The sequence below is a fragment of the Tiliqua scincoides genome, chromosome 6 (assembly GCF_035046505.1).
Source record: "Tiliqua scincoides isolate rTilSci1 chromosome 6, rTilSci1.hap2, whole genome shotgun sequence".
In the NCBI taxonomy this organism is placed as follows: domain Eukaryota; kingdom Metazoa; phylum Chordata; class Lepidosauria; order Squamata; family Scincidae; genus Tiliqua; species Tiliqua scincoides.
The window spans coordinates 85228816-85299055 of record NC_089826.1 but is presented as its reverse complement, the minus strand read 5'-3'; the positions used below and the strand labels follow the sequence as shown (position 1 = coordinate 85299055).

General features: G+C 45.5%; 4 protein-coding genes across 6 annotated transcripts in view; 1 reads left to right on the top strand and 3 right to left on the bottom strand.

Annotated features, from left to right (window-relative positions):
* LOC136656103 (TRPM8 channel-associated factor homolog) overlaps positions 1–3526 on the top strand; it is a 12729-nt gene extending 9203 nt beyond the window's left edge. Inside the window, exons 5-7 of the mRNA XM_066632944.1 lie at positions 166–405; positions 1626–1963; positions 3275–3526. Of these exons, the coding sequence (XP_066489041.1) occupies positions 166–405; positions 1626–1963; positions 3275–3526 (830 nt within the window). The remainder of the gene's footprint in view (positions 1–165; positions 406–1625; positions 1964–3274) is intronic.
* A 9789-nt stretch (positions 3527–13315) lies between these two features.
* Positions 13316–24721, bottom strand: LOC136655907 (C-type lectin domain family 4 member A-like). Of its 2 annotated transcripts, XM_066632637.1 has the most exons (6): positions 24479–24721; positions 23600–23716; positions 20542–20637; positions 19685–19833; positions 17109–17236; positions 13316–13817 (listed from the first exon to the last, which is right to left on the bottom strand). In XM_066632637.1, exons 1-6 carry the CDS (start codon positions 24519–24521, stop codon positions 13643–13645), a joined length of 708 nt encoding a protein of 235 aa, XP_066488734.1. In that variant the 5' UTR covers positions 24522–24721; the 3' UTR covers positions 13316–13642. The 2 variants fall into 2 exon arrangements, with proteins under 2 accessions (XP_066488734.1, XP_066488735.1); XM_066632638.1 differs by lacking the exon at positions 23600–23716.
* A 15384-nt stretch (positions 24722–40105) lies between these two features.
* On the bottom strand, positions 40106–50652 carry LOC136656005 (C-type lectin domain family 4 member C-like). 2 transcript variants are annotated; one of them, XM_066632811.1, is made up of 7 exons: positions 50389–50652; positions 49036–49149; positions 45904–45999; positions 42504–42658; positions 41847–41974; positions 40562–40653; positions 40106–40337 (listed from the first exon to the last, which is right to left on the bottom strand). In XM_066632811.1, exons 1-6 carry the CDS (start codon positions 50429–50431, stop codon positions 40605–40607), a joined length of 585 nt encoding a protein of 194 aa, XP_066488908.1. In that variant the 5' UTR covers positions 50432–50652; the 3' UTR covers positions 40106–40337; positions 40562–40604. The 2 variants fall into 2 exon arrangements, with proteins under 2 accessions (XP_066488908.1, XP_066488907.1); XM_066632810.1 differs by lacking the exon at positions 40562–40653.
* A 4179-nt stretch (positions 50653–54831) lies between these two features.
* LOC136656102 (C-type lectin domain family 4 member C-like) lies at positions 54832–66404 on the bottom strand. The gene is made up of 6 exons (XM_066632942.1): positions 66141–66404; positions 64269–64382; positions 61525–61620; positions 58129–58283; positions 57472–57599; positions 54832–54991 (listed from the first exon to the last, which is right to left on the bottom strand). The coding sequence occupies exons 1-6, from the start codon at positions 66181–66183 to the stop codon at positions 54832–54834; spliced, it is 696 nt and encodes a 231-aa protein (XP_066489039.1). The 5' UTR covers positions 66184–66404.
* Positions 66405–70240: the final 3836 nt, after the last annotated feature.

Below are 70240 nucleotides of genomic sequence, written 5' to 3'. Positions count from 1 at the left end.
TTTCTGTAGGCAGTGTTTATTCAGCTCTTCCATTTTCCTATTGCATTTTTATGAATTAAAAATTAACATTCTTATTGGTAACCACGTCAAGATTTTAAAGAAGGGGATGCAGGCAAAATGTTTCAAAATAAATGTGTAAAATGAATATTTTTACTACTGCCACAGGTGAAACCAGCCCTTCCGCATGGCAGAATACCATCCGCCACTACCCGGCTCACTGGGCTGAACTGGAAACGGAGAACATGATCCTGACGGTGCCTGCAGATGACGTGCGCAAAATAGACAACCCACAGATTCTCCTCTCCATCTGGGACAAGATGATGAGAGCAGTAGCCAAGCTAGCATCGGTCCCTGCTGTTTTCCCCAGGCCAGAGAGAATTGTGGCAGATGTCCAAATATCAGCTGGCAAGTATTTATTATTATTATTATTATTATTATTAATTTATACCCTGCCTTTTTGCCCAACGGGCACACAAGGCGGCTTACAAACACTTTAAAAAATACAACATTAAAAACAATTTACAATAACTAGAAAATCTAACTAACAAACAAACCCAGTGGATTTTCATATAAAAAGCAAGAAGCAAGAACGCCAGCCAGCCTGTCAACAATTAAAAGTACTAACGAGTCCACCTGTATGTGGGTGAAAATGGTAACACTGATGTCTTGTGTAACATCACGGTGTTGAACAAAGCATTAGCTAAGTTAACATTTTTCAACTGGTGGTACACATACCACTGGGGGTATGCAAAGTGCTGTCCAGTGGTATCTGTGGCACCCCAGACCCCCGCCAACCAGAAGTGAGATAGATACCACAATGCTACAGACGCTGGTAAGAGGTTCCGCTTGGTGGGCAGAGCTGCAGCACATGGTCTTCATGTGCTTGAAAAAGCCCTCCCATCCGCCCTGAGCCTCTTACTGGTGTCTTCTGTGTTGCTGCTTCCCAACTTGCAAGTAACTGGTGACGATGATGGTACTTCTCTGGCAGGCGGGCCATTGGAAGTGGTACATCTGGGGACAAAGGCCAGAAAATGCAGGCTTAAGTTCTCTAAAAACATCCCAAGAATAATTACTATGATCAAATGGGATGTACACGCATGTTTCGGATTTAAATCTCAAGTTGCTAGAACTCAACATGTTGGATTTTCCTCCCTTCTCTGTCGTTGTCTTTCACTAAGATCCCAATCCTATCCTTGGCCGGTCCATAGCATGCAGCCTGCATCAGCTTGGCCTCCGCTGCACGCTGTGGACAGGAGGAGACCGTGCCACAGCTGAGAGTCAAAGAATTGTTTACTTACCTACTCCATTGTGCCATGGTCTCCATAACAAATGAACAGCCCTGTGGAAGATGGGCCTTCACTGAGTATATACTATAGTTGCATCATGTTTCCATCTCAATTGGTTGAGCGGAAAAGGAACTCACTGGACTTATCACTGCTTCTAAAGACTGGCTCTCCAAGACTTTGCATTTAAGTCCAACCTGGTTCTGCAATTTCAGGGTCTGCGTGCTTGCGGAGGAATCAAACTCTTTCCATCATTGTCCACCCAGGGACGATTCCTTGGGCTTCCATGTGGCAGTATGTGCCTGATTGATGTCTCTACCTCCCCACTGTCACCCTCTCTAGGTTGGATGCATTCTGGATATCCCATCATGCTTCATTTGGATTCAGTGCATGAGATGATAGATGTGCAGTCCATACATGACAACGGCCTCTGGGGCCCCATTCATGAGTTGGGTCACAACCAGCAGCGGAGCGGATGGGATTTCCCACCCCATACCACAGAAGCCACCTGTAATCTCTGGTCTGTCTATGTGAATGAGACTGAGTTGAACATCCCGAGAGAAAGAGCCCATGAGGAGCTTTCTCTGGAGCGCAGAAAAAAGAGGATTGAGGAATATATTCGAAATGGAGCTCAGCTGAAGGATTTTGAGACGTTCACTGCACTGGAACCTTATTTGCAGGTAAAACGCAACAGAAAGCATGATAACCCTCCAATTCTTAGCACGTTTACCCAGAAGTGCAATTGGGGTGCAATGGCCCAATCCCATTCTCTTCCTCTGCCAGAGAAACATGAGTTTCGCCGGCATGCATTATTGCAAAAGGGCCATAAAGTACATTATGACAGTGTGTATTCTAGCAGCACGGACAGGAAGGCCAGAGCCTTCCTGTTGGTGCCGGTTTGTGTAAGGACGCCTGCCATAGCAGGTAAGTCTAGCTCGGGGGGGGGGCAAGGACAAGGGAAGAGTGGGGAGGAATGCAATGGGCCGGGGGGGGGCTGTGACAGGATGGGTGAATAAGGTCCATGATGGGGGCAAAATCAGTAGTTCAAGCGCACATATTCCATCCTCCCAGGGGAGATATCCTATCCCCATTCCCAGGCCTGATCCATCAACTTATGGATCAACTCAGATTCGTGTCAAAGATATTCCAAAAACTACACAGGGCAGCATGTGTTATTGAGTTAAAGATGAGCTTCACGCAATTTACAAGTAAGGTATTGTAGGCAAAAAAGGATATACTTGTGGAAACAGCATAACTGCTCCAAAAACCACAGCCTAGAAAAGCATAGAGGAAGATGACGTGCTCAGTCATTGGGGTGACATTCTGAAAGTGCTTAAGGCAATGTTTCTCAAACTGTGGGTCAGGACCCACTAGGTGGGTCACAAGCCCATTTCCGGTGGGTCCCCATTCATTCCAATATTTTATCTGTAATATATTAGACTTGTAATATATTATCTGTAATATATTGATGCCAGATGTATGTGACTGCATCTAGGGAAATGTTACAGACCTGTACCTTTAACAGACTACTTTGTATATGCTTTTAACAGTGATGGTCAATGGGACTTACACCTGGGTAAGTATGGGTAGGATTGAAGCCTAGGATTGTTAAAAATTCTCCTGTTTGATGATGTCACTTCTGGGCATGTCATTACTTCTGGTGGGTCCTGACAGATTCTCATTCTAAAAAGTGGGTCCCAGTGCTTAATGTGTGAGAACCACTGACCTAAGGCATAGCTCCAGTGTAGATGTAACTAGATTAACAGTCACCCTCCCCTTTCTGGGAAATCCTGGGAAATGTAGTTCTGGGAGGAGAGGTGAAACATCACCTTCAGTGAAGTCTCAGCATCTTACCAAACTACAATTCTAGAATTCTTAGGTGGGAGTTCTTAAGTGGGAACCTATTGCAACTGAAGTGGTATAAAATGGATATGTTTGCAGTATGCATTTTCCCTAAGAGAAGCTCTGAATAAATATTATCTTACTTTCAGCTTCAAGAGGCATTTGGGTGGGAGCCCTACATGCGGATTTTTGCCGAGTACCAACACATGACCCAAATCCCAGATGACAATGAATCCAAGATGAATCTGTGGACAGAAAAGTTCTCTCAGCAAGTGAAGAAAAACTTGGCTCCTTTCTTTAAAGCTTGGGGGTGGCCTATTAAGAACGAGCTTTCTCAGAAGTTGGCCAGGTCCTTTCCCACCTGGGCAGATAATCCAATGAAGCAATATGAGCAGCAGTGAAATTACAGGTTGGCTGTGAGTCACAAAATCATGTTTGCTGGCATTCAAATAACTAGTCATTACATAGCAGAACCTTGAATGATTTGAGTTTTATGATTTCACTATTACTTTTTGAAAGTAAAGGCCGGTCACTATATTAGAGTCTAATCTGAAATGGTCTCCTTATCCATTTGGCATCACAGTCACATACCCTTCAGGAATCAAGAAAAGCATATGGAAGAAACAGTTAAGTTCCACTGACTGGCTTCAAATATTGGCCTTTACTGTATTTCTTATGGATGGCTATATTTTGCTTGTCTTTTGTGCTATAAGCACTAAGTACTCACAGTGCTGAACAAGTATATGCCTTTTTTAAAACACCTTTATTCTTTCTCTTCTGGGACTTATAATGTACTTCTGAACCATAATAAAGGTGCTCATGCTGAGTCAGTTGTGTATTGGTCTGTTTGCCTATATACAGTACACCCTTTATGTTGCTACACTTGTGGTGAATATTGGCACTTCCTATTCATGATATCTGAACAATTCCTTATATCTGCACCGGCTGGATGACTGGGGGAGATTCACCAGTGTTTCCCGCTGAGCGTTGGGGTGGCATTCTGATGTAGGAGGATGGGGGGAAAGTGGGAGGGGACGAAACTGGGCAGGAGGAGGGTAAGCAGGAGGATGGTTCAGGCCCAGGAGGGGGGCAAAGACAGAAGCAGAGTTGCAGCCACATCTATCTTCCCTCCCAGGCCTTGGAGTCCCACATAGGTCTCCTTGGTTCTGTGCCAGCGATTGAACTGGCGCGGAGTAGTGTAGATCCATAGGGGCTGTGGAGGCCCAATGCGGGTCAAGGAACTGATGTTCCCTTACCCTCTGGCTGCATCCCAGGCTCTTACCAAGCCCTAGCATCCTAATACCTTAATCTAGGACATGTTTGTTCTGAAAAGGTCAGCACCGTCTCAGAGTGCTGGATTCTTTCAAACAGAGTGGCCTTCTCTGCCCCTCACAGCAGCCATACAACCAGCAAACGCCTTTGCCTTGTGAGGAGGAGAAGAAAAAAGAGAAAAGTCAGCCACATCCTTAAGTACTAGCACCTCCTAAGTTGAGTGGCCCCCTCCCCCCAGCGAAGAGGACCCAGGAAGAAAGCAAACAGATTAGCAGTTAGTGCACAGACAGCCTGCCTTCCCTGCTCCCTGCTTTCTTTGGACTGGATCATCTGCTGAACAGGGAAGAATCTTGGTCATTTGTAGAAGCTGCTGCCACCCTGGCCTACAGAAACAAGGCAGAGGAAGGTTGTCTGGGAAACTGCCCCCCCCCCAGGAGATCACTGAACCTCAGGGGTTCTTATTAAAAATCAAACCCACAGTAGCATCTACAGGGCAGAAAGACATGACAACCCACAGTATTACTTGTTGTAATGTAACTTGTTGTTACATGACTGCCTTGTTCATATCTGTATTCATCCAGATTGATTTTGAGGCCCTGATCCAAATACTCTTAACTGTAAAAAGGAAGGCTGCTCATGAGTTAAAATCAGAGTGACATCTGCATCTATGGAAATGTTCAGCTCTAGGTCCCCAAAGGAGACACCTTCAATTCTTTCCTCTGCTATTATGATTCTAGCTGGCATCTGTGACAAAACAGTGAGCTTGATTCCCATAAATAAATTTTATTTAAGGCCCTTCCAAGGAGATTACAGACCACAGAAACCAGCTCTCTTCATGTGGGTGTGAGTATTCCTGGTGCCCCATCCGGTTTTTTACTGGTCCACTTGAAATGGATCACTTATAAGTTGACAAGGTTTCCAGAGTTTCTCATGATCTCTGTTAGGGATTCCTGGTTCCTATCACAGAGATAGAAATGATGGCTATACCAGTTTATGCCAGCTGCATAGATAGGCCTTTGGCTCACAAGGGTCATGTAACTCTCCACAATTAATCTTTCCTCCTTCTCTTGGCTTTATCCACTTTGCTTTCTCAAAGAACTCTCTCCCCTTTATACTCACCACTGAGGACAACTCCAAGTACAACAGACCGTAACAGCAAAACTCCTGTCAAAATCCATGGAAAGTAAGTGATGGGCACCTGGAACCCAGCTGGAGGCGTTTTAGTTCCTGATGAGGCTGAAACGAGAAGGCCCCACTACCACAATTAACTCTGGATGTAAACTCAAGTGTACTTCTTGCAAACTTCTGGTGGTGTAACGTCAGAGCCACTGAGAGGTGACACTGGGTCCTGGGCAAGATGCCTGATTGCTTCACAAACCAAATGTTACTACAGTTTTTAAATGAGTTTTTAATTGATCGTTAGCATGAGCAAGATTGAAACTCAATGAAAACATTGATCAGTATGGGATATTCCATTACTTTGAGTAGTGCTACTGAGTTTCTGTTCTTCTACCTCAGCAAAGTCCTCCTCATTTGCTTTCTTCTTCTTCTTAGAATGCACAGGCATCCAAGGACTGGCTTTTCCTATGTCCCTCATTACAAGAGGCATATGGGGTGGGGGCTACTTAATGCCAAAACACACATAGACTTGATCCAAGGCCACACACTAAACTAGAAGAATTACTGTAGATATTCACCTATAAGGTGAAACATTTCTTCCCAGAAAAGCAGCCTGAATAATTGCCCCGCCTTATCTCTGGGGCAGGCAAGCAGTGAGGGTGGGGGGGAGATGAGTGAGCCAGCCAATCACTATTGTGGGAGGGAGCAAGTGATCTTCTGCTGAGAGGAAGCTGTGCAGGCTGGTGTGCTGCTGAGTGTTTGCAGCTACCTGCGGGTGCTCCACATGCTCCTTCAGGCTGTTGCCCAGCTGCAGAAGCTCCAAGGGCAGGGCAGGGCAATTGCCACCGCAGCCATCAGCAACCCCCCTCACTCAGCACCAGCACCCATGGAGGCATCTTTGGAGCTGCACCCAAGACAAAGCAGGAGACAATGAGCTGTGTTTCGGAGGGGGTGCCTGAGCGAGGGAGAAGCAGTCATTTGAAACAGCTGAGTCCATCTCCTCTTTCTTTCTTGTTCCTCCTGTATTTAAACTTCAAGCACTCCATTGGAAAGCCCAACTTGCTAACCCCCTTCCCATCTCCCCACAGATGAAGGTGGACAGGGTGGGGAGAGTGATCTTTTTAAAAAGAAAGAAAGAAAGAGAGAGGGGGGGGCAGCCTGCAGAAGGCTACCTTTGTTTCTCAAGCCATTGAAAGGGTTAAGTCCATCTCCTCTTTCCTTCTTGATTTTGCCCCCCCCCCTTATTGAATCCAAACTTTAAACTCTCTGTTGGGAAGCTGAGGCTTGCTAGCCCCTCTCCCCATAATCATTCATAATCATTCCCAATCACAATCATTTTAACATCTTTTTTATAACTTTTAGTATTTTTACAGGCCTGATTCCTCTATGATTTGCTGTGTTTTGCTCTTATTATCTGACTTTTTATCTGACTACTGTTTTTATGGGTATCTGTTAATGTGTTTTAATATGTTTTTATTTGCTGTTAAATTATGTTTTTAATCTGTTTTTAATATGTTGTAAGCTGCCCTGGGTCCCTTCGGGGAGAAGGGCGGGATATAAATAAAGTTTATTACAGTATTATTCACCACTGATGAAGTTGTACTGGGGGGAGAGGAAGAGTTAACTTTTATAAAAGGAAAAGTTTTTGTGTGTGTGTGTGTGTGTGTGTGTGTGTGTGTGTGTGAGAGAGAGAGAGAGAGCACTTAAAACAGTTAAGGCTACAATCCTAGCCTCACTTTCATGGGAGTAAGCCCCACTGACTATTAAGGGACTTGCTTCTGAGTAGGCATGCCTAGGATTGGGCTCCCAGTCTATTCCCTCCTCTTGCTTTCCTCTCCATCTCTCCCCTTACTGTATACAGTCACACTTCAGTCTCTCCTTTGCAAAACTTTTTGCAAACCTCCTTGCTAACCTCATTTTCCCCTATCCTCACCAATGAAGTTGGACTGGAGGGGAAAAGTCCCTGCATTTGTGTATGTGGCGGGCGGGGAGGGGGGAGCATCTGTGTGTGTGAGAGAAAAGCAATCTCCCTGTGTGTGTGTCCTTTTCACTGGAAGAATCCTGGAGACCTTGCAAAGATGTAAAACAAAGGAAAAGCAGAGAGTAGAATTTAAAGTAGAATTATTCTGCAGCAACAGGTATTTTAGCCAGAGATCTTAGCTGCATGCTGGCAGGAGCTAGGAAGCACTTGCAACAGCTGCTTATGTAGTAAGCTTTTAGGAGAGCATGCTTGCTTCTGCAGTATCCCCCTGCCAGGACCTCCACACAAGCGCCGCTGCCCTTCCTCCACAGAGGGTCTACTTCCAAGTAAATCAGGTGCAACTATGTACAGCTGTACTTGCTCAGTCACTCCTTGTTGCTTATCTCTCTACTGGAACTGAATTGCACACTCCCAGTTGTGTGTTCTATGTAGAGCTTTGGCTTAAGGCACCCGGCACTTTAAAGGAGGATTTCATTAATGGTTCTACTGGTATGCTGTTTCCAGGACTTAGAGCCCAATTCTAGGCATGTCTACTCAGAAGTAAGTCCCATTAAAGTCAATGAGGCTTACTCCCAGGAAAGTGTGGATGGGATTGTGGCCTTACTCTGATAGTGTTTACAAATGGTTGTTGAGAGAACAATTAAAAAAATTAGTGAATAAAAATGTATCTTATGATCTATGAGATCATAGTTTTTTAATAAATTAGAGACTATTTTTAATACTGTTTTTACTATACTATGTATACATAGTATAGCAAAAACAGTATTAAAAATAGTGTATGTGTATTTATGTGTAGATGTATACATACTATGTATATATATTGTGTTTTTAATAAATTAGTGACTGTACAGTTCTTAGGTAACAATTACTGGGAGTTTATTTTTCAAGATCTGGCCTCGGGTGAAATCAGACAAAATTATAGTCAGACACCTCCCTAAGTTAAACTCCTGTCTTATCCAAGGGTCATAGCAAATGCCATGATTTTGGGCTCAAAATCTGCCCTCGCCTTATCTGTGAGATCGACTTATAGGCGAGTATCTACGGTATTTATTTATCGCATTTTTATACCACCTTTCTTCCAAAAGCTCAGGGCAGTATACGCTGCTGCTCCCCTACTTTTTTCTTCATAACAGCCCTGTAAGGTAGGTGAGGCTGAGAGAAAGTGACTGCCCCCAAGGTCACTCAGGAAGCTTTGTGGCTGAGCAGGGATTTGAATCTGGGGCTTTCAGATCTGAGTTCACCTCCCAAACCACTACACCATCCTGGCTCTCAGAACAGATGGAGCTGACTATTGGGGCCTGGGAATTTTGTGTACTGAACTGGGGCTTCATAGTTCTGGTGTGAAGGTGCAAGTTTCACTTTCCTGTATTTGAATTGTGCAATTACATGTTGGTGCTCATGGAGAAGGCACCCTGGCCACATTTCCACTACAGCTTTAATCCACTTACAGTGCACCTCTATTCCCTCAACACAATCTGATGGACTGTAGTATGTTAAGGAATTTGACAGCCACTACCCTTTTAGAGCTACTCTAGAATGCATTGGGGAAAGAGAAGTGCACTAGAAGTGGATTAAAGCTGTAATGGAAAGGCAGCCCTGGATAGGCTGAGATTGAGTTACCCAGATTTATCTTGTCATAAATTTGTTTTGTCCACTATGGTTTGCTTGTTTTGTCTTGGCCTAAGCCCCATGGAAGCCCAGGCCCTGAGGATTCCACCCCCCGCCCTCCCTCTCCTCAGGTGTGCATACCGTCCAGCTTGGGACAGATGAGAGCACAGACACTCTTGGGCATGCGTATTTGTGCAGGTCAGAGACAGGCCTGGGAGACAGAGAGACAAAAGCAGAGGAGTGGGAAAGAGGCTGATTAGGGAACTGATGTGGTGTGGGGGTGAAGACACGGAGTTGCAGACCTGGACTCCCCCAGTTCAGATCTTGCATTTCCTACAAAGTCAAGATGTGGTCTTAGGCAAGGAGCTTCCTCTCAGTCTTGGCTCTCCAGCTGCAGCACTTCCAGATTTGTTGTGAGCACCACATCAAACAAACAGCTAGATAGCACTTTACATGCTCAGGAAGTGCTATAAAAATGCCATATAGGATGATCCCTGAATTGCCTCCATGCCCTCAGCCTTTGTGTGCAGAACAAAGGCAAAACAATGTTCTTGAGTCCTGCTCAGGTAGGAGGCGCAGCAAAAGCACCCCTTTTTCTATGGTAAAACATCCCCCCAGCTAGTTGGTATCAATAAAACATACACAGTTTCAAAAGAAAGACTTGGCTCTCAATTTCATGACTGTCTACACATCTTCTGAAGTATCAGAGGTTCCTACTACTATGGAACAGAGATCCCTAAGAGTTGTTTTCCTTGTGTGGAAGCAGTGGCATAGCTAGAGGGGGTGCAAAGTACCAAGTTTTGCAGGGTGCTTCATTGTGACATGCAAGTAGATCCTCCCCCTCCCCTTTGGAGTCATTCCGGGTGGTGGGAACAAAATGTAGGCAAATGCAGGGTGGCAAGAAGGTGGATGCCTCCATTTTGCTCCTACCACCCAGAATGGCTCTAAGGGGGAGGGGGAGGGGCCACTTGCATGCTGTGCTGAGGCTCCCTGCAAAACATAGTGCTTTGCACCCCCTCTAGCTATGCTGCTGTGTGGAAGTCTGGTCTAGAGGGCAGGAGGTCTGGTCTAGAGAGCAGGAGGTCTGGTCTAGAGGGTAGAGCCTCCATTGCCTGAAGATTAACATCCACAAGGTCGCCAGTTTGAGGCCACCGGCACCGTGCGACCTTGAAGCAGCTGGCAAGCTGCAGCTGAGCTGTTCCATCTGCTCGGAGCGTGGGAGGATGGAGGCCAGAATGTTAAACCAGATCGGAGTGTAACACCTTAAATGTAGTGGATCTTGAAAGAAAGAACCTTCTTTCAATTTGTAAAAATCCCTGCGTGGATTTAATAAGCCTGCCTATGTAAACCGCCTTGAATAAAGTCTTGAATAAAGACCAAGAAAAGCGGTATATAAATACTGTATATTATTATGTATATTATTATTAAGTGTGGGGCAGAGGATGTGGTCTGCCCCACACATCCTTCTCCTGTGACAGTCCGGAAGGACGAGAGAGAGAATGTGGAGAAAGTAAATAGTCTTAAGAACCACACATTCTGCGAGGGTGGTGGTGGACAGGTCGATGTAAGTGTCGACCCAATGTGCAGCGGCAGTAAAGAAGGCCAATTCTATGCTGGGGATCATTAGAGAAGGTATTGAGAACAAAACGGCTAATATTATAATGCCATTGTACAAATCAATGCTGAGGCCACACCTGGAGTATTGTGTCCAGTTCTGGTCGCTACATCTCAAAAAAGACATAGTGGAAATGGAAAAGGTGCAAAAGAGAGCGACTAAGATGATTACGGGGCTGGGGCACCTTCCTTATGAGGAAAGCCTTGGGCTTCTTCAGTCTAGAAAAGAGATGCCTGAGGGGGCACATTATTGAGACATACAAATTATGCAGGGGATGGACAGAGTGGATAGAGAGATGCTCTTTACACTCTCACATAATACCAGAACCAGGGGACATCCACTAAAATTGAGTGTTGGGCGGGTTAGGACAGACAAAAAAATATTTCTTTACTCAGCGTGTGGTCAGTCTGTGGAACTCCTTGCCACAGGATGTGGTGACGGCATCTGGCCTGGATGCCTTTAAAAGGGGATTGGACACGTTTCTGGAGGAAAGATCCATTACGGGTTACAAGCCATGATGTGTAGGTGCAACCTCCTGATTTTAGAAATGGGCTATGAAAGAATGCCAATGCAAGGGAGGGCACCAGGATGAGGTCTCTTGTTATCTGGTGTGCTCCCTGGGGCATTTGGTGGGCTGCTGTGAGATCCAGGAAGCTGGACTAGATGGGCCTCTGGCCTGATCCAGTGGGGCTGTTCTTATGTTCTTAACCCTGGACGTCAGTGCACGTCACAGCTATTCCCTCTCCCAATCTTGACTGTTCTTCCCACCACCACCACCACACATACCCATCAACACAACCCCTGACCTTATGCTCTTTACCTTGGCGTCCAGCAAGTGAAGGTCCATTCTCTGATGGGTCCATTTGGATCCTGATGAATCGTTTGCAGAAGCTATCCTTAAACTGGGGTGTGGTTTGGGTGGGTTACTCAAAGTTGGGTTTCCAAAGCACAGCAATATGAAGTCAATGTTGCCACTCTCCAAAGCTCAGTAATGACACCAACCCTCCTGCCTCTGTCATCAGTCCGAGGAGCCCAATGATAGTCGTGGAAACTGTCCAAAAGCCCACCCCCACAAACTGATGAAAGCATCTCCAACAAAGGAAAAACTTTTGAGTTTTATCATTGGCAAAGACTTGACAGCAGTTGGAAGAGGACAGAAAGAGGAACTTACACAACAGAGAGGGAAGTGGTTGCTGTTGGTACTCCCACCTCAAAGAAAATGAATGTTCCAGAGTCATTTTCCCAGAAACCACAAGCCCCACAGCGTCCGTAGACATGCTTGAGAGAGCAAACGCAGCGTTTTGATACAGGACCCGTTCTGACTTGTTTCTGTTTTGAGACCTCCCAATCGAAGACTTTGGTCTCCCCTAGAGACTCACCTGCATTTGTAGGGGTTTCACATGACCAGACCAGACCATGGCTTCTGGTCTTCTTTTCAGGGACCTTGGGATATGGAGACCCTCAGATGACCCTGCAGTGCCTCAGCAACCTCATTTTTCTAAGAAAGCAGAAACCAGTCATACTTCACTTGGAGACTTGCAGAAGCTGAAATTCCCGTGTGATGCAGTATAGCCCTCACTGGTGCTGCTGCATCGCTGCATGCTGCAGTTATGCATCATATCATGCATTTAGTTAGGATTATTTAGTTAGGATTGGGCTGCCCAAGACTTCCTTCCAGGTAAGCGCCTCTAATGGGACTCACTTCTGCATAGCTTTGGGCTCTTAGGCTCATGACAATGTGAAAACATGAACCATTTCAGTGGGGAGGTGGAGGAGAGAAGAGAGCCAATGCTCCTCTTAAGTTCTAACAGCCTTTTACTTTGATCTAGAGCATGTTTGTTCTGAAAAATCACCATGCCTAAGTGCTAGAATCGTGGCCCTCTCTGCCCCTCACAGCAGCCATACAACCAGCAACTGACATTGTCATGTGAAGAGGAGGAGAAAAAGCCTGCACCATCCCTAAGCACTACTACTTCCCATGTTGAGTGGCCCCATCCTCCCATCAGGGAAGATGGCCTGGGAAGAAAGCAGGCTGACTAGTGCACCCTGCTTTCCCTATACTGGATTAGCAGCTGAATGGAGAAGAACCTTGGTAGTTTGTAGAAGCTGCTGCCACCCTGGCCTATAGAGACAAGGCAGAGGAAGGTAGTCGGGAGGGGGGGGAGGAAATACCCTCCCAGGAGAACACTGAATTCCAGGGTTTCGTGTATATTGAACCATGATTTCTTGTTCCGCTATGAATACATGCCAGCCGGCACTTGAGGTCATGTTATGTCATGTCTGTGCTCAGAAAAATTCTGGATTTTGGAACGTTCTGCTCTTCCGAATTCTGATTAAGAGGCAATCAACTTTTACCTTAAACCTGGAAAAGTTAGGAGGTGGGCTTGAAGTAAAAATAGCAGAGAAAGCTCTTGGTGGTTAGCAATGTATACTTGCGAAATTCTTTTTTTTGTGTGTGACCTATCTTTGTAGCACGGAATTGTGTAATTCGTTTAATCTAGTATGAATAAATGATGACAACTTTAAAAAAAAATGTACAAACATTTTCCAAATGTGGTCCATGCTGTTATTTTTCTCACGTGTTAATGTCTCTGACAGCAGCAATTTGCCCAGCTATGTGCTCTTCTAAGCCGCCTGCCTCATACATTGCTACTGGACATAGTGATAATTCATAAAGAATCACAGCGTGAAAAGTTTGAATCTTCTTCCCATTCCCTTCCTTTGTCTTCCTTCATCCATGGGGGGGGGGGGGGAGGAACCCCACACATTACATTTCTTCCCAGCAAGAAAAAGGAAGGAGGGGGTTTGTGTCAGAAACTAAGATGCCCAGCCTAAGTCCAAGATGGATTCCGTTTCCTGGTTCGCCACCCGTGGTGAACAGCTCTAAGAGATTGATATGCTCACTCTCTCTGCTCTCATCCCCTAGAAGGTTCCTTTAATAAAAAGAATAATGGGCAAGGTCTCACAAATGTGATTACATCGTGTGGTACATCTCCTATCATTCCAGTTCCTCTTGGGATCAGTTTGCCTTCCCTTCTGTATGTGTATAGCCACACAGTACTCTCCTTTTCTACTGGGTCCTCCTTGACTCCAGAACCTGCAAGAGAGACATTTGTGAGACAAGGGTGCAAAGCGAGGATGTCACAGCCAAAAGAGACCATTGCCGGAGAGAGTGAACAGAGAGGGAGTGACATCTCTGGAGAACAGAAAGTTTAATAATCCCAGGTCCACAGATCCCTCTTTGCCAAAGGAGAAATGCTGAAATGAACCTCCATCAAATTATTCTCACATATTTTATTAAGAATATTTATACACCACTTTTCAATAAAAAGTAGTTCCCAAAGGGGTTTACATAACTAAACAAATAAATACAGGGCCTTCAATATCCACAGGGGATCGGTTCCTGGATCCCCCACAGACACTGAGAGTCTGGTCCAACAAGAAGCTGACGGAACATACCAAGATCCAGGTCTACAGAGCTTGCATCCTGAGTACACTTCTGTACTGCAGCGAGTCATGGACTCTTCGCTCACAACAGGAGAGGAAACTGAACGCTTTCCACATGCGCTGCCTCCGATGCATCCTCGGCATCACCTGGCAGGACAAAGTTCCAAACAACACAGTCCTGGAACGAGCTGGAATCCCTAGCATGTATGCACTGCTGAAACAGAGACGCCTGCGTTGGCTCGGTCATGTCGTGAGAATGGATGATGGCCGGATCCCAAAGGATCTCCTCTATGGAGAACTCGTGCAAGGAAAGTGCCCTACAGGTAGACCACAGCTGCGATACAAGGACATCTGCAAGAGGGATCTGAAGGCCTTAGGAGTGGACCTCAACAGGTGGGAAACCCTGGCCTCTGAGCGGCCCGCTTAGAGGCAGGCTGTGCAGCATGGCCTTTCCCAGTTTGAAGAGACACTTGGCCAACAGGCTGAGGCAAAGAGGCAAAGAAGGAAGGCCCATAGCCAGGGAAACAGACCAGGGACAGACTTCACTTGCTCCCAGTGTGGAAGGGATTGTCACTCCCGAATCGGTCTTTTCAACCACACTAGATGCTGTGCCAGAACCACCATTCAGAGCGCGATACCAGAGTCTTTCAAGACTGAAGGTTGCCAACTAAAATGGGAGGGAGGGGGAGGCCAGCAACTGGAAGTGCTTCTCCAAAGCTTCTGGGAGGCCTTCTAAGGCACAGAGAGGCTGCATGTGACCTCCCCACACCTCAGAAGACCTCATGGACATGACTGGAAGGCACTTCCGGTTACATCCATATGGTCCCAGATGTGGGCTCGGCCCCCGCAGTAAGTGATATCTGAGGGCGCCAAACCTGTGGATAAGGAGAGCCCACTGCAAATGCTTTCCTGTCCCCAATGGCCTCACAATCTTAAAAAAATGCAGTTGACGTACCAGCAACATACACTGGAAAAGACACAATGCTTGGATGAAGAGGAGCAATTTCTCTTCCCCCCAATACAAAATATAAGAGGACACCACTGAGGGTTTCCCCAGGCCTCCTATTACCTTATAATGCCTTATAAGGCATTAAAAAAAGTCACTTCCAGTTTTTTTTTTAAATGGAAGTGACTCTTTTTTACTCTGAGAGTCAGTCTGAGGCTGGCAGAGGCCATGGGTGGATGAGGGCGGTCTCTGCTGGGCTCAGAAGACCCTCTGAGGCAAGGGGGGAGCAGAGCTTCCCTCGCCTCTGAAGGGGGTGCACAAGCAGGGTACACACAGGGGAGTGTGGATATGATCCGCAGATAAGTGTAACTGCTGATATGGGATCTACAGATATGGGGGGGGGGGGCTGTAAATTCTTTTTGGCAGTTCATCCCCCTCCCCAGTTTTGGTGTCCTGATGCTGATGTTGTTGGAGATTTTAGGGGTTAACCTAGCTTCTCTCAGAGAAGGAACATTAGGGAAAATGAATAGTGTTTTTCTGTTAAAAACAAGGTAGAAAATGTCAAGATGACCTGCAGAGAAAAACATGTGTGTCATAGCATTCCCAAAAAGAACATTCCAAGGTGTTGTGAAATCAAAGTGCAAGGCAGAACTTCTCCATACATAGATAACGGATTTCCCAGTGAGGGCTAGAGCCATGCACCAGTATGCCAAATAAGGAGAGGGAAGTGACATGAATATCACATGGGTCACTTGTTTTTCATAGAGTACAAGTATAGGAGTTTTGGGTGTGGTTTGGGGAAGAAATCAAAGATCCACCATGGGGTAACTTAAAACCTGTATCCATCCAAATCTATTCTTAATCTGTAAATAGCATGTAAATAAATTTTCTATATGCTTATAAAGAAGTCTATGTCTGCTTAGCAATTTGACCCAGAGACCAAGTCCCAGAAATCTCTCTATCAATGTTTGTCTCCAGTTCCAGTGGTTCTTCTAGCAAAAAATAACTAGCATGGTTTCACAAATGTCATGATAAATGTTTCTGGTACACTTGAAACATAGGACTACAATAACCATGTACAATGGCCAAGACAATGAGCCAGGATGGTGTAAATGGTTCTGGAGTTGGACTTAGACCTGGAAGTTCAAGGTGCAAATCCCCACTCAGCTAAGAAGCTTCCTGGGTAACTTTGGGCCCGTCCCTCTTTCTCAGCCTCACAGATCTCACAGGGCTGTTGTGATGACAAAAGGAGAGAAGGAACCATGTACAACACTGTGACCCCCTTGGAGAAATGGTGGTATAAAAAAATGTGAGGGGGGAAAAAGGAATACGGTTTCTATACTGGTGTGTAAGTCTTTCCTTAGTTCCATGTCACATCATTATTTTGGTTCTCCAGAATTTGAATGTACAGTTTGCAGTTTCAAAAATTTCTCAAGAAAAGCCAGACCCTCTACAAATGGCAAAACAGCTCTGTTCTGAAGCCTGCAAAAATTAGAGGGATCAGGAAAAGCAACTAAGGCTGCAATCCTAACCACACTTTCCTGAGAGTAAGCCCCATTGAACAAAATAGGACTTGCTTCTGAATAGACCTGGTTAGAATTATGCCCTAAGTCCATTTAAAATCCTCCTTTAAGCTGTTCCAGTGTGAAGTCCATTTTATGCCTCAGGAACGTAAAGGTGAAAGGGAGCAAGTCTCCATTCCTACAAAGGCAACACGGTTCTCTCCTTTCAACCTCCTTCACAGGTATCTGCAGGTACTACTGTACATGCATATACAGGCAGAGATGCATAGTATCAACAGAATTTTTTAAAATAGATTAAATCATCAGCAAAAGTCATAGAGAAAGGAGTGGGGGAAACAAACAGGTGGGGAGACATTGCTCTGTCTAGCACAAGGGTGTTTGTAGAAATTAATTTACAATGATAATATATGTATGCGTTTTGCACACTGAACCTGTACTACAGAAACAACAAGGACTGTCATTATTTACTCACGTTGCATTGTCGTTAAAAGGAGTCTTGTCCACCCACTGCCACTGGTCTGTTCCCTCCTGATCGGTGAGGCCAATAAAAAAATTTGCATCTTGGCTAGTAAGGGCTTCTAGATGAGATGTCAAGAAATCCTGCATTAAAATGTAAACCAACTTTCAGTGAATCACAGAACATTCAGGAAGGCGATGGAGCTTCTGCAGGGTAGATGTACTTGGAAGCCTGTCACAGAGTTCCCAGTTCATTATATTTGGCCTGGATCCTCCATGCCAAGGGGCTGACTTTTGGGTCTTTTTACCACCTGCTAAGCACCACCACAATGCTCCCCCTCTGCCATTTAAAACTCAGTCCTCACCGCTGCCAAGTAGCTCTGCCCTCCTCCTCTTCTCTTAGACCAACTGTGCTCACGTAGATGGCCGGGAAGGAGAAAAAGCGGAGTCCTGGGGCTCCAAAGCATGCTGATGGACAGCAGACCAGACGAGGCGGCAGAGGCAACCCTTTGCTCTTCCTGGGGGAGTTCCTAGCTGGTTCCAGACACCAGCACCACAATTCTTGTCCAGTAGCAGCCACTCAGCCCAGTCCATTGTTCAGCTAGGTTAGTGCCGGCAGGGAGGAGGTTGTGTATATGTGTGTGGGGGACAAGCTATTGCAGAGTTAACTAAACTAGCAGGTAGTGGGCAGGTTCAGCAATAGATAACAGTATGTATAGTCGGTTCTTTTTATACAAGTAATTGAATATTTTCGAAGAGCAGAATTACCACCCACCTCGCATATTCTGTGGCTGTGTTCTCAGCTATCTGTGGTCTGAATGTCTCTTCTGCCTTCCTGAATGCAGCGGAGGTGTTCAAAATGGCACCTGCGACTAGCGCAGAAGACTATGGGAAGCATTTTGAATGACTCCGCTGCCTTCCAAAGCTCTCTGCTGCCTTCTGAACATCTCTGCTACTGGTCTGCACTGGATCTGGAGTGTCTTTGCTGCAGGTCAGTTGCCTCTCCTCCCCCTAACCCAATTGATCCCATAGGATCAATGATTCACTACCTGCAATTTCAGTATCTGCTGGACTTTTGCATGGACCTAACCCTCGCAGATACTAAGAACCAACTGTATTTAGGAATCTCAGATATGGATCCCTGCTATTGAAATTGGGGTGCTGGATGTGTGCCCTGTTTTTATCTATGAAATGTTGGAGGGTATAGCTGAGTAATCCAGACAAATGCAAGTCCATTTAGACCTTGCAAATCGTGTGGATGTTGTCCATGTGATTGGGAAGGGGGGGGGTGCGAATACACCAGCAAACCCTGCCCCAAGTATACTGTATTTTGTCTTCCTGATCAGGCTCCAGAAGTGCATTGGAGGGTTTTGCTGTCTTTCCCCCAGTTGCGTGGATTTGTACAGTCTGAATAGGGCTAATTTAGCAATGCATCATCACTTTCATTACTACCTTTGAAGGTTAGTTCTACAAAGTTTCCAACTGTGCTACCAGCAATAACATCATTATTAATGTAACATTCTTCTAAAAAAGAATGTACTCATTACTCTGTATGAGAAAATGCTACATTAGAGCATTTCAATTCCCCCTCCCCAAATTTCCAGTTTTTTCCAGAAAAAATCAGAAGCAAATTCTTCAAAAATTCTGGAAAAAAGGGGAGGTTGATATATATATATTTTATTTCTCTGAACTTTCCCATATCTGACTCCACTCCTTAAGTGTTGGTGAATGTGCTGATTCAGGTAATTCTGGTTTTGGGGGTCATATAAGAGTTGGCAACAACACCAGGGCATGCCTTCTGAGTTTGAGATGCTGCTAACCTGGCATCTCCAACTTTTCATACCAGATTCTCCCTGAGATCCCCTTTCCTTCAAATACATAGCAACTCCCTAAGGTTGGCACTTTGTTCCCAGGACAGAAGAAGTCCTAGCAGCTGACAGCAGAAGCAGCCTGAAAGTGCCCTTGTTCAGAATGCCTTTCACGGTAGGGAGGTTCTAGTGCTGCAGCAAAATACAGGATATTCAGTGGCATATCTAGGGAATGGCAACTATGAACACGTGCCCTGGACAACACTTGAAGATGGGCGCCACAGAGCAGAAAGAATAGGGGGCTGCCAGCCAGTTCACTAAGCTGCTGCCACTGCCTTGTGTTCTGGCATCCCCTCCAGCGAAATCTCACTGCTGTGATGCTCCAGCTTCTTCTCTGTAGGCCGGTCTCCAAAGGAAAAGCTGGAATGCCACTCCAGCAAGACCACCAAGTTGCCCTGCACTGACACCTCCAGTCTCTGTGGCTTTGCAGTCCCTTTGTCGTGCCACTCCAGTCTCTCCCCTGGAGGCCAGCCTCCAAAGGAGAAGCCGGAAAGGTGCAGCAGCAAGATAGCTAAACTAACCAACAAGGGAGCGAACAAGGAAGTGTCGTCATGACATTGTGACGTCTCAGGACATCACAATGCTTCAGTCCCAGGTGCCCCGATGCCTAGATGCACCACTGAGAATATCCAGTTCCTTCCAAGCAAACATAACCAGTGAGACAGAATCTCCCTTCAAAGGCTGGCATTCTGCTTGTAGGGCAGGCGAACCCACAACCACTTGCCTGCTCTGCTTCTGAGTTTATCACCACCAGGTCAGAGCCCATCTCTATGCAGTTTTGCCTACTATTATTCCAGTTCGTTCTATCCTGAGAGAAGTAGTAGCAGCGGAATCCATTAAGCACCCAGCCCTTCTTACAACATGACACTTGTTCTGTAAAGGGAAGAGGGAAACAAAATGAAGAAGCCAAAATTTTCTGCAGCTGGAAATAGCCATTGTTTTTGTCTATCTTTGGCTTGTTTTTAATCACACTCAATATAAGGTGTGTGTGTGTGTGTGTGTGTGTTGCATGTTACACGAGTGGTGTTACACTTTCTTTTGTCTTGAATATATGTGGAGGGAAGTGTCAGAAGACAAATGCACATGCACTTTATAATGTTGGATGCTAATCAGATATATGAGTGGCTATAATGTCTAAGACAGTGATTTTCAATCTTTTCCATTTCGTGGCACACTGACAAGGTACTAAAATTGTCAAGGCACACCATCATTGGCACCCTGCCACACAGCTAACTGATGGGTTGTTAGCTGTCTTGAAAGAGCACTGTGGGACAAGTCTGGCTGCTTTTATGCATAGGAGCATGTCTGTTTATTTCAGGGTTTTCTTTTTCCATATAAAACCTATTATTTCTTTTTGCTTTTTCAACAGTTCTTATTGATACGTTTTAGCATTCTTTGAAAGAGGAAATTTGTTTTTGGTGAAAGGCACATTTTAATTTTCAATGTGTTCCCAGGAAATGTTCTGAAAATCCGTCATTCATTTCAAAGGTTTTTACTTGAAAATTAAGGATTCAAGTCCAATCATGCCACAACAGGGCTGTGTATGATGTACATTTGATCTTCTCAAAAATGGTTACAAACCTTTTTCCTTGGGGCTCTTCAAAAGGCAGTGCAAGTCTGTGGCATTCTGGAGTTTGCAATTCTGGGGTTCTTTCTCTGGACTTCCCTGGAAGAGAACTGGAAAAGGACAGGTGGCAGCAATCTGATCTGGTATCACAGAACTCCAAAATAACATCCACTTCCTTTTCTTCTGCTTAGTCAATGTCAATCCCTTTTGAGTTTTTTTTTTTTTAACACTAAAGAGGATTTTCTATATTTGTTGCCCTGCAGTGTCCTTTCACATAAGAAAATAACAAGAGCCCTACTGGATCAGATCAAAGGTCCATCAGCTTCCTGTATCTCACAGTGACCCACCAGATGCCTCAGGGAGTACACAATGCAACAAGACACCTGCATCCTGTTGCCACTCACTTGCATCTGACTTTCTGAAGTAGCTTATTTCTAAAACCAGCAGGTTGGTCATCCCCATCACAGCTCTGTCCGATCCTCTTTTAAAGGCATCCAGGCCAGATGCCATCACCACATCCTGTGGCAAGGAACTCCACACTGGGTAAAGAAATATTTTCTTTTGGCTGACCTAACTTTCCCAACACTCAGTTTTAGTGGATGTCCTCTGGTTCTCTGTGAGAGGGAAAAAGAAGCTCCCTCTATCTACTCTATCCATCCTATGCATCATTTTACATGTCTCAATTATGTCCTTCCCTTGAGTGAAGTGTCCCAAATGCTGCAGCCTCTGCAGCCTCATAAGAGGAAACATATCATTCCAAGTTATAGAAGGATATATCCTGCATCCTTCTCCTTGCTTTGATCTCTTACGAGAATTTCTGTCTGGTATCTTCTTTCTTTGCAGGAATCTGTTGCTCTGAAGCTGATTGGAAGACACAACGTGATTGGAAGACGCAATGCCCATTCACCCATCAAGCAACATACATGGTTTACATGGGGAAAGTCTTCATGGAGCCACAATGTCATCAATATCCTATTGGGGTGGGTGGGTCTCAGTGGGAAGAGCTCCACTGATATCCTAATCCCTGTTTTGTTCCTGACATGCCTTTTTCGTTCTACTCGAACTGAATAGCTAGTGCAGGTTTGGGTAGACCCATTGGGAACCAAGAATTTGTATGGGATGGAAAATATAATATTCTTTTACTTCCTTCTCCCCCCCCCCCATGGTCTCTAGCTGTCTGCAGCATGCAACAGACCCTGTGCCAACACCACTGCACCCTGCAGGCAGGATTTCATTAGGATGGGGCTGTGAGTTGGTCACCTCCAGCGAGCCATCATCTCTTGGCCTAACTGACCCAGGTGGTTTTTATAGTCCCTCCTGAGTTACCTGGCGGTGCTTACTTCCCAAATCTCTTGTATGCTTTTGCTATTTACACAATATCCTGCTTTCACAATAAAATGGAACCATTTTAGCAATATCAACATTTTAACTCATGCGGCCCTCCTCATCTGCAGGTTTGACCCCCACAAATTTGACTAGGCACAGGTGCTGAGCTTGCATCTGGAGGGCTTCAGAGAACTCCCAGACGGTTACTGGAAGAGTGCCTTCCTGTCATGTCCAGGAGGTGTTTTGAGATGCAGGGAGGTTATGTGCCTAAGAAGGCCTCCCAGATGCTTCTGAGAGGTGCTTCTGAGAGGCAACTCCCTGCCCCCCCCTGTAGATTTGATTATCTGCAGAAAACAGTATCCAAGGAGGTCCTGGATCCTCTATGGATTCCAATGGGCCACTATAATGTGATTTGTCCTTAGCATAAAATATGATACCATGCCTAGAGGGTTTTTTTTTCTGTTGTTGTTAAAAACACATAAAAACACAAAACACCACATTTTTGTACTTGAACTATCCAAATAAAAGCACAAAACACCACATTTTGGTGCTTAAGATATTTTCCAGAAATTAAAATAGATTACTTTTCCAGTGAAAAATGAAACTGTGGCTGCATCTGCTGTCATCATGGCTGCAATCCTATTCTCACTTTCCTGGGAGTAAGTCCCATTGAACACAATAGGACTTACTTCTAAGTAGACCTGCTTAGGACTGTGCCCTATATCACCTACCTAGTACATTTTAAAAGTGTTTAAACTTAAGAAAAGTGAGAACTTGGAATAAAAACAAATAACACAGCTTTATGCCTTTCAAATAACGAAATCTATGAAAAAATTAAACCATTTTGAAACACCCCATAGTCATTACACAGTCTCTAGTCTAAATCATAAGCTTAAATCATGTCTGTCATAAGTTGTTTAGTTTCAACTATATTTTAACAACTAGATGATACTTAATCAAGGTTGTCTTTTGAGTTATAAAATATTTTCCCTCTCTATAATACACGACTACCTTATTCATATTCATATTCCTCTAGATTGATTTTGAGGCCTTTATCCAAAGACTCTAACATACTGCTGCAATAATTCAAAAATAAGCTCAGAGGAAGATTGTTTAGGAGTTAAAATCAGAGTGACATCTGCATCTATGGAAATGTTCAGGTCCCCAAAGGAGACACCTTTAATTTTTTTCCTCTACTACCATTTTGATTCTAACTGGCATCTGTTAGGAAGAGGTCACTTGTTGGAGCATGTCACCCACTTGGAGCTACTCACAGTTCTAGGTTTTAATTTTTAACACATCCGTATTCACAAGAATTGGAAACCGCATGCAAGAGGGGGCTTTTCTTTCTCAGTGAAGATGGTTGCATAAATGAATTGTATTCAAGGCCCTTCCAAGGAGATTACAGTCCTGTGACTACACATGAACCAGCCCTCTTCATATGGGCATAAGTACCCCTGTAGCGCCATCTGGTTTTTTACTGATCCACTTTAATGGATCAATTATGGGTTGACCAAGCTTCAAGGGTTTCTTATGATCTCTGTTAGGGATTCCTGGCTCCTATCCCAGAATTACCAGTCCTACTGTTCCCCAGAGAGAGAAAACAATTGCTATGGCAGTTTAGGTCTTCCGGATAAATCAGCCTTTGAGTCACAAGAGTCATGTAACTCTCCACAACCATCATTGCTCTTTCTCTTGGCTTTGTCCACTTGGTTTCTCAAAGAACTCCCTCCCCTTTATACTCACCGCTGAGGACAACTCCAAGTACAGCAGACCGCAACAGCAAAAATCCTATCATGACCCACAGAAACCAAGTGATGGGCTTCTGGAACTCAGCTGGGGGTATTTTAGTTCCTGATGAGGCTGAAATGAGAAGGCCGCCCCACCACAATTAACTGCAGGTGTAAACGCAAGTGTACTTCTTGCAGACTTCTGGTGGCGCACCATCCAGCTTGGAACAGTTTAGTATTTGTGCAAGAGAAATACATGTATTTTAACGTGTCTGGAGACAGTGAGAGTCAGTAGGAGGGAGGAAGAGGCTGATAAGGGAATGGATGTGGTGTGCAGGTGAAGACTCAGAGTTGCAAACCAGGACTTCCCCAGTTCAAATCTTGCATTTGCCACAGACTCATGATGTTGCCTTAGGCAAGTAGCTTCCTCTCAGCCTCCACTTCTCAGCTGCAATACTTCCCAATTTGTTGTAAGGACTATTTCAAATGAAAAGCTACATAGCACTTTACATGCTCAGAAAGCACTATGCAAACGCCAAGCATGATGATTCCAGATGATCCCGTGCCCTCAGCCTTTCTGTGCAGAGCAAAGGCAGAAGATGTTTCTTGAGGCCTACTCTGGCAGAAGGTAAACTGTGTGTTGGAAAAAGGGGGGGACTCTCTGAGTCTCTCCAGTAGACTACAACTTGTGCTCAGCCTCTGCTGTGATTACGCAGGTCCTGGGGCGTCTGTGTTACCTGTGTTATTATCATGTCATCGAGCTCTGGGCACTGTGCCTCCCCAGCCTTGGACCTCATTGCATGTCACTGCTATCCCCCCCCCCATCTTGACTGTTCTTAACACCACCACAACAACACATACCCATCAACACAACCCCTAATCTTCCGATCTTTACCTTTGTGTCCAGGAACTGAAGGTCTATTCTCTGATAGGTCCATTTGGATCCTGATGAATCCTTTGCAGAAGCTGTCCTTAAACTGGACAGTGTTTTGGGTAGGTTTTTCAAAGTCAAGTTGATAGAGCAAAGCAACATGAAATCAAGCTGTTGTCACTCTCTCCAAAGCTTTATATTGACACCAACCCTCCTGCATCTGACAACAGTCTGAGGAGCCCAATGGCAGTCAGGGAAACTGTCCGAAAGCCCATCCCTCACAAGCTGAAGAAAGCATCTCCAGGCCAAAGGAAAAATTCTTGGGTTTTCTCATTGGTAAAGATTCAACAGCAGCTGAAGAGGACAGAAAGAGGAACTTACACAACAGAGAGGGAAGTGGTCGCTGTTGGCCCTCTTACCTCAATGAACTTACATGTTCCAGAGTCATATTCCCACACACCACATGTCCCACAGTGTCCGTAGGCATGCTTGAGAAAGCAAACGCTGCGTTTTGATACAGGACCCATTCTGACTTGTTTCTTTTTTTGAGACCTCCCAATCCAAATCTTTGGTCTTCTCTAGTGACAGACCCAAAGCTAGTGAGCTCACAGAGGGTAAGAGTGCCCGGGTCAGAGCACCAGCATGACAGGAGTTGCACTGACGCTCTAGGGTGCCCCTGCCCTCTCCTCCTATAAAAGAGGAGGTCAGGGGGGCAGCCCAGTCCAGTGCTGAATCGCTGCTGGAGAGGCAGCTTCTTGCCGCCTCTCCAGGAGCGCTCCTGGGCACCCCTCCTCCATCGGGAGAAGGCTTTACTTAAAGGGACAGAAGCTGGCAGAGCTGCCGGCTTCTCTCCCTTTAAAGAAAAAAAGTGGGCAGGTGGGTGGGTGGTGGTGGTGGGGAGGCTTGAGGCAGCGCCCCTGGAGGGTTGGCGCTTGGGGCATTTGCCCCGTTTCCCCCCTCCAGGTATGCCAGTGCAGTAGAACAGGGGTGCCCAAACCCCAGCCTTGGGGCCACTTGCAGCCCTCGAGGACTCTCAATGCGGCCCTCAGGGAACCCCCAGTCTCCAACGAGCCTCTGGCCCTCTGGAGATTTGTTGGAGCCCACACTGGCCTGACGCAACTGCTCTCAGAGTGAGGGCGACTGTTTGACCTCTCGCGTGATCTGTGGGATGAGGGCTCCCTCCACTGCTTGCTTTTTCATGTCTGTGTTGCAGTAGTGGCAGCAAAGACAAGGCCAGCCTTGCTTTGTGCAAGGCCTTGTATAGGCCTTGAGCTATTGCAAGACCTTCATTCATTCATATAAGTTCATCTTTAATATATTCATTTATGTAAACAGATGTAAATTTATTCAAATTTTAAATTTAAATTAATTCTTCCCACCCCCGGCCCCCGACACAGTGTCAGAGAGCTGATCTGGCCCTCTTGCCAAAAACTTTGGACACCCCTGCAGTAGAGCATGGAAGTCTGGGAGTCATGGCAACCAGTTCCATCCCAAATGGACTCAGCCTAGGCAGGGAAAATAATAAAAAAATGCAAGACGTTTATTAACAGACTGTAAAATATCAAAATAATGGCAGGAGGGGGCGGAGCCAACACTCAGCGAAGTAGCAGTGAACCTCGGAGGGCTCCCGGGGGGGGGGGATTGCTAAATACATGTGTTTTTCATGTTCCGCGCTTTGTTGCCAAGAAGATGGTACGAAGAGCTGAGAGCTTGAACGGGGGAGTCTTTTGAAACAGGCAATTTCAAAGATTTTCACCCGTTTGCTCTGTGCTGAATCACATCGTATCCCGGTCACCATCTTTGGAGATTTGGAAAGCTGAGAACGCACCTTCCATACAACAACATGACAGCGAAAAAAGCTTTAAAATTGTAAGTTACCTTGGATCATTAAAAGGCAATAACAAGAATTGTAATCAAAAGGTTGGAAGGAGAAAAAGATAACTTTAAGATTATTTACGTTGGCCGGTAGCCACTCAGAGGGGAAGTGAGCGAATCGGGATCTAAAAAAACCCCTGCTGGAGTAAACACAAGATTATTTTGTTTAATGGTGTGCATGGAAAAGAAAGGACTAATTAATATTCAACGGCTGAAAAAACCTTTACTTTCGTTTTCCTAGCAAGAGGCTTGAAATCTGCCCTGCTCATTTAAAGCATAATAACCTAATTTGACTGTGTTATTGACCTGGATTATTGACACACCCTTTTTGGAAGAAGGGATGCAAGATAAAGATTTGGATGACTCTTTGATGGTTTGACTGATTTGACATCGATATTGACTGGGCATGGAATATTGATCTATACTTTTTGGATTCAAAAATTGGAAAGTAGACCTACAAGAAGTGGCTGGATTTGATACTGATAAAAATGGCATTTAAAAATTCAAAGGATGTTAGTAAAAGCCAGACCTTATTAATGGATTTCTTGATGGATTTTAGAAGAGAAATGGAACAACAAGTCTGAAAATTATCTGAACAAATGAAGCAAACAAGCTCTTCCCTCGTAAGTACGCAGGAACAGATCACAAACAATAGACAAAAGAAAGAATGGATCAATTGTTGGTGATGTCATACACTTGGGTTTCTCCCAGGGTTTTGGGGTGCTCAGAGTTGTTGGTTCCGAACCCTAGAGCCCTCAAAGATCCCTGTTCGGTAGTATTGCCACCACCCTGTAAGAGCCAGTGTCTCAGTCCAGGGATACTGGGACCTTCTAGGCTTAACTATATCCCTTGTAGGCACTGAGCACTTTCTTTACTTAAAGTCTCAGTCCTCAAGTTACTAGTCCACAATGAGGATTTGGTAGCTTGCTGAACAGCTAGGCAGGATTCTGAACCTTTGTCCCCAACAGACAATGAACCAACATGGTAAAAGGATTTTTACTTTATTAAGTACATAGGGTTACAAAAAGTTACAAAAGGCAGCAATTGCTAGAGGCATAAAAACTTCTAGGAAACATATCAGCATAAAATAAATAAGCTAACTGGCTAACTCTATTATTCTCTGACTCTCACCTGAGTCAGCTTCTTTTGTAGATCCTCAGGCCCAGTTACCTATGGGCCACATGGTCCTGGCGGGGCAGGATGTGCACCCACCACCTATCTCACCAAAAGAAAGACCAAAAGACCCTGACCTGCAGAAGTGGGGCTGGAAGCTCGCCCTCTCAGCTCTTCCCTCCCTCCTGGAGATCTACAGCTGCATTCCATCCTTGATGGGCGTCTTTCTGGCTGCCTAGGTGCTACATAATCACCTTCCATTGAGTTGTAAATTCTTAGCAGCTAGGACTGCAAGCCACTTCTGTGTTACTGTTTTAGCTTGGTTCAGGCTTTACATGTTACTAGGCCTAAACTGTACATATTCTTCATAATAACAACAACAACAACAACAACAACAACAACAACAACAACAACAACAACAACAACAACAACAGGTATTTATATACCGCCTTTCTTGGTCTTTATTCAAGACTTTATTCAAAGCGGTTTACATAGGCAGGCTTTATTAAATCCCTTATTAAATAGGGATTTTTACCATTTCAAAGAAGGTTCTTTCTTTCAAGAACCACTACATTCAAGGTGTTTCATTCCGATCTGGCTTCACATTCTGGCCTCCATCCTCCCACGCTCAGAGCAGATGGAATTGCTCGGATTCAGCTTGTCAGCTGCTCCAAGGTCGCACAGTGCCGGTGGCCTCGAACTGGCAACCTTGTGGATGTTATCTTCAGGCAGACGGAGGCTCTACCCTCTAGACCAGACCTCCTGCCCATATTCATGACAGGTGAAATTAAAGAAGTGGAGTATTTTGAAATGAGACAGGAGACGGAAGAAGCTATTGTCACTATAACAATTAAGAATCTTAAGGAAGAAAAAAGAGGAAATGTTGAGCAAGCTGTCTCAAGAAGAGGAAGAATTTATGGATTAAATCCAAAAACAACAGAATGAAGAAGAAGAAAGAAAAACAGAGAGGGGCCAAGAAACTTAAGAGATTTAAGAAGAAAAAGAAGAAATGGAAGAAGCAGTGGGAGGAGTAAGAAGGAACACTGATAAGACAGAGAACAAAGCAAGCACTAAGACAGAAAGTTAAAATGGCTGAACAACAAGTAGAATTTTTTTAATCATATTAAATCAAAATAGATGTAAAATGAAAATTTGAAATATAAATATTGCGAAAATTAAGTGGTATTAAGATAAATAAAGGTTATTTTTTAAAAGAGAAGTTATGTAAGATAATCTGCAGATGGTATTTTATCCTAGAGGAAATAGAAAAAGTGTAGCCTGGATCATCAAACATGTTGGATCAGTAAAGAATTGAGGGAATTTTTTATTATGTGTGGTGGAATTGCGAAAAAGTAAAGAAATTTTGGAAAGTGATATATAACATGTTATAAAAGATATTGAAGTCTGTATTACCATTTCAATTGGAAACATTCCTCTTAAATGCGATATTAGAAACTAAGAATCAGATAAGAAAAACCTTATTTTAAATATTAGCTTAGTGGCAAGAAGACTGCATAAGTAAAAGTTTGAAGCCTTTTATGATTGGATAGATAATTTTAGAGAAAAAATATTGATTGTTTAGTTAAACTATTAATTAGTAGATTAATAAATATGATAATTTTTGTATTAATGAATAATTTAGTTTGGACCAATGTATGTTGTAATCGATGGTCAATACTCCCAGCCCTAAGTTTATCCAATCTTCCTTACCTGTATCTGTAATAAATAAATAAAGTATTGCAAAATAAAAAAAATAAAAAATAAAAAAATAATGGCAGGAAAGAACAGCACTAAAAGGCAAATAAGCCCCCCCTCCCCCAAGTTTCCTTTAGTAAAAAATAACAGGCTTGGCTTCACAAATGCGATGAGATCGTTCAGCACATTTGATATCATTCCAGTTCCTCCCACGTCTGGGAGGTATGCTTTTGCTGATGTACATGACAGCACATTTCTTCTCGGGATCACTGGGTTGTCCTTCCGTCCAGAACCTGCAAGAGAGAAGTTTGTGAGACAAGGGTGCAGAGCTAGGATTTCATAGCCCAAAGAGACCACGGCTAGCGAGGGTGAAAAGAGACACAGAGAGGGAGTGACACAGGCATCTCTGGAAAGCTGGAAGGAGTATAATCATTTCTGGCTTGCTTGGCCCTCTCTACCAGAGAAATGCTGGAATGCAGCCTGGATCAACAGATTTCCTCTCGCATACTGTACATACATTGTTTTCAGAAGCTCAATCCCTCTCCCCAGTTTTGGTGTCCTCAGGATGATGCTTCTCCCCAGTTCCTGCGCTGCACTAGGACCAATATCCTGCAACAGAGGGGAGGGGGAGTATTGTTGCCTGGTTGGGCAGCTGATAGGCTTGGACCACTTCAGTGACGTAGCTAGGTCATTTGACAACCAGGCCATAAATTTTAGTCACCCTCCCATATGACAAAATTTGTCAGTGGGTAGGGGCACTTGCCAGGATGGGGAGTGAAATTGGGCGCCAGTCAGAATGGGAGCTCAGGTCTACCCAGCAGGTAGATCTGAGCTTTGAGTCCAGATGGGAACCCAGGTCTACCTGCCTGGAAGAGGTGGCTCCAGAGGGCAGTGGGAATGGGAGCCCAGGTCTACTTGGTTGATAGATCTGGGCTAACACAAGTCCAGATGGAAGCCCAGATCTACCTGCCCATCAAACTTTGGCTACAGAGGCAAAGGTTCAGGTCTACAGGCCTGGTTGACCTGGGCTCTGGAGTTGAACCATAATAACATCTCATTGCCTCTTTCAACAATCAGTCTCATTGGTCCATTCTGAGTTATGGAAATTGTACTTTTTGTTACATAAGATAGACGCATTTCTGCTTTTTAGGCCATAACCTTTGATAGAATGAGGGCATTTCACTCTGGTTTGTTTTGTTGCATTCAGCTGTAAATTGTCAAATTCGTTTCATACAGCGGGCCAAAGAACTCAAATAGGATGCGGTGATGGCACCTGGTCTGGATGCCTTTAAAAGGGGATTGGGCAGATTTCTGGAGGGAAAGTCCATCACAGGTTACAAGCCCTGATGACTATATGCAACCTCTGGGTATTACAGGTAGCTTATCTTTTAATGACTGCTGCAAGGGAGTGGCAACAGGATAGGAGTCTTGTGTGCTGCCTGAGGCATCTGCTGGTCCACTGTCCGATACTGGAAGCTGGACTCGTAGATGGGCCTTTGGCCTAATCCAGCACGGATCTTCTTCTGTTCTTATGACGACATTGATTTATTGTAATAATGTAGTCTATTATTATTTGGTGATAGGGAAATGTCCTCATAAGAATGGAGGAGAGCTGCTGGATCAGGCCAAAGGCCCATCTAGTCCAGCTGCCTGCATCTCACAGTGGCAATGTTTACCAAAACCACGTGACAGAGCAATATCTTCACACCAGTATGTTCTCCCACTCCCTTCTCTATGGCCATCTAATAATGTATGTCAGTGCTTTGCACACTGAAAAAGCACTACAGAAACATTAAGGATGCTCATTATTATTTACTCACTCTGCACTGTTGTTAAGAGGAGTGTCATCTACCCACTGCCATTTGTCCTGTCCCGCTTGATCACTGAGGCCAATCCAATAATTTCTATCACGGGTAATAAGGGTTTTTGCATGTCTCCTCAGGAAATCCTGCATCAAAACAAAAATGAACTTTCAGTGAATTCAACGCACAGAATAGTCAGTTCAAGGACGGTGTTTCTGCAGGACAGATGCACCTGCACAGTAGCTAGAGGGAGTTAAAAGTGCTAAGTTTTGCAGGGAGTCTCACCGCAGTGTGCAAATGGACCTTCCCCCGCCCTTCCGAAGCCTCCATTCTGCTCCCCCCAAATGGCTCTGAAGGGAAGGGGAGGATCCACTAGCACACTGAGGTGAGGTTCCCTGCAAAACTGAGCACTTTGCATCCCCTCTAGCTATGCCACTGCACCTGCGAGTCCCCAGTTTGTCATATTTGGCCCACAGCCTTGATGCCTTTATAGAAAGCATGCAGCCATAGCAGAAGCAGCCTGAAAGTGTCCTTGTTCAGAATGCCTATCATGGATGGAAGGTTCTAGTGCTGCTATAGACAGCAGGGAATCCCATTCCTTCCATGCAAACATAGCCAAAGAGATAAACCCCCTTCAAGGTTGGCATTTGCTGCAGGGCAGATGAACTTGCTTCTGGAGGAAAAATCCATTACGGGGTACAAGCCATGATGTGTATGCGCAACCTCCTGATTTTAGAAATGGGCTATGTCAGATGCAAGGGAGGGCACCAGGATGAGGTCTCTTGTTATCTAGTGTGTTCCCTGGGGCGTTTGGTGGGCCGCTGTGAGATACAGGAAGCTGGACTAGATGGGCCTATGGCCTGATCCAGTGGGGCTGTTCTTATGTTCTTAACTTGCCTGCTCCGCTTCTGAGTTTACAACCACCAAGTCGAAGCCCATCCCTCTGCAGTTTTGTCTACTGTTTTCCCAGTCCGCTGTGTCCGAACCTGAAGAGAAATAGTAACAGCTGGATCCATTTCGCACCCAACCCAGCATACAACATGACAGCTCTTCTGTGAAGTGAAGAAAGGGAAAAAGAGATTTTGTTTCAAGTTGCACTTTACACTTGTGATGTTACAATTTCTGTCTCTGGTTTTGAAAATGTGTGGAAGGAAGAGTCAGACAATATGTTGGATGCTGATCAGATAAATGGACGGTGAAGGTCAGTACTGGCTGCAGGGTTTGGGGGGCCCAGTGAGACGTTCTCAGGGGCAACTCTTGTTCTGTAAAAGGAAGGCAGAAGTAACAAGAAGAAGCTAAATATAAATAAACAAACAAACAAACAAACAAACAAACAAACAAATAAATAAATAAATTTCACTTTTTTCTCTCCAGATTTTGTGCTGCTTCTCATCAGACTCAAATAAGGTCTGAGAACATGTGTGTGTGTTTGAAGTTGCATATTACACGCATGATGATACACTTTCCCTCTTTTGTAAGGAAGTTTCAGAAAATAATTCACGTGGGATGCTAATCTTTTACACACATTCCTATTAACTGATTTCTATCCCGACTTTCCCTCCAAAGAAATGAATGGAGGAAATCTAAGGAGAACCAGTGCTGGCTCTGCATTTTTGAGGGTGCTTCAAGAAGATGCCCTCAGTGATTCCTGCCCTCTCCATGTAGTCAGTGAACCTCATGGTGTGGGTCTTGGAAGGTGCCAGATGATGCTGAACCAGGTTGGGGGAAATCTGAAGCTGTCTTTGGTTTGTGTCCCTAGCAGTGACTTTCACTGTTTTTCTTCTCAAAGCACACTGACCTCTCCTCTATGGTCTTCAGCTCTTGTAGCGTCAATTCTGGCTTCTGGGACACAATTCCAGGTTCTGTGGCTCTGTTTGTAGGGCAACTGTCTGTAGTAGCAACTTGTCCCTCCACTGGCAGAGGAAGTAATTTGTTACTACAAATCGGTGCCCTCGAAAAAGAGATGCAGAGCCCAGAAGATTTTTCAGCTATTTTCAATCCTGTGCCCCAAACTCCCTGGGTACACCTGTGAACTTTTCACAGCACACAGGTTGAAAATCGCTTCCCCAAGGGAGAAGGCAGTGACTGCAGTTCCCTGCTATGCCATGCTGCTATGAGGAGGACACACACCCTCAAGGCAGGCAGGCAAAGAACCACACTCTTCACAGCTGTCCCCTTATCTTGCTTGGAAAAGTAATCCCAAAGTTACTGATCAATCACCCTAGTGATGCCACTGCATTGAGGCTGTCTGTAGGATATTGTAATTTCTTCTGTATGGTCTGGTATGGGAAGTGGTCCATCATGGGGTGACACAATGAGCTCTCACACCAGGTGACGCAAACCCTAGTGACGCCTCTGAGTGGCACTGCTGAAACAGCAGCCCACATGATAATTGGGCCCTCCCGGCACCTTGGCAATGTCTCCTCTCACCCCTCTTGGTCTGCCCCTTCCCCTGCCATGCTCCTTGTCTTCTGAAGCCTCCTTCCGTCTCTTCTTCCCAGAGACTTGGCAGAAGTGGTGCCATCTTCCCCTTCCCCCCCCCCAGCTGATGCAGTGGCATCAAAATGGCTGCCACTGCATCCTTTGCAGAGGAGGCAGTTGCAGAGGTCTCCTTTAGCAAAGGGAAGAATCGTTCCCTTATCCAGGGGTAAGGCTCCACGACGCAGGGGGCTCTACTCAGACCTGCACTAGCTAAATAGCTGGTGCAGGTCTGCATGGAGTTAGGATGTGGCAACTGCGGCTGAACCTGCCCCCTTCCCAGATCTGACCTACACACTCCATCCCTCCCTGCCCAGCTCTATCCCTCCCCACTCCATTGCACACTCCTCCACTCCCTCCTGCCTCTCCCACTGACCTACCTGCTCCAGCAAGTGGCAGGAGAAAAGGAAAAACCCAGAAGAGGCAGAAATGCTCTCTTGAAAGGAGTTTGCAGAGACACGTCCGGCTGCTTTGATGAACAGAAGCATTGCTGTCTATTCCAGGTTTTCCTTTTCTGTATAAAACCTATGATATCTTTTTGTCTTTTCAACAGACTTTCTCATTGATATGTTTCCGTATGCTTTGAAAGAGGAAATTTGTTTTTGGTGCAAAGCACATTTATTTGTCAATGTCTACCCAGCAAACTTTCTGAAAGTCATTCACTCATTCATTATTTTTAAATTGAAAATGAAGGTTTCAAAGTCAGTTTCACAGCCATGTATGAGGTACATACGTCTGATCCTCTTATTAAAGTTTACAAACCTTTTTCTTCAAGACTTTTCAGGAGGCAGTGCCAGTCTGTGGCATTCCGGGGCTGGCGTTTGAGGGATTCCTTCCCTGGGCATCCCTGGAAGAGAACTGGAAAAGGAGAGTTGGCAGCAACCTGGTATCACCAGTGACATAGCTAGAGGGGGGTCAAAATGCTAAGGATTGATGGCTCTGCACCGTGTAAGCAGCCCCTCTCCCCCCTTCTGAGTCATTTGGGGCACCAAGGGCAGAGTGGAGAAGATGTCTCCATGTTGCTTTTGCTGGCCAGTATGGCTCTGGCAGTGAGGGGGCGGGGCCAGGCCACTTACACATTGCAGATCCATCAGTACTTAGCATTTTGCCCCCCTTCCAGCTACGCCACTGGGTATCACAGAACTCCAAAATAGCATCCGCTCCCTTTTCTTCTGTACAATCAAGGTCAACCTCATTTCATTCTTTTTAAGGCTAAGGAGGATTCGGTATTTGGTGGCCAGCTCTGTCCTTTAACTTATCGTTCCAAGTTATAGGAGGATAGAGCCTGCATCCTTCTCCTTGGTGTGTTCTCTTACAAGAACCTCGATCTGCTCTCTTCTTTAGAATTCTGTGGCCCTGAAGGTTATCTTTATTGGGTGACGGGAAGAGAAAACTCCCATTGACCCACCAGGCAATATGCATGGTTTACACGGGGAAAGTCTCAGTGGAGCCACAAAATCATATCAATATAATAATGGGGTGGGTGGGTGGGTCCTAACCCTAACCCTAACCCTCTCCATTTTATTTTATTGCATGGTCTCCAGATGCCCGAAGGATACAACAGAGCCTTTGCCGGCACCACTGCACTCTGCAGGCAGCATTTTGTTAGGATGGAGCTGTTAGTTGGTCGCCTACAGCCAGCCGTCATCTCTCCGCCTAACTGGACCAGGTCGTTTTGTAGTTTTCCTTGTGTTACCTGGCTGTGCTTTTTTTCTTTTCTTAAAACGTATTGTATGTCTTTGCCACTTATGCAATAAAATGCTTTCACAATAAAATGGGATTGTTTTAAACACAATTTTAGCAACATCAACTTTTTATCTAATGTGATTCCTCCCTACCAAGGGAGGTACCAAGACCTGATTTCTAAATCTTTAATAACATCTCCCCTAAGATATTTCGTTCCAATTGTATTTTAACTCTTAGATCAGGGGTGCCCAAACCCCGGCCCAAACCCCTTAGATCAGGGGTGCTCACACTTTTTTGGCTCGAGAGCTACTTTGAAACCCAGCAAGGCCCGGAGATCTACCAGAGTTTTTTTACAATGTTCGCGCCATCATAACATATAACATTTATGTGTACAATGTATGTTGGTGTACCTTGCATAACCGCATGAGCCAATATTGCACAACACAACATAATTAACTATAAACATTTTTTGTAATTACTTGAGTTTACTTTGATGACTTGCACTGAAGTGAATCAGCCAAGGATGCATAGTCCGGACACTAGCTGCTGACAGCCAGCCTCAAGCACTCTTCCAAATGTTCATCATTCATGGTGGAACGGTACTTGGACTTAATGATCTTCATGTAGGAAAAGGCTGACTCACATAAATAAGTGGAGCCCTTCCTGCCTCAGGTGCTCTTATATCCCTGAAGGCCCTATTGCCTTCAAGTGGCTGCAGCTGTGCAGCACACTCTGCTGGATGCCCAGGCCTTACCCTTAAAGGGGCCACTGCTGACACCACATCTACCTCCTCACCAGATCTTCCTCGATTCCAATACAAGTGGGGGGGAGCAGATCTCTATACAGACCAGTGCAAAAACAGGGGAAAGGTGTGGGGAAGATCTCTATATAGACATCACAGCAAGACCAGTGCAAAACCCCTTGCACACAGAACCAACAGATGGAAGTTGGGGGGGGGGCAGATCCATACATACCAGTGCAAAAACAGGGGAAAGGTGTGGGGGAGGGAAGATCTCTATATAGACATCACAGCAAGACTAGTGCAAAACCCCTTGCACACAGAACCAATAGATGGAAGTTGGGGGGGGCAGATCTCCATACATACCAGTACAAAAACAGGGGAAAGGTAAGTCAGCCCCAGTAGAGTCAACAGGGCTCACTCCCAGGGATGCGTGGATAGGAGAGAAGCCTGCCAGTGGCTCCTCTCCAGGTCTACTCATGAGTAAGTCCCAGTAGAGTCAACGGGGCTCACTCCCAGAGATGCGTGGACAGGAGAGAAGCCTGCGATTGACTCATTTTGCCTCGAGATCGACCGGTGGGTCGCGATCGACGTACTGAGCACCCCTGCCTTAGATGATGCCTAATCAGGATTGTCTTGCAAATTATAAAAGATTTTTCATCTCTATAATTCATGACTGTCTTGTTCGTATTTGCAAATCATCCAGATTGATTTTGAGGCCTTTATCTGAAGACTCTAATGTGCTGCTCCTATAATTCAGAAATAACCTCCAAGGAAGATTGTTCATGAGTTAAAATCAGAGTGACATCTGCATCTAGAGAAATGTTCAGTTCTTGGTCCCAAAAGGAGACACCTTTGTTTATTTTCCTGCTGCCCTTGTTGGAGCTTGTTACTTGCTTGAAACTCTGAATGGTTCTAGATTTTTATTTTTAACATATCTGTTTTGACAAGAATTGGACACTCTAAGCAGGAGGGGGCTTTTCTTTCTCAGGGAGGATGGTTGCCACAAATGAATTTTATTTAAAGCCCTTCTAAGAAGATTACAGACCTGTGACTACACATGAACGAACCCTCTTCATGTGGGTATGAGTACCCCTACTGCCCTGTCTGGTTTTTTACTGATCCACTTTAAGGGACCAATTATGAGTTGACCAGGCTGCAAGGGTTTCTCCTGATCTCTGTTACGGCTTCTTGGCTCCTAGAATTCACAGTCCTAAAGTTCCCCAGAGATAGGAAATAACGGCTATACCAGTTTATGTCTGCAGTATAGATGGGCTATTGGCTCCCACAGTCCATGTAAGTATTCCAGGGGTTTCCAAAGGATACCCTTTGGGATCCCAGGGGTTACAACATCATGGATGTTATAGTGCACTCACTCGGGTGCTGTGGGATGTCCCTGGTGGTCCCTTCCCTTTTCTCCTGGGTGCCGACATGTTAGATCTCATGAAATCTCACAAGATTTGGGTGCTGCCATCTTGGGTCTCTTAAGACCTCACAAGAGATCTCATGGGAAGAAGAGGCTGTGGGGGCACCTTGATCTTGGCAAGTTTGGGTACCACTGATTATCCGCAATCATCTTTTCCCTTAGCTTTATCCACTTATTTCTCAAAGAACTCCCTTCCCTTTATACTTACTGAGAACAATTCCAAGTACAACAGAGCGCAACAGCAAAACCCCTATCATGACGCATAGAAAGCAGGTAATGGGCTTCTGGAACCCATTTGGAGGTGTTTTAGTACCTGAAGAGGCTGAAATGAGAAAGGCCCACCACCACAATTAACTGCAAGTGTAAACATATTTCATGTAGACTCCTGGTGGTTTAAAAATGAATCATCATCCCCTTCTCATTTCAATGTACGCTTGAGAGGCAGTATGGTGTAGGGATTGTGGCATTGGCCTGAAGAGACTAGGAGCAGAATCCTAAGCAGGTCTACTCAGAAGTAAGTTCTATTGTGTTCAGTGGAACTTATTCCCAGGAAAGTGAGGTTAGGATTGCAGCCTAGGTTTCATGTCCCCACTCAGCTGCAAAGCTTATTGGAGATTTAGGGCCAGTCACAGAGTACTGTACTTCTCAGGGTTGTTGTGGAGGGAGAACCAGGTATGCTGTTCTGAGCTCCTTGGGGGAAGGACAGGATATAAATAATAAATCAATACCTCCTGATTTTAGAAATGGGTTATGTCAGAATGCCAATGCAAGGGAGGGCACCAGGATGAGGTCTCTTGTGATCTGGTGTGCTCCCTGGGGCATTTGGTGGGCCGCTGTGAGATACAGGAAGCTGGACTAGATGGGTCTATGGCCTTATCCAGTGGGGCTGTTCTTATGTTCTTAAATGAGGGCCTTAATCCATATTAATGCTTCTGGTCACAGAGCACTCTGGATTACTTCAAACAGAGTACAGGGGGGTGGTTGCACATGTGTATGGTATGATTTAAACTTGAGGGGCTTTCTTTATATGAGACAAAGTCTTCAGTGCAAGTGTTAAGTGCACACTGAAGTTGCATAGTCATTAGGCACAGAATATCTGCACTTCCCCCACCCAAGAGATTCAACTGAGGGTTGGGCAGAGACCTCATAGGCAATTGTCATGGATATTGTATGCCATACAATACAATGTTCCCCTGGGGGCTGGGGATAAGAATAGGCACTCAGTTTGGCTGTACTTGTCATAAGAGGTGACTAAACAGCCACCGGGTAGATGGGACTCCTTAGCCTGGGAAAGCAGCTCATCTGAGAGAAGGAAAACTCTGATTCCAAACCTCCACTGCCTTGTGGCTTCATCCAGTTATGGAAAAGACTTCAGGAGTCTACCTCGAGGCAAAATCCGGAGCCAAAGTCCCTAAGGCAGTTCATGGCTGAACACAGTCACATTCTGGCAACTCCTGCGATGCCGCTGGAACTGACCATATTGGCCTCTGCCTTTCCATTGGACCATTTCAGCGACGTGGAGAGGGGGGATTTGCTGCATGGGTAACAGTCTATCCTCCATACCTACTTTACCCAGGCTTTGCGCACTGGAGAGGACACTCTGTTCCAGAATCACCATTCAGAGCGCGATACCATAGTCTTCCGAGACTGAAGGATGCCAACAATGTATGGCATTTTCATGTGACACCTGAAGAAACCGATTCTCACATGCTAAGTTTAGAGACTGCTTTCAGCTTTCTCCTAAGGGAAGATTCAGCTTGGCACTGATGAGAGCACAGACACTCCTGGGCATGAGTATTCGTGCAGCGCAGAAGCAGGTCTGGGAGACACAAGCAGATGAGGGAAAAAGAGACTAATTTGGTAACTGTTGTGGTTGGGGGTGAAGACACAGAGTTGCAAACCAGGATGTCATCACGTCACCAAGCTCTGCACGCTGTGCCTCCCGCACCTTGGACCTAACTGCTGGTCACTACTATTCCCCCCCCATCTTGACCATTCTTCCCACCACCACCACCACCACCACTACACGTACCCATCAACACAACCCCTGATCTTCTGCCCTTTACCTTTGTGTCCAGCAAGCGAAGGTCCATTCTCTGATAGTTCCATCTGGATACTGATGAATCCTTTGCTGAAGCTATCCCTAAAGTGGGCAGGTGGGTGGGTGGTGGTGGTGGGGAGGCTTGAGGCAGCGCCCCTGGAGGGTTGGCACTTGGAGCATTTGCCCTGTTTCCCCCCTCCAGGTATGCCAGTGCAGTAGAACAGGGGTGCCCAAACCCCAGCCCTGGGGCCACTCGCAGCCCTCGAGGCCTCTCAATGTGGCCCTCAGGAAACCCCCAGTCTCCAATGAACCTCTGGCCCTCCGGAGATTTGGTGGAGCCCGCACTGGCCCAACGCAACTGCTCTCAGCGTGAGGGCGATTGTTTGACCTCTCGCGTGAGCTGTGGGATGAGGACTCCCTCCACTGGTTGCGGTTTCACGTCTGTGATGCAGTAGTGGCAGCAAAGGAAAGGCCAGCCTTGCTTTGTGCAAGGCCTTGTATAGGCCTTGACCTATTGCAAGACCTTCATTCATTCATATAAGTTCATCTTTAATATATTCATTTATGTAAACATATGTAAATTTATTCATATTTTAAATGTAAATTAATTCTTCCCCCCCCAGCCCCCAGCATAGTGTCAGAGAGCTGATGTGGCCCTCCTGCCAAAAACTTTGGACACCCCTGCAGTAGAACATGGACGTCTGGGAGTCATGGCAACCAGTTCAATCCCAAATGGACTCAGCCTAGGCAGGGAAAATAATAAAAAATGCAAGATGTTTATTAACAGACTGTAAAAGATCAAAATAATGGCAGGAAAGAACAGCACTAAAAGGCAAATAAGGCCCTCCCCCCGACCCAAAAGTTTCCTTTAGGAAAAAATAACAGGCTTGGCTTCACAAATGCGATGAGATAGTTCAGTGCATTTGATATCATTCCAGTTCCTCTCAGGTCTGGGAGGTGTGCTTTTGCTGATGTACATGACAGCACATTTCTCCACGGGATCACTGGGTTCTCCTTCCCTCCAGAACCTGTAAGAGAGAAGTTTGTGAGACAAGGGTGCAGAGCTAGGATTTCATAGCCCACAGAGACCATGGCTAGCGAGGGTGAAAAGAGACACAGAGAGGGAGTGATGCAGGCATCTCTGGAAAGCTGGAAGGAGTATAATCATCTCTGGCTTGCTTGGCCCTCTTTCCCAGAGAAATGCTGGAATGCAGCCTGGAGCAACAGATTTCCTCTCGCATACTGTACATACATTGTTTTCAGAAGCTCAATCCCTCTCCCCAGTTTTGGTGTCCTCAGGCTGATGCTTCTCCCCAGTTCCTGCGCTGCACTAGGACCAATATCCTGCAACAGAGGGGAGGGGGAGTATTGTTGCCTGGTTGGGCAGCTGATAGGCTTGGACCACTTCAGTGGCGTAGCTAGGTCATTTGACAACCAGGCCATAAATTTTAGTCACCCCCCCCTATGACAAAATTAATTTGTCAGTGGGTAGGGGCACCTGCCAGGATGGGGACTGAAATTGGGCAACAGTCAGAATGGGAGCTCAGGTCTACCCAGCAGGTCCAGACGAGAGCCCAGGTCTACTCACCTGGAAGAGGTGGCTCCAGAGGGCAGTGGGAATGGGAGCCCAGGTCTACTTGGTTGATAGATCTGGGCTAACACAAGTCCAGATGGGAGCCCAGGGCTACCTGCCCATCAAACTTTGGCTACGGAGGCAAAGGTTCAGGTCTACAGGCCTGGTTGACCTGGGCTCTGGAGTCAAAGTAGTGCCATAATAACATCTCATTGCCTCTTTGAACAATCAGTCTCACTGGTCCATTCTGAGTTAAGGAAATTGTACTTTTTGTTACACAAGATAGATGCATTTCTGCTTTTTAGGCCATAACCTTTGATAGAATGGGGGCATTTCACTCTGGTTTGTTTCGTTGCATTCAGCTGTAAATTGTCAAACTCGTTTCATACAGCGGGCCAAAGAGCTCAAATAGGATGCGGTGATGGCACTTGGTCTGGATGCCTTTAAAAGGGGATTGGACAGATTTCTGGAGGGAAAGTCCATCACAGGTTACAAGCCCTGATGACTATATGCAACCTCTGGGTATTACAGGTAGCTTATCTTTTAATGACTGCTGCAAGGGAGTGGCAACAGGATAGGAGTCTTGTGTGCTGCCTGAGGCATCTGCTGGTCCACTGTCCGATACTGGAAGCTGGACTCGTAGATGGGCCTTTGGCCTAATCCAGCACGGATCATCTTCTGTTCTTATGAGGACATTGATTTATTGTAATAATGTAGTCTTATTATTTGGTGATAGGGAAATGTCCTCATAAGAATGGAGGAGAGCTGCTGGATCAGGCCAAAGGTCCAGCTGCCTGCATCTCACAGTGGCAATGTTTACCAAAACCACGTGACAGAGCAATATCTTCACACCAGTATGTTCTCCCACTCCCTTCTCTATGGCCATCTAATAATGTATGTCAATGCTTTGCACACTGAAAAAGCACTATAGAAACATTAAGGATGCTCATTATTATTTACTCACTCTGCACTGTTGTTAAGAGGAGTGTCATCTACCCACTGCCATTTGTCCTGTCCCGCTTGATCACTGAGGCCAATCCAATAATTTCTATCACGGGTAATAAGGGTTTTTGCATGTCTCCTCAGGAAATCCTGAATCAAAACAAAAATGAACTTTCAGTGAATTCAACTCACAGAATAGTCAGTTCAAGGACGGTGTTTCTGCAGGACAGATGCACCTGCACAGTAGCTAGAGGGAGTTAAAAGTGCTAAGTTTTGCAGGGAGTCTCACCGCAGTGTGCAAATGGACCTTCCCCCGCCCTTCCGAAGCCTCCATTCTGCTCCCCCCCCCAATATGGCTCTGAAGGGAAGGGGAGGATCTGCTAGCACACTGAGGTGAGGTTCCCTGCAAAACTTAGCACTTGGCATCCCCTCTAGCTATGCCACTGCACCTGCGAGTCCCCAGTTTGTCATATTTGGCCCACAGCCTTGATGCCTTTATAGAAAGCATGCAGTCATAGCAGAAGCAGCCTGAAAGTGTCCTTGTTCAGAATGCCTATCATGGATGGAAGGTTCTAGTGCTGCTATAGACAGCAGGGAATCCCATTCCTTCCATGCAAACATAGCCAAAGAGATAATCCCCCTTCAAGGCTGGCATTTGCTGCAGGGCAGATGAACTTGCCTGCTCCACTTCTGAGTTTACAACCACCAAGTCGAAGCCCATCCCTCTGCAGTTTTCTCTACTGTTTTCCCAGTCCGCTGTGTCCAGACCTGAAGAGAAATAGTAGCAGCTGGATCCATTTCGCACCCAACCCAGCATACAACATGACATCTCTTCTGTGAAGGGAAGAAAGAGGAAAAGAGATTTTGTTGCAACTGAAAACAGTCATAATTTTGTCCTCTACAGATCTTTGCACCGTTTTAAATCACACTCAAATAAGGTACATAGTGTTGTGTGTGTGTGTTTCAAGTTGCATATAACACTTGTGATGTTACAATTTCTGTCTCTGGTTTTGAAAATGTGTAGAAGGAAGAGTCAGACAATATGTTGGATGCTAATCAGATAAATGGACGGTGAAGGTCAGTCCTGGCTGCAGGGTTTGGGGGGCCCAGTGAGATGTTCGCAGTGGGAACTCTTGTTCTGTGAAGGGAAGGCAGAAGTAACAAGAAGAAGCTAAATATATAAATAAATAAATTTCACTTTTTTCTCTCCAGATTTTGTGCTGCTTTTCATCAGACTCAAATAAGGTGGGAGAACATGCGTGTGTGTTTCAAGTTGCATATTACATGCATGATGATACACTTTCCCTCTTTTGTAAGGAAGTTTCAGAAAATAATACATGCTGGACGCTAATCTTTTACACACATTCCTATTAACTGATTTCTATCCCGACTTTCCCTCCAAAGAAATGAATGGAGGAAATCTAAGGAGAACCAGTGCTGGCTCTGCATTTTTGAGGGTGCTTCAAGGAGATGCTCTCAGTGACTCCTGCCCTCTCCATGTAGTCAGTGAGCCTCATGCTGGGGGCCTTGGAAGGTGTTAGATGATGCTGAACTCGGCTGAAGGGTATTTGAAGCTGTATTTGGTTTGTGTCCCTAGCAGTGACTTTCACTATTTTTTTCTCAAAGCACACTGACCTGTCCTCTATGGTCTTCAGCTCTTGTGGTGTCAATTCTGGCTTCTGGGACACACTTCCAGGTTCTGTGGCTCTGTTTGTAGGGCAACTGTCTGTAGTAGCAACTTCTCCCTCTTCCTCCACTGGCAGAGGAAGTAATTTGTTACTACAGATCAGTGCCCTCGAAAAAGAGATGCAGAGCCCAGAAGATTTTTCAGCTATTTTCAATGCTGTGCTCCAATCTCCCTGGGTACACCTGTGAACTTTTCACAGCACACAGGTTGAAATTCGCTTCCCCAAGGGAGAAGGCAGTGACTGCAGTTCCCTGCTATGCCATGCTGCTATGAGGAGGACACACACCCTCAAGGCAGGCAGGCAGGCAAAGAACCACACTCTTCACAGCTGTCCACTTATCTTGCTTGGAAAAGTAATCCCGAAGTTACTGATCAAACTTGAAAAAGGTTGTTTGCCCAAGTGGATCTGGAAATCAGCAATGGAATGTAGATCTTGGAAATATCCCTAACGACCAATCCTCTCCCCCACCACACTGTAGCATTTGGGCATGCCATGACAGTGCTTGCTGCATGCTGTGGTGGGGAGGGGCAATCAGGAGGCCTGTGAGAGGTAAGGGAAAATATTTTTTGCCTTGTGTAGGCCCTCTGATGGCCTATGGATCTCCTTGGTCCTATGCCAGCTATATAACCAGCTATGCCAGGGAAGGAGTGGGCCCAAAAAATGGGGGATAGGAAAGTAGAGTAGCATGCATTAGAATTGCCAGAAGAAAGGCTGGAGCCTGCTGGAGGAGCACCCTGAATCTGCCAAGACAGGTTGGACATTGGGAAGCGGGAAGGGATGGTGTGTGGGTGGAATGGGGGTTGGGGAGGGCGAAATGAGGCAGAGCTTGGGTGTGGGAAGGGGCAGCTCAGATCTGGAAAGGGATAGGTTCAGCAACAGCAATGGCTGCTGAATCCTAGCCCCCTACCTGGACACCATCCCACTGCACAGGGCCAGTCACCCTAGTGATGCCACTGCATTGAGGCTGTCTGTAGGATAGTGTAATTTCTTCAGTATGGTCTGGTATGGGAAGTGGTCCATCATGGGGTGACACAATGAGCTCTCACACCAGGTGACGCAAACCCTAGTGACGCCTCTGAGTGGCACTGCTGAAACAGCAGCCCACATGATAATTGGGCCCTCCCGGCACCTTGGCAATGTCTCCTCTCACCCCTCTTGGTCTGCCCCTTCCCCTGCTGTGCTCCTTGTCTTCTGAAGCCTCCTTCCGTCTCTTCTTCCCAGAGACCTGGCAGAAGTGGTGCTGCTGAAAGGGCAGCCCTGGGAGAGCCCAATTGTCATGGGGGTTGGTTGAACAGCTCTCAGGACTGCACCCGGCCTTTGGGCACCACTGCTCTTGCTGATCAAAACTGTTCCTTTAGCTTCTTCAGGGGTGCTTTCGTTTTCACAACTTAAAGGTCCTGCCTTATCTTCCGTCAATCATCCATTGTCAGCCTTTGCTTTGGCCAGTCTTGGGCATTCATGCTCTTGCACAACTTTATCTCTCCAATTCCTAGCCACAACTTATGGGAAGAGGGTTCAAGAAGGTGGGGAAAACCAAGGAAATCTTTTCTAGCAATCCTTACCCAATATGCATTAACTAAAAATATAGACATCCTCACAAATCACCATAAGCTGCCAGGCACTCAATTAGCTTAGTAAAATATAGTCTGACTCTGTCTTTTATGGCCCAGTCCCATCTTCCCCTTCCCCCCCCCAGCTGATGCAGTGGCATCAAAATGGCTGCCACTGCATCCTTTGCAGAGGAGGCAGTTGCAGAGGTCTCCTTTAGCAAAGGGAAGAATCGTTCCCTTATCCAGGGGTAAGGCTCCACGACGCAGGGGGGTCTACTCAGACCTGCACTAGCTAAATAGCTGGTGCAGGTCTGCATGGAGTTAGGATGTGGCAACTGCTGCTGAACCTGCCCCCTTCCCAGATCTGACCTACACACTCCATCCCTCCCTGCCCAGCTTTATCCCTCCCCACTCCATTGCACACTCCTCCACTCCCTCCTGCCTCTCCCACTGACCTACCTGCTCCAGCAAGTGGCAGGAGAAAAGGAAAAACCCAGAAGAGACAGAAATGCTCTCTTGAAAGGAGTTTGCAGAGACACGTCCAGCTGCTTTGACGAACAGGAGCATTGCTGTCTATTCCAGGTTTTCCTTTGCTGTATAAAACCTATGATATCTTTTTGCCTTTTCAACAGACTTTCTCATTGATATGTTTCCGTATGCTTTGAAAGAGGAAATTTGTTTTTGGTGCAAAGCACATTTATTTGTCAATGTCTACCCAGCAAACTTTCTGAAAGTCATTCACTCATTCATTATTTTTAACTTGAAAATGAAGGTTTCAAAGTCAGTTTCACAGCCATGTATGAGGTACATACGTCTGATCCTCTTATTAAAGTTTACAAACCTTTTCCTTCAAGACTTTTCAGGAGGCAGTGCCAGTCTGTGGCATTCTGGGGCTGGCGTTTGAGGGATTCCTTCCCTGGGCATCCCTGGAAGAGAACTGGAAAAGGAGAGTTGGCAGCAACCTGGTATCACCAGTGACATAGCTAGAGGGGGGTCAAAATGCTAAGGATTGATGGCTCCGCACCGTGTAAGCAGCCCCTCTCCCCCCTTCTGAGCCATTTGGGGCAGCAAGGGCAGAGTGGAGAAGATGTTTCCACGTTGCTTTTGCTGCCCAGTATGGCTCTGGCAGTGAGGGGGCGGGGCCAGGCCACTTACACATTGCAGAGCCATCAGTACTTAGCATTTTGCCCCCCTTCCAGCTACGCCACTGGGTATCACAGAACTCCAAAATAGCATCCGCTCCCTTTTCTTCTGTACAATCAAGGTCAACCTCATTTCATTCTTTTTAAGGCTAAGGAGGATTCGGTATTTGGTGGCCAGCTCTGTCCTTTAACTTATCGTTCCAAGTTATAGGAGGATAGAGCCTGCATCCTTCTCCTTGGTGTGTTCTCTTACAAGAACCTCGATCTGCTCTCTTCTTCAGAATTCTGTGGCCCTGAAGGTTATCTTTATTGGGTGATGGGAAGAGAAAACTCCCATTGACCCACCAGGCAATATGCATGGTTTACACGGGGAAAGCCTCAGTGGAGCCACAAAATCATATCAATATAATAATGGGGGGGTGGGGGGGTCTCAGTGGGGAGAGCTCCACCAATATCCTAACCCCTAATCGTTTTGTCCCTGACACGCCCCCTTCTCCCTGCTTGAACTGAATAGCTGGCGCAGGTTCGAGTAAACCAGCATTTCTCAGCCAGTGGTACTTGTACCACTGCTGGAACTTCGGGTGGCATCTGGTGGTACAAAGGGGACTCCCAGACCCACACCACCTGGCAGCAAGACCAGCAATGCAGTGCAACAAGCAACAATAGGAGGCTCGGCTCAGCAGGCGGAGCTCCAGAGTTTCGACAGCCCTGAGTCTCTTGCAGTGTTTGTTGCGTTGCATCTGGCCTCCCAATCCAGAAATAACTGGTGATGACATCATCACCAGTTACTTCTGGTGGTACTTCCAATAGTTAGTCTATGCAAAGTGGTGCAGCTGGGAACAACAGTTGAGAAACACTGGAGTAGACCCTTTGGAGACCATGTGGTAATAGAGGAGGAGAGAAGAAGAACATTCTCCCCTTGCATGGTTCCTGTGTATTGCATGGTCCTGACCCTGACCCTGACCCTAACCCTCTCCATTTTATTTTATTGCATGGTCTCCTGATGCCCAAAGGATACAACAGAGCCTTTGCCGTCACCACTGCACTCTGCAGGCAGCATTTTGTTAGGATGGAGCTGTTAGTTGGTCGCCTACAGCCAGCCGTCATCTCTCTGCCTAACTGGACCAGGTCGTTTTGTAGTTTTCCTTGTGTTACCTGGCTGTGCTTTTTTTCTTTTCTTAAAACGTATTGTATGTCTTTGCCACTTATGCAATAAAATGCTTTCACAATAAAATGGGATTGTTGTAAACACAATTTTAGCAACATCAGCTTTTTATCTAATGTGATTCCTCCCTACCAAGGGAGGTACCAAGACCTGATTTCTAAATCTTTAATAACATCTCCCCTAAGATATTTCGTTCCAATTGTATTTTAACTCTTAGATCAGGGGTGCCCAAACCCCGGCCCGGGGGCCACTTGCGGCCCTCGAGGCCTCTCAATGTGGCCCTCAGGGAGCCCCCAGTCTCCAAAGAGCCTCTGGCCCTCCGGAGATTTGTTGGAGCCCACACTGGCCTGACACAACTGCTCTCAGCGTGAGAGCAACTGTTTGACGTCTTGCATGAGCTTTAGGATGAGGGCTCCCTCCACTGCTTGCTGTTTTACATCTGTGATACAGCAGTGGCAGTGAAGGAAAGGCCAGCCTTGCTTTGTACAAGGCCTTTTATAGGCCTTGATCTAATGCAAGACCTTCATTCATTCATATAAGTTCATCTTTAATATATTCATTTATGTAAATTTATTCAAATTTTAAATGTAAATTAATTGTTCCCCCCCAGCCCCCAACACAGTGTCAGAGAGATGATGCGGCCCTCCTGCCAAAAACTTTGGACACCCCTGTCTTAGATGATGCCTAATCAGGATTGTCTTGCAAATTATAAAAGATTTTTCATCTCTATAATTCATGACTGTCTTGTTCGTATTTGCAAATCATCCAGATTGATTTTGAGGCCTTTATCTGAAGACTCTAATGTGCTGCTCCTATAATTCAGAAATAACCTCCAAGGAAGATTGTTCATGAGTTAAAATCAGAGTGACATCTGCATCTAGAGAAATGTTCAGTTCTTGGTCCCAAAAGGAGACACCTTTGTTTATTTTCCTGCTGCCCTTGTTGGAGTTTGTTACTTGCTTGGAACTCTGAATGGTTCTAGATTTTTATTTTTAACATATCTGTTTTGACAAGAATTGGACACTCTAAGCAGGAGGGGGCTTTTCTTTCTCAGGGAGGATGGTTGCCACAAATGAATTTTATTTAAAGCCCTTCTAAGGAGATTACAGACCTGTGACTACACATGAACGAACTCTCTTCATGTGGGCATGAGTACCCCTACTGCCCTGTCTGGTTTTTTACTGATCCACTTTAAGGGACCAATTATGAGTTGACCAGGCTTCAAGGGTTTCTCATGATCTCTGCTACGGCTTCTTGGCTCCTAGAATTCACAGAAGTTCCCCAGAGATAGGAAATAACAGCTATACCAGTTTATGTCTGCAGTATAGATAGGCTATTGGCTCCCACAGTCCAAGTAAGTATCCCAGGGGTTCCCAAAGTATGCATCGCGGATGTTATAGTGCACTCACTTGGGTGCTGTGGGATGTCCCTGGTGGTCCCTCCCTTTTCTCCTGGGTGCCGACATGTTAGATCTCATGAAATCTCAAAAGATTTGGGTGCTGCCAACTTGGGTCTCAGAAGACCTCACAAGAGATCTCATGGGAAGAAGAGGCTGTGGGGGCACCTTGATCCTGGCAAGTTTGGGAACCACTGATTATCCGCAATCTTCTTTTCCCTTAGCTTTATCCATTTATTTCTCAAAGAACTCCCTCCCTTTTATACTTACTGAGAACAATTCCAAGTACAACAGAGCGCAACAGCAAAACCCCTGTCATGACGCAGAGAAAGCAGGTGATGGGCTTCTGGATCCCAGTTGGAGGTGTTTTAGTACCTGAAGAGGCTGAAATGAGAAAGGCCCCACCACCACAATTAACTGCAAGTGTAAACTTAAACGTGTTTCATGGAGACTCCTGGTGGTTTAAAAATGAATCATCATCCCCTTCTCATTTCAATGTACGCTTGAGAGGCAGTATGGTGTAGGGATTGTGGCATTGGCCTGAAGAGACTAGGAGCAGAATCCTAAGCAGGTCTACTCAGAAGTAAGTTCTACTGTGTTCAATGGGACTTATTCCCAGGAAAGTGAGGTTAGGATTGCAGCCTAGGTTTCATGTCCCCACTCAGCTGCAAAGCTTATTGGAGATTTAGGGCCAGTCACAGAGTACTGTACTTCTCAGGGTTGTTGTGGAGGGAGAACCAGGTATGCTGTTCTGAGCTCCTTGGGGGAAGGACAGGATATAAATAATAAATCAATACCTCCTGATTTTAGAAATGGGCTATGTCAGAATGCCAATGCAAGGGAGGGCACCAGGATGAGGTCTCTTGTGATCTGGTGTGCTCCCTGGGGCATTTGGTGGGCCGCTGTGAGATACAGGAAGCTGGACTAGATGGGCCTATGGCCTGATCCAGTGAGGCTGTTCTTATGTTCTTAAATGAGGGCCTTATTCCATATTAATGCTTCTTGTCACAGAGCACTCTGGATTACTTCACAGAGTACAGGGGGGTGGTTGCACATGTGTATGGTATGATTTAAACTTGAGGGGCTTTCTTTATATGAGACAAAGTCTTCAGTGCAAGTGTTAAGTGCACACTGAAGTTGCATGGTCCTTGGACACATAATATCTTCACTTCCCCCACCCAAGAGATTCATCTGAGTGTTGGGCAGAGGCCTCATAGGCAGTTGTCATGGATATTGTATGCCATACAATGTATGGCATTTTCATGTGACACCTGGAGAAACTGATTCTCACATGCTAAATTTAGAGACTGCTTTCAGCTTTCTCCTAAGGGAAGATTCAGCTTGGCACTGATGAGAGCACAGACACTCCTGGGCATGAGTATTCGTGCAGCGCAGAAGCAGGTCTGGGAGACAGAGACACAAGCAGATGAGGGGAAAAGAGGCTAATTTGGTAACTGTTGTGGTTGGGGGTGAAGACACAGAGCTGCAAACCAGGATGTCATCACGTCACCTTGGACCTAACTGTAGGTCACTACTATTCCCCCCCCCATCTTGACCATTCTTCCCACCACCACCACCACTACACGTACCCATCAACACAACCCCTGATCTTCTGCCCTTTACCTTTGTGTCCAGCAAGCGAAGGTCCATTCTCTGATAGTTCCATCTGGATACTGATGAATCCTTTGCTGAAGCTATCCCTAAACCGGTTTGTGCTATTGGTAGGTTTCTAAAAGTAGGGTTTCCAGAGCAAAGCCGTATAAAGTCACGATATTGCCACTCTCTGAAATTCTATAATGACATCAAGCCTCCTGCCTCTGATATCAGCCCGAGTAGCCCAGTGACAATCATTGAAAATGTCTAAAAGCCCATCTCTCACAAGCTGAAGAAAGCATCACCAGGCCAAAGGAAGAACGCTTGGGTTTGATCTTTGGCTTGACAGCAGCTGAAGAGGACAGAAAGAGGAACTTACACAACAGAGAGGGAAGTGGTTGCTGTTGGTCCTCCTACCTCAATGAACAAACGTGTTCCGGAGTCATATTCCCACACGCCACAAGCCCCACAGTGTCCGTAGGTATGCTTGAGAAAGTAAACGCTGCGTTTTGATACAGGACCCATTCTGATTTGTTTCTGTTTTGAGACCTCCCAGTCCAAATCTTTGGTCTTCTCTAGTGACTGACCTGCATTTGCAGGGGTTTCACATGCTCAGACCAGACCACAGCTTCTGGTCTTCTTTTCAAGAGAGACCTTGGGATATGGCGACCCTCAAGTGACCCTGCCATGCCTCAGCAACTTCATTTTTCCAGAAAAGCAGAACAAGGCTGTTTCTCTTTTAACTGGGCAACGTGGGAAATAGTAGTTTGTTGCCTTGACCCAAAGCTAGTGAGCCCACAGAAGGAAGCCGTCTTATGCAAACAGGTTCACAGGGAGCCCCAAATCCAGGATTCAGGATAGCCAGGGAACATAGTAAAAAAAATGCAAGACATTTATTAACAGACTGTAAAAGATCAAAATAATGGCAGGAAAGATGCAGCGTTCAAACGCAAGACACAGAAACTAACAAAAAAAAGAGAGGAAGGGTTGCAAAGATTGATATGGATGTCAAAATGCAAGTGGGGGAGAAACAACAGCTTGACATGACGTGGGTGACAGTTTTGCCAGCACTCTTGACTTAAGTTGTCCTAGGATCCTAGTCCTTGCACCCACTTTATCAAGATGGGTGGCTGAGAACTGGTGAATCAGCAGGAGCTCCTGATGTCAGACTTGGGCAAGCGTGCAAAGAGGGAATGTGGTCAAGGCTTGATACCCTGGGAGCAGCAACCCTGCTTGGATGTCACCCAAGACACTGGAGTCTCTCCTTCCTTGTTCTTTATTTATTTACAATATTTTTATCCTACCATTTTCCTTCTCATTTTGGCAGTGGCCAAAGTCAACGAAGAATGACTTTGTTGAAAGCAAGTGGGAAAAAAGGGGCAAAAAGTAGGAGGAAATGGGGTCCGTTTTATCACACTGCTATTGCTGCCAAACTCCTGCTACATGGACAAAGAGGCACTTTTTCAAGTGGTGGTCCTCTTGTAACTGTCCCTCTTCACGCCAGCACAGGGTCTTTTCTATTGAATGTGTGTCAGGGTCTCTTCTGTATCTTTTCAGATTGTGAGCTCTCTAGGGACAGGGAGCCATTTAATTATTTGATTTTTTTTTTCTGTAAACCGCTTTGTGAACTTATTTTGAAAAGTGGCATATAAATACTGTTAACAACAGCATCTTGTCCTTAATTTGTGTATGTAAGACCATCATGTAGTCTAAGGCAGTATTTCTCAAACTAGGTGGGTCGTGAGTCAATTTCAGATGGGTCCCCATTCATTTCAATATTTTATTTTTAATAGATTAGACTTAATTCTACCACGGTATGTGACTGCATCTGGGGAAATGTTACACTCTGTACTTTTAACAAGTTACTATGTATATGCTTTTACCAATGATAGTAAATGGGACTTACTCCTGGGTAAGTGTGGGTAGGATTGCAGCCTAGGATTGCTAAATTCTCCTGCTTGATGATGTCACTTCCGGTCATGACATCACTTCTAGTGGGTCCTTACAGATTCTCATTCTAAAAAGTGGGTCCCAGTGCTAAAAGTTTGAGAACCGCTGGTCTAAGTTCTTGGCACAAATACACCCATCCCACAAAATCCCAATAGAATAGAGACTATGAAGGCACAAAGTTGCCCCACAGCTGAAGACTGGCCGAGAAAATGAAGTATTGAAATTACTTAATTGAACTGCTTTTCATAAGTCACTAAGAACTTAACTCACTAAGAGCATCAGAGAAGGCCCATTTACAGGTGCAGCTGCCCCAAAAAGTGTGTGGGGCAGTGACAAGAAATAGGGCTTCTCTGTAGTGGCACCAATATTATGGAACTACCTCCCCTTTGATTTACGAACTGCTCCCTCCTTGGAAACTTTTTGGTGAGGACTGAAGAGTTCTGAGACTTCTGAGTTCTCAGCCTTTTGGACATGTTTTAACATCTTTCTTTCAACATCTTTTGCATTTGGTTATTTACAGGATTGGGGCTTTTATAAAATTGTTGCTGTTGCTCTTTTTATTCTTTATACTGTCTGATAGCTGGTTTTAAAGAAGGTTTTCACTGGGAAGGGTTTTTAATGTGTTAATGTGTGTTTTTAATTGTGTTTTCATGTCCTTGTATTTTTTATTCATTGCTGTAACCGCCTTGGGTCCCTTCAGGGAGAAAGTAAATAAATACCTAAATCTGAAGAATTTTGTGAATGAGACACAGGGAGATTGGGCAATATACCTACTAAGAATATACACTGCACAGTATGCATACCAAACTCTTGTGCAGAATTTGTTGAACACAGCAAGACTACGCATAGCTTGATGATGGAAACAGCCATTTTGACCTGAAATTAAAGACCAAATATAGGGTCTTTTGTAATACTGGGCATTTTTGTAATATTACAATATTTTTAATTTTTGTCTTTACAATGTTTTGTAATACTGGGCAGAGGAAAAAATAAACATGGACAGCCCAATTCTACCCAACTCCCCACACGGCAATGCAGCTGGGCCAACAGGGCATGTGCGGTATCCCGTGAGGGAGTTTCAGACCCCAGTTATCCTCCAGGTAAGGAAACATTTGTTTCCTTGGCCCACCACAAGCCTCTGCCACCTGCATGGGTCTACTCAGGTCTGTGCCAGCTACTTTGCTGGTGCAAGTCTGAGTGGACCCCAGAAGGCAGATGGAGGCTGGGAAGGGAGATAAGATACTGGTGGCGCTGCTGGCTCTGATACTGCCCCCTTCCCAGCCTTAATCTACCTGCTCTCTGCCCTGACTCTGCTCTCTCCCCTCCTCATTCCACCCACTCCATCACGCTTTCCTTACTGGGTCTGGTGGTGGCCCTTCCACACCACAGCCAATTGTGGCAGTGCTCCTAAAATGGCCACCAGTGGCATATTGCACATGCTGACAGAAGCCATTCTACAACAGCCAAACAGTGTTCTGCTGTCATAAACCTCTCCGCACAGCAGCCGAATCCTGGATGAGACTGGGCTGTCAATGTTGGAATGAAAGAGGAGAGCTCTAAGCTCAAAGCTGGTTTATTTGAAAACAAAATGGACGGTTAACTGTCTCAATGGTCAGCTGAGATACCTCAATGGAAGATGTTACACAGCTGTGAGTTGTAAATGTTAGTGCACATCTGATCTATTGTTTTTGCCATGAGCTGGCTGGTGATGACAGCAGTGATGACCCTGACGATTGTCCAGTTATGTGCTCTCTCAAGCCACCCTACATAAATTGCTAGGCAGACTGAGAAGGCATAAGGAATCACAGGATAAACTGTTTTCTGTTGAACTTGGGTTAGATCAGGGCTCTTCGAACCCTGGCCTGGGGGCCACATGCAGCCCTCTGGAGGTTTTTAGTTGGCCCACGAGATTCCCTGGCATCAAAGCTAAAAATAGCTCCAAAAACACACTTCCAGGTTCCCCAGCATGAGTATGTACTGCATTCAGCCACTAGAGGTGCTGGATGTAATGCAAGGGAATGGAATAATTTCTTTCCATTACATTGTATTACATTGAGCACCTCTAGTGGCTGAATGAGATATAAACCCATGCCGGGAGACCTGGAACAGAACGTGAATATAAATATGAATTTAAATGTAATGTCTACATTAAACTTATGCAATGAGACAAAAAGAAGTTTGTGACTGGCATTGTAGGCTGTTTGATGCTTTTCCCTAATCCACTCCCCCTCCTCTTGTGCAAACTAATTTTGCCCTCTGCTTCCAAAACCCTTTTCCAAAATCCATTCTGCCCTCATCCTGTGCAAGTCGGTTTCGCACTCTGCTCCCCTCCTCCTTCCATCCCCACTCACTCATTGTATTCAATCAAATTCTCAGCACATCAGGCCTCCATGTATGTATTATTCATTTATTTTCTGACACTCAACACTGTGTCAGATATATGATGTGCCCTCGGTGAGACCCCCCGATGAACAGCACTAAAAGGCAAATGAGGCTCCCCCCCCCCGGACCCGAAAGTTTCCTTTAGTAAAAAATAAAAGGCTTGGCTTCACAAATGCGATGAGGTCGTTCAGTGCATCTGATATCATTCCAGTTCCTCTCAGGTCTGGAAAGTGTGCTACTGCTGATGTGCATGACAGCACATTTCTCCATGGGATTACTGGGTTCTCCTTCCTTCCAGAACCTGTAAGAGAGAAGTTTGTGAGACAAGGGTGCAGAGCTAGGATTTCATAGCCCAAAGAGACCACGGCTAGCGAGGGTGAAAAGAGACACAGAGAGGGAGTGACACAGGTATCCCTGGAAAACCGGAAGGAGTACAATCATCTCTGGCTTGCTTGGCCCTCTTTCCCAGAGAAATGCTGGAATGCAGCCTGGAGCAACAGATTTCCGCTCGCATACTGTACATACATTGTTTTCAGAAGCTCAATCCCTCTCCCCAGTTTTGGTGTCCTCAGGCTGATGCTTCTCCCCAGTTCCTGCGCTGCACTAGGACCAATATCCTGCAACAGAGGGGAGGGGGAGTATTGTTGCCTGGTTGGGCAGCTGATAGGCTTGGACCACTTCAGTGGCGTAGCTAGGTCATTTGACACCCGGGCCATAAATTTTAGTCACCCTCCCATATGACAAAATTAATTTGTCAGTGGGTAGGGGCACCTGTCAGAATGGGGACCGAAATTGGGCAACAGTCAGAATGGGAGCTCAGGTCTACCCAGCAGGTAGATCTGAGCTTCAAGTCCGGATGAGAGCCCAGGTCTACTCACCTGGAAGAGGTGGCTCCAGAAAACAGTCGGAATGGGAGCCCAGGTCTACTTGGCTGATAGATCTGGGCTCCAAGTTCAGATGGGAGCCCAGGTCTACCTGCCCATTAAACCTTGGCTACAGAGGCAAAGGTTCAGGTCTACCAGCCTGGTTGACCTGGGCTCTGGAGTTGAAGTAGTGCCAGAATAACATCTCGTTGCCTCTTTCAACAATCAGTCTCATTGGTCCATTCTGAGTTAAGGAAATTGTACTTTTTGTTACATAAGATAGATGCATTTCTGCTTTTTAGGCCATAACCTTTGATAGAATGGGGGCATTTCACTCTGGTTTGTTTTGTTGCATTCAGCTGTAAATTGTCAAACTCGTTTCATACAGCAGGTCTGGATGCCTTTAAAAGGGGATTGGGCAGATTTCTGTGAGGGAAGGCCCTGGAAGTTAGCAAGTATATTCTTTGCTGAATATTAGTTAAATTAATAAGGGAAAACAAAGTTAAAAGGATTTAAGTCTGCCTTAGAGTGAGGCTTGCAAAATAAAGGCAGTACAGCTAATGTGGAATGTGGAATTCTTATCTAAGCAGGAGTATTTCAAACCTGACAACTAACTAAAATGCCCAGACTTTCCTAGGCGCCAGAATAGATAGTGAATTTAAGAATATTTCTAGTAATAAGAATAATTAATCTTGGTAGGCACAGACTCATTAACCGGGAGTCTGTGCATTTTCAAAGTTGACAGAACAGATATGAAACTAGTGAAGACTACATATCAAAGTTGGCAGAATCCGATAAGGAAGAGGCCTCCAGCTAGAGATTTCTCTTGAAAATGTAACTTATATCGGAGAGAGAGATTTTATAGAAATCAGAAATGTCTTAATAACTTCTTGTAGGAAAAAGTTACAAAATAATTAAAATTAGATTAGAAGAGAGGATAAAAAGGTGAATAAAATAAGTATAAACACGGATTAAAATAAATGGATTACAAGATTAGTGTAATTGGGAAAATTAGGATAGAGGCACACTGCCCCCTTTTGAAATAGTATTGACATTACAGAAAGGGGAGGAGTTCTCCAAAATGGCGAATACAGTAACCTGAGATATTTAATGTATGCTCCAGATATGGCAATAGCCAATGAAAATCCCCATATCCGACATCATAGGCTCTAACAAATATGATTGGAGTTTTCTCGAGACAAAGAACCTACAGGTATAAATGGTCACACCCAGAAGGGAATGTTGCCTTTTTCTCTGGGACACTGAGAGACCACAGCTCTCTGTGTTCCCCATTTTGAACCACCGAGAGAAGCCCATTGCTGGCAATGAATAAAGACTTGGAAATCGCCACAATTTCAGTCTGCTGAGTTTGTTTTGAACCCTAAAGACACCGTGCAACATCTGGAGGGAAAGTCCATCAGAGGTTACAAGCCCTGATGACTATATGCAACCTCTGGGTATCACAGGTAGCTTATCTTTTAATGACTGCTGCAAGGGAGTGGCAACAGGATAGGAGTCTTGTGTGCTGCCTGAGGCATCTGCTGGTCCACTGTCCGATACTGGAAGCTGGACTCGTAGATGGGCCTTTGGCCTAATCCAGCATGGATCTTCTTCTGTTCTTATGACGACATTGATTTATTGTAATAATGTAGTCTATTATTATTTGGTGATAGGGAAATGTCCTCATAAGAATGGAGGAGAGCTGCTGGATCAGGCCAAAGGCCCATCTAGTCCAGCTGCCTGCATCTCACAGTGGCCCAGTGGCAATGTTTACAAAAACCACGTGACAGAGCAATATCTTCACACCAGTATGTTCTCCCACTCCCTTCTCTATGGCCATCTAATAATGTATGTCAATGCATTGCACACTGAAAAAGCACTATAGAAACATTAAGGATGCTCATTATTATTTACTCACTCTGCACTGTTGTTAAGAGGAGTGTCATCTACCCACTGCCATTTGTCCTGTCCCTCTTGATCACTGAGGCCAATCCAATAATTTCTATCACGGGTAATAAGGGTTTTTGCATGTCTCCTCAGGAAATCCTGCATCAAAACAAAAATGAACTTTCAGTGAATTCAACGCACAGAATAGTCAGTTCAAGGACGGTGTTTCTGTAGGACAGATGCACCTGCACAGTAGCTAAAGGGAGTTAAAAGTGCTAAGTTTTGCAGGGAGTCTCACAGCAGTGTGCAAATGGACCTTCCCCCACCCTTCCGAAGCCTCCATTCTGCTCCCCCCCCCAATATGGCTCTGAAGGGAAGGGGAGGATCCGCTAGCACACTGAGGTGAGGTTCCCTGCAAAACTTAGCACTTTGCATCCCCCCTAGCTATGCCACTGCACCTGCGAGTCTCCAGTTTGTCATATTTGGCCCACAGCCTTCATGCCTTTATAGAAAGCATGCAGCCATAGCAGAAGCAGCCTGAAAGTGTCCTTGTTCAGAACGCCTATCATGGTTGGAAGGTTCTAGTGCTGCTATAGACAGCAGGGAATCCCATTCCTTCCATGCAAACATAGCCAAAGAGATAAACCCCCTTCAAGGCTGGCATTTGCTGCAGGGCAGATGAACTTGCCTGCTCCACTTCTGAGTTTACAACCACCAAGTCGAAGCCCATCCCTCTGCAGTTTTGTCTACTGTTTTCCCAGTCCGCTGTGTCCAGACCTGAAGAGAAATAGTAGCAGCTGGATCCGTTTTGCACCCAACCCAGCATACAACATGACATCTCTTCTGTGAAGGGAAGAAAGAGGAAAAGAGATTTTGTTGCAACTGAAAACAGTCATAATTTTGTCCTCTATAGATCTTTGCACAGTTTTAAATCACACTCAAATAAGGTACATAGTGTTGTGTGTGTGTGTGTGTTTCAAGTTGCATATAACACTTGTGATGTTACAATTTCTGTCTCTGGTTTTGAAAATGTGTGGTAGGAAGAGTCAGACAATATGTTGGATGCTAATCAGATAAATGGACGGTGAAGGTCAGTCCTGGCTGCAGGGTTTGGGGGGCCCAGTGAGATGTTCACAGTGGGAATTCTTGTTCTGTAAAGGGAAGACAAAAGTAACAAGAAGAAGCTAAATAAATAAATTTCACTTTTTTCTCTCCAGATTTTGTGCTGCTTTTCATCAGACTCAAATAAGGTGGGAGAACATGCGTGTGTGTTTCAAGTTGCATATTACACGCATGATGATATACTTTCCTTCTTTTGTAAGGAAGTGTCAGAAAATAATTCATGTTGGATGCTAATCTTTTACACACATTCATATTAAATTATTTCTATCCCGCCTTCCCCTCCAAACAAATGGATGAAGGAAATCTAAGGAGAACCAGTGCTGGTTCTGCATTTTTGAGGGTGCTCCAAGAAGATGCCCTCAGTGACTCCAGCCCTCTCCATGTAGTCAGTGAACCTCATGCTAGGGGCCTTGGAAGGTGTTAGATGATGCTGAACTCGGCTGAAGGGTACTTGAAGCTGTATTTGGTTTGTGTCCCTAGCAGTGACTTTCACTGTTTTTCTTCTCAAAGCACACTGACCTCTCCTCTATGGTCTTCAGCTCTTGTGGTGTCAATTCTGGCTTCTGGGACACACTTCCAGGTTCTGTAGCTCTGTTTCTAGGGCAACTGTCTGTAGTAGCAACTTCTCCCTCTTCCTCCACTGGCAGAGTAAGTAATTTGTTACTACAGATCAGTGCCCTCGAAAAAGAGATGCAGAGCCCAGAAGATTTTTCAGCTATTTTCAATGCTGTGTCCCAAACTCCCTGGGTACACCTGTGAACTTTTCGCAGCACACAGGTTGAAAATCGCTTCCCAAAGGGAGAAGGCGATGATTGCAGTTCCCTGCTATGCCATGCTGCTATGAGGAGCACACACACCCTCAAGGCAGGCAGGCAGGCAAAGAACCACACTCTTCACAGCTGTCCACTTATCTTGCTTGGAAAAGTAATCCCGAAGTTACTGATCAAACTTGAAAAAGGTTGTTTGCCCAAGTGGATCTGGGAATCAGCAATGGAATGTAGATCTTGGAAATATCCCTAACGACCAATCCTCTCCCCCACCACACTGTAGCATTCGGGCATGCCATGACAGTGCTTGCTGCATGCTGTGGTGGGGAGGGGCAATCAGGAGGCCTGTGAGAGGTAGGGAAAAATATTTTTTGCCTTGTGTAGGCCCTCTGATGGCCTATGGATCTCCTTGGTCCTATGCCAGCTATATAACCAGCTATGCCAGGGAAGGAGTGGGCCCAAAAAATGGGGGATAGGAAAGTAGAGTAGCATGCATTAGAATTGCCAGAAGAAAGGCTGGAGCCTGCTGGAGGAGCACCCTGAATCTGCCAAGACAGGTAGGACATTGGGAAGCAGGAAGGGATGGTGTGTGGGTGGAATGGGGGTTGGGGAGGGCGAAATGAGGCAGAGCTTGGGTGTGGGAAGGGGCAGCTCAGATCTGGAAAGGGATAGGTTCAGCAACAGCAATGGCTGCTGAATCCTAGCCCCCTACCTGGACACCATCCCACTGCACAGGGCCAGTCACCCTAGTGATGCCACTGCATTGAGGCTGTCTGTAGGATAGTGTAATTTCTTCAGTATGGTCTGGTATGGGAAGTGGTCCATCATGGGGTGACACAATGAGCTCTCACACCAGGTGACGCAAACCCTAGTGACGCCTCTGAGTGGCACTGCTGAAACAGCAGCCCACATGATAATTGGGCCCTCCCGGCACCTTGGCAATGTCTCCTCTCACCCCTCTTGGTCTGCCCCTTCCCCTGCTGTGCTCCTTGTCTTCTGAAGCCTCCTTCCGTCTCTTCTTCCCAGAGACCTGGCAGAAGTGGTGCTGCTGAAAGGGCAGCCCTGGGAGAGCCCAATTGTCATGGGGGTTGGTTGAACAGCTCTCAGGACTGCACCCGGCCTTTGGGCACCACTGCTCTTGCTGATCAAAACTGTTCCTTTAGCTTCTTCAGGGGTGCTTTCGTTTTCACAACTTAAAGGTCCTGCCTTATCTTCCGTCAATCATCCATTGTCAGCCTTTGCTTTGGCCAGTCTTGGGCATTCATGCTCTTGCACAACTTTATCTCTCCAATTCCTAGCCACAACTTATGGGAAGAGGGTTCAAGAAGGTGGGGAAAACCAAGGAAATCTTTTCTAGCAATCCTTACCCAATATGCGTTAACTAAAAATATAGACATCCTCACAAATCACCATAAGCTGCCAGGCACTCAATTAGCTTAGTAAAATATAGTCTGACTCTGTCTTTTATGGCCCAGTCCCATCTTCCCCTTCCCCCCCCAGCTGATGCAGTGGCATCAAAATGGCTGCCACTGCATCCTTTGCAGAGGAGGCAGTTGCAGAGGTCTCCTTTAGCAAAGGGAAGAATCGTTCCCTTATCCAGGGGTAAGGCTCCACGACGCAGGGGGGTCTACTCAGACCTGCACTAGCTAAATAGCTGGTGCAGGTCTGCATGGAGTTAGGATGTGGCAACTGCTGCTGAACCTGCCCCCTTCCCAGATCTGACCTACACACTCCATCCCTCCCTGCCCAGCTTTATCCCTCCCCACTCCATTGCACACTACTCCACTCCCTCCTGCCTCTCCCACTGACCTACCTGCTCCAGCAAGTGGCAGGAGAAAAGGAAAAACCCAGAAGAGGCAGAAATGCTCTCTTGAAAGGAGTTTGCAGAGACACGTCCGGCTGCTTTGATGAACAGGAGCATTGCTGTCTATTCCAGGTTTTCCTTTGCTGTATAAAACCTATGATATCTTTTTGCCTTTTCAACAAACTTTCTCATTGATATGTTTCCGTATGCTTTGAAAGAGGAAATTTGTTTTTGGTGCAAAGCACATTTATTTGTCAATGTCTACCCAGCAAACGTTCTGAAAGTCATTCACTCATTCATTATTTTTAACTTGAAAATGAAGGTTTCAAAGTCAATTTCACAGCCATGTATGAGGTACATACGTCTGATCCTCTTATTAAAGTTTACAAACCTTTTCCTTCAAGACTTTTCAGGAGGCAGTGCCAGTCTGTGGCATTCTGGGGCTGGCGTTTGAGGGATTCCTTCCCTGGGCATCCCTGGAAGAGAACTGGAAAAGGAGAGTTGGCAGCAACCTGGTATCACCAGTGACATAGCTAGAGGGGGGTCAAAATGCTAAGGATTGATGGCTCTGCACCGTGTAAGCAGCCCCTCTCCCCCCTTCTGAGCCATTTGGGGCAGCAAGGGCAGAGTGGAGAAGATGTCTCCATGTTGCTTTTGCTGGCCAGTATGGCTCTGGCAGTGAGGGGGTGGGGCCACTTACACATTGCAGAGCCTTCAGTACTTACGCAGTGGCGTAGCTGGAAGGGGGGCAAAATGCTATCTCAGAACTCCAAAATAGCATCCGCTCCCTTTTCTTCTGTACAATCAAGGTCAACCTCATTTCATTCTTTTTAAGGCTAAGGAGGATTCGGTATTTGGTGGCCAGCTCTGTCCTTTAACTTATCGTTCCAAGTTATAGGAGGATGGAGCCTGCATCCTTCTCCTTGGTGTGTTCTCTTACAAGAACCTCGATCTGCTCTCTTCTTCAGAATTCTGTGGCCCTGAAGGTTATCTTTATTGGGTGACGGGAAGAGAAAACTCCCATTGACCCACCAGGCAATATGCATGGTTTACACGGGGAAAGTCTCAGTGGAGCCACAAAATCATATCAATATAATAATGGGGTGGGTGGGTGGGTCTCAGTGGGGAGAGCTCCACCAATATCATAATCCCTAATCGTTTTGTCCCTGACACGCCCCCTTCTCCCTGCTTGAAGGTTCAAGTAAACCAGCATTTCTCAGCCAGTGGTACTTGTACCACTGCTGGAACTTCAGGTGGCATCTGGTGGTACAAAGGGGACTCCCAGACCCACACCACCTGGCAGCAAGACCAGCAATGCAGTGCAACAAGCAACAATAGGAGGCTCGGCTCGGCAGGCGGAGCTCCAGAGTTTCGACAGCCCTGAGTCACTTGCAGTGTTTGTTGCGTTGCATCTGGCCTCCCAATCCAGAAATAACTGGTGATGACATCATCACCAGTTACTTCTGGTGGTACTTCCAATAGTTAGTCTATGCAAAGTGGTGCAGCTGGGAACAATAGTTGAGATACACTGGAGTAGAACCTTTGGAGACCATGTGGTAATAGAGGAGGAGAGAAGAAGAACATTCTCCCCTTGCATGGTTCCTGTGTATTGCATGGTCCTAACCCTAACCCTAACCCTCTCCATTTTATTTTACTGCATGGTCTCCTGATGCCCGAAGGATACAACAGAGCCTTTGCCGTCACCACTGCACTCTGCAGGCAGCATTTTGTTAGGATGGAGCTGTTAGTTGGTCGCCTTCAGCCAGCCGTCATCTCTCAGCCTAACTGGACCAGGTTGTTTTGTAGTTTTCCTTGTGTTACCTGGCTGTGCTTTTTTTCTTTTCTTAAAACGTATTGTATGTCTTCGCCACTTATGCAATAAAATGCTTTCACAATAAAATGGGATTGTTGTAAACACAATTTTAGCAATATCAACTTTTTATCTAATGTGATTCCTTCCTACCAAGGGAGGTACCAAGACCTGATTTCTAAATCTTTAATAACATCTCCCCTAAGATATTTCGTTCCAATTGTATTTTAACCCTTAGACGATGCCTAATCAGGATTGTCTTGCAAATTATAAAAGATTTTTCATCTCTATAATTCATGACTGTCTTGTTCATATTTGCAAATCATCCAGATTGATTTTGAGGCCTTTATCTGAAGACTCTAATGTGCTGCTCCAATAATTCAGAAATAACCTCCAAGGAAGATTGTTCATGAGTTAAAATCAGAGTGACATCTGCATCTAGAGAAATGTTCAGTTCTTGGTCCCAAAAGGAGACACCTTTGTTTATTTTCTTGCTGCCCTTGTTGGAGCTTGTTACTTGCTTGGAACTCTGAATGGTTCTAGATTTTTATTTTTAACATATCTGTTTTGACAAGAATTGGACACTCTAAGCAGGAGGGGGCTTTTCTTTCTCAGGGAGGATGGTTGCCACAAATGAATTTTATTTAAAGTCCTTCTAAGAAGATTACAGACCTGTGACTACACATGAACGAACCCTCTTCATGTGGGTATGAGTACCCCTACTGCCCTGTCTGGTTTTTTACTGATCCACTTATTATTAGGGACCAATTATAATTATATAATTATTATATATTATATAAAAAATATATAATTATTAGGGACCAATATAATTATTGGTCCCATAATTAGGGACCAATTATGCGTTGACCAGGCTTCAAGGGTTTCTCCTGATCTCTGCTACGGCTTCTTGGCTCCTAGAATTCACAGTCCTAAAGTTCCCCAGAGATAGGAAATAACGGCTATACCAGTTTATGTCTGCAGTATAGATAGTCTATTGGCTCCCACAGTCCATGTAAGTATTCCAGGGGTTCCCAAAGTATGCATCGTGGATGTTGTAGTGCACTCACTTGGGTGCTGTGGGATGTCCCTGGTGGTCCCTTCCCTTTTCTCCTGGGTGCTGACATGTTAGATCTCATGAAATCTCGCAAGATTTGGGTGCTGCCATCTTGGGTCTCAGAAGACCTCACAAGAGATCTCATGGGAAGAAGAGGCTGTGGGGGCACCTTGATCCTGGCAAGTTTGGGAACCACTGATTATCCGCAATCATCTTTTCTCTTAGCTTTATCCATTTATTTCCCAAAGAACTTCCTCCCCTTTATACTTACTGAGAACAATTCCAAGTACAACAGAGCGCAACAGCAAAACCCCTATCATGACACATAGAAAGCAGGTGATGGGCTTCTGGAACCCAGCTGGAGGTGTTTTAGTATCTGAAGAGGCTGAAATGAGAAAGGCCCCACCACCACAATTAACTGCAAGTGTAAACTTAAACATATTCATGTAGACTCCTGGTGGTTTAAAAATGAATCATCATCCCCTTCTCATTTCAATGTACGCTTGAGAGGCAGTATGGTGTAGGGATTGTGGCATTGGCCTGAAGAGACTAGGAGCAGAATCCTAAGCAGGTCTACTCAGAAGTAAGTTCTATTGTGTTCAATGGGAATTATTCCCAGGAAAGTGAGGTTAGGATTGCAGCCTAGGTTTCATGTCCCCACTCAGCTGCAAAGCTTATTGGAGATTTAGGGCCAGTCACAGAGTACTGTACTTCTCAGGGTTGTTGTGGAGGGAGAACCAGGTATGCTGCTCTGAGCTCCTTGGGGGAAGGACAGGATATAAATAATAAATCAATACCTCCTGATTTTAGAAATGGGCTATGTCAGAATGCCAATGCAAGGGAGGGCACCAGGATGAGGTCTCTTGTGATCTGGTGTGCTCCCTGGGGCATTTGGTGGGCCGCTGTGAGATACAGGAAGCTGGACTAGATGGACCTATGGCCTGATCCAGTGGGGCTGTTCTATGTTCTTAAATGAGGGCCTTAATGCTTCTGGTCACAGAGCACTCTGGATTACTTCAGAGTACAGGGGGTGGTTGCACATGTGTACGGCATGATTTAAACTTGAGGGGCTTTCTTTATATGAGACAAAGTCTTCAGTGCAAGTGTTAAGTGCACATTGAAGTTGCATAGTCATTAGACACAGAATATCTGCACTTCCCCCACCCAAGAGATTCAACTGAGGGTTGGGCAGAGACCTCATAGGCAGTTGTCATGGATATTGTATGCCATACAATACAATGTTCCCCTGGGGGCTGGGGATAAGAATAGGCCCTCAGTTTGGCTGTACTTGTCATAAGAGGTGACTAAACACCCACCGGGTAGATGGGACTCCTTAGCCTGGGAAGGCAGCTCATCTGAGAGAAGGAAAACTCTGATCCCAAACCTCCACTGCCTTGTGGCTTCATCCAGTTATGGAAAAGACTTCAGGAGTCTACCTCGAGGCAAAATCCGGAGCCGAAGTCCCTAAGGCAGTTTATGGCTGAACACAGTCACATTCTGGCAACTCCTGCGATGCCGCTGGAACTGACCATATTGGCCTCTGCCTTTCCATTGGACCATTTCAGCGACGTGGAGAGGGGGGATTTGCTGCATGGGTAACAGTCTATCCTCCATACCTACTTTACCCAGGCTTTGCGCACTGGAGAGGACACTCTGTTCCAGAATCACCATTCAGAGCGCGATACCATAGTCTTCCGAGACTGAAGGATGCCAACAATGTATGGCATTTTCATGTGACACCTGAAGAAACCGATTCTCCCATGCTAAGTTTAGAGACTGCTTTCAGCTTTCTCCTAAGGGAAGATTCAGCTTGGCACTGATGAGAGCACAGACACTCCTGGGCATGAGTATTCGTGCAGGGCAGAAACAGGTCTGCCTTTTTCAATATTGATACTATATCTGATTGCATCCATTCATATAAATACCAATTTATATACACAAGCAGATGAGGGGAAAAGAGGGTAATTTGGTAACTGATGTGGTTGGGGGTGAAGACACAGAGTTGCAAACCAGGATGTCATCACGTGACCTTGGACCTAACTGCAGGTCACTACTATTCCCCCCCCCCATCTTGACCATTCTTCCCACCACCACCACCACTACACGTACCCATCAACACAACCCCTGATCTTCTGCCCTTTACCTTTGTGTCCAGCAAGCGAAGGTCCATTCTCTGATAGTTCCATCTGGATACTGATGAATCCTTTGCTGAAGCTATCCCTAAACTGGTTTGTGCTATTGGTAGGTTTCTAAAGGTAGGGTTTCCAGAGCAAAGCCATATAAAGTCACGATGTTGCCACTCTCCAAAATTCTATAATGACATCAAGCCTCCTGCCTCTGATATCAGCTCGAGTAGCCCAGTGACAATCATTGAAAATGTCTAAAAGCCCATCTCTCACAAGCTGAAGAAAGCATCAACAGGCCAAAGGAAGCACTCTTGGGTTTGATCTTTGGCTTGACAGCAGCTGAAGAGGACAGAAAGAGGAACTTACACAACAGAGAGGGAAGTGGTTGCTGTTGGTCCTCCTACCTCAATGAACCAGTGTTCCGGAGTACTACCTCCAGTGTTCCGGAGTCATATTCCCACACGTCACAAGCCCCACAGTGTCCGTAGGTATGCTTGAGAGAGCAAACACTGCGTTTTGATACAGGACCCATTCTGATTTGTTTCTGTTTTGAGACCTCCCAGTCCAAATCTTTGGTCTTCTCTAGTGACTGACCTGCATTTGCAGGGGTTTCACATGCTCAGACCAGACCACAGCTTCTGGTCTTCTTTTCAAGAGAGACCTTGGGATATGGCGACCCTCAAGTGACCCTGCCATGCCTTAGCAACTTCATCTTTCCAGAAAAGCAGAACAAGGCTGTTTCTCTTTTAACTGGGCAAAGTGGGAAATAGTAGTTTGTTGCCTTGACCCAAAGCTAGTGAGCCCACAGAAGGAAGCCGTCTTATGCAAACAGGTTCACAGGGAGCCCCAAATCCAGGGTGTACTCTGAAATCACACAGCAGCAGAACATGGAAGTCTGGGAGACATGGCAACCGATTCCATCCCATAAGGATTCAGGATAGCCAGGGAACATAGTAAAAAAAATGCAAGACATTTATTAACAGACTGTAAAAGATCAAAATAAAGGCAGAAATGATGCAGCGTTCAAACGCAACGCACTGAAACTAACAAAAAAAAAAGGAAGGGTTGTGGGATCTCAATAGAGATGAAGAAAGAGACGAAGGCGGGCTTGGTGGAAGATCTTTTCCTCTCTGTCGAGAGCTCTTTATTTTTATTCCTCTCCCCCCCTCATTCCCGAAACTCTCTTTGCATAATCAAACAACCTGATTATCTCACGCCACATAGCCTTTTGTGTTAATTGGCTTGGGTTTGGTGCAAGGAGGCTGAACCACGGGTGGCGTGGTTTGCCAGCGCCGACGTGACAGCATCCCTACATCTCCCCCTTTTTTGTTTTAAGGCGTTGATATGCATAATACATCTGGCGTTGAGTGGGCATTAAGGCCTTTGGCCGACAATAAGGGATACAGAGGGCTAACAAATTAGGAATACATTGTACAAAACAACATCCTATGATTAAAACAATACAAATTAGCGTACCATATTGTACTAAGGTACGAAGCAGGCCAGTGGGAAGCCAAGACAAAAGGGCATTCCACCATGCAGGGGTTATGTCTTGATGTATGCTCTGGGCATAGCTCTTAAGTTTGTTAATTTGTTGTTGAATTCGGTTGCTATTGTCGGTTAGGTTGAAACAACACATATCTTTTACTGCTTCACAACCTAGGTGTTGTTGCAAAAGCAAAAAATCAATAGCAGTTCGGTTATCTAGAATAGCATGGCGAAGTTCATGCTGTTCTTTTGCTAAGAGACCAATGGCTGTAGAAGGGGCGTTGATGGCTTTTGCTAACAAACAGGCCATCTGGCCTATAGTTTTTGCATTATTCACTGCAAGGCCAGGGACGCCTACTAAACTGGCTGCTAAAGACACATACTCTGCTTGAGATAAAACACTAACATTTCCATTACATGTTGGTTCAAATTGAGAAGAGCGGTGGGATCGAAAAACACTTTGTAGTTGATTTTTAGAAGGAAAGAGAGCAACTAGACGGCTAAGACAGCATTGTGCGGTAGTTAAATTGGCGGGGACATAGTTGTACGTACGACTACCACAAGAAAAAAACCAACCCACTGGTAAAGGAATGTGGCCATAATTAAAGGTAACGTTTTCAAAAGCAGTACAATTCCAGTGTGCCTTTCCAGGATTGAGGCAGCTGCGCTGTCGGGTAGTACAATTCACAATGCGTACACATGTATTGTTTTCGTGATTGGCTATATATGGTGTATACAGCTGGACGGCTGTCTGGGGTAAATGATATGTGGGGGTTCATGAAGGGAGCAAGGCAGGCTGGCAAGCTTCAGGGAGAGAGCGCTCACACAAGGGAGTTGCACTCACTCCCACAGCCAGCCTCCTCACCTTCTTTTATTCACCTCCCCCTCAGCCCAGTACAAAGTCCATTAGATACACACTGTTTCTCAGCTACATTCTAGCCTAGTCAATTGGGGAACAATGCAAGTTCCTCAAGGGATTTGGCACTTTGTGGATTCAGCCTGTTTACCCAGTCTGCTTCCAAACTCAGGCATCACCCAGTCTGCCTTGTGACCCAGGTGTCACCCCGGAGTGTGCCCTGAGGGGGTGAGTGTGTTCACTGGCCTTTGTCACGTAAGCACAAAGGGTAAGATCTGGGTAGGGTCCCCCTGATTATTTCCTTCATCCCCCCTTTTTTGTTTTAGTTTTTTGGGGGAAAGGTAGTACCCTTGTAGGTGCTTGTGTAGCAAGTCTGCTTTGCGAAAGAGGCTGAGTGAAAGAGTACCAGGCTGATGTTTTGGCATCAGCAAACACATTGTCAGACACAATGAGGGGATACATTGACACAAGGAGGGAGTACATTGAATAAAACAACAGATAATGATTAGAATAACTATCCCAAAAAATCCCATACCCAAAAGTCTGTCTAAGCCATGCAAAGTTTGGTAGGCATTCTGTAAGCCAATTCCAAAATCCACTAAAGTTTACATCTTGTTGTATTTGTGCAATTGTCTAGAGTTGTCCGCCACCAATGCTGGGATTACTACTAGGGAGGCTGCCAGTGAAACATACTCAGATTTGCTTAACAATTTTACATTTGAATCACAATCATTGTGGAGTGTTAGAGCATCAGCGCCTTCAGATCTCCCCAGGTTATGGGATGAGCCTCCTGTCTGGGTCTTTTGACTGGCCGTCTGTTCCTTGGCTGCTCCTGTAGTCCCAGCTGGACTCATCTGGAAATTGGGGATAGGATTCTCCAGGCCCTGGTGACATCTTTGGCTGGCTGCACACACCGCGCTGGTACCTAAAGCATTCCTGTAGGAGTAAGCATAACAGCATAGCCTCACCCCCAAGTTAGCAATGGGGCTGGGTAATGGTTTCCTGACTCCTTCATGTCTTTCATTAGGAGTAAACCTTTCTGCATTTAATGTTAAAAAATTTAAAGTATATAATAATAAAGTATAGAGTGTTTCCTGAATACGTATTAGCCCAAATAAACAATGTTTCATATCCCCCTTTTTTGTTTTAATAAAAGGGTTTTAATAGATTGTGTTTGCACTTGTGAAAAAGGGATGGAAAATTGTTTAACTAACATCTTCCCGGACTGATGAGAGCTATTCCCGGACTGATGAATAGCTGACTAGCTATTGGATCAGAGAACAGGGAGGGAGTTCACTGATGAAATAGGGAGGCTCCTGAGAGTCTGATCAAGCTTTGTCCTTTCCTTCTGATAAGAACCTTGGAAGGGGGGGGTATGACTATGAATGTGGGCTGCAAAATAAGGTTGGGTCCAGTTTTGAAGCAAATTCTGCATGTTCCTTTCATCTTTGGTGATGGGGGTGTGTGTGAAAAGAAAGCACATTGGTTTAGAGTACTTCTACATGTTTTAAAAGCAGATAGAAAAAAATCATGGTAACAAAAATGATACTGAACTTAAAAGTAATAAAAGAAAGTTGCAATAATTATCAGGTCTGTCACCAAAGGAAAGTCTACAACTTCTTTCATACTACACACATATACAACAAACATATAGAGCATTATAGTATCTATATGGGGATAACCAGCGAATGTAAATAAACAAAATAAATTTGTCATTACAATCCTTCTACTATAAAAAGAAATACTTTATTAGTATTAAAAATATAGATATAG

Excerpts from the sequence above, each read along its gene's own strand:
- LOC136656005 (XM_066632810.1), bottom strand. The coding sequence starts at position 50,431 with ATGGAACTATCAGAGAATGGACCTTCGCTTGCTGGACACAAAG. Across the intron at positions 46,000-49,035 it reads TGTACTTGGAATTGTTCTCA|TTCTCTTCCAGGGATGCCCA; the intron begins GTAAGTATAAAA and ends CTCCTTTTCCAG. Across the intron at positions 42,659-45,903 it reads GAAAAGTCTTGAAGGAAAAG|AAGAGATGTCATGTTGTATG; the intron begins GTTTGTAAACTT and ends TTCCCTTCACAG.
- LOC136656102 (XM_066632942.1), bottom strand. The coding sequence starts at position 66,183 with ATGGAACTATCAGAGAATGGACCTTCGCTTGCTGGACACAAAG. Across the intron at positions 61,621-64,268 it reads TGTACTTGGAATTGTTCTCA|TTCTCTTCCAGGGATGCCCA; the intron begins GTAAGTATAAAG and ends CTCCTTTTCCAG. Across the intron at positions 54,992-57,471 it reads CCTCTTAACAACAGTGCAGA|GTTCTGGAAGGAAGGAGAAC; the intron begins GTGAGTAAATAA and ends TCTCTCTTACAG.
- LOC136655907 (XM_066632637.1), bottom strand. The coding sequence starts at position 24,521 with ATGGACCTATCAGAGAATAGACCTTCAGTTCCTGGACACAAAG. Across the intron at positions 19,834-20,541 it reads GAAGAGCCCCAAGGAAAAAG|AACAAGTGTCATGTTGTAAG; the intron begins GTTTGTAACCAT and ends TTCCCTTTACAG. Across the intron at positions 13,818-17,108 it reads CCTTTTAACGACAATGCAAC|GTTCTGGAGTCAAGGAGGAC; the intron begins GTGAGTAAATAA and ends TCTCTCTTGCAG.